We start from the raw sequence: 67,471 nt of genomic DNA on the forward strand, positions 1-67,471 counted from the left end.
TGAGGGCGTGGGCGGACGGCCACGGCGGCAGGGGCCTCAGCACGCGCCACGCTGGACCAGCCTGAACATAGAATTCGTTTGAACGTGGCCGTTGCCCGCGTTCTCGAGTTCGTGTCCGTTATTTTCCGAGGAAGCGCACCTGGATGTAGCTGAGGTATCTTTGGACGGACTTCCTTGTACTTGTGTCAAAATTGGCCGCTTTTTATGCAACTATTTGTTATAGGTTTTGGTACCAAAAAACAGTATGCCTAGTGCCGTATGTGGCAGTGTCTGTAAAAAGGTGATGGCTTGGCTGGGACTGGTGGTTGGTCCGTGTTTGTTGATTTAGGTATTATGTGTCATGCGTATTGCCATCACAAATTTTCAGCCTTGTTTATGCGTCACATAGTGTTTATTTTTTGGACAATATAACGTTGGCAATTTCTGTTGTGTTCGTGAACGGTGTCTATTCGAGTCACACGGGAGTTAAAAACATGTCCTGTCGAGGTTTGGAGACGAGTTCGTCGACGTTGAAAGAAACATTCTGTACTCTTGGGCCAATGTTCAAGTTTCGTGGGCTACCTCCACGGCCGTACTTTGCTAGCCGCCTGGACCCAGCGCGCTCGTCCGATGGAACAGGCACGGGACTGCTTCGTTGCCGAAACCCACACAAGGCGTGCGCCGAAGTTATTGATAATTATTAAATAATTACGCAATATTACAAGCCGTCACATCGCTCTTGGGTGCGCGGATGTAACAAATGCTGAACACGTTTCATCAACGAGCGCCAACGACTGGCAGTCTGGTGTTTGTGTGTTCCGGCCCACGCCATGCTACCTGCCAGCTGCCGACACAGCGCTGCGGGGCCCGAGCATAACAGAGCAGGCCGGCGCCGCGTAACCGGCCACGTATGGGAGTGAAAAGGTGGGCAGTTATATGGTCGGTGCTTCCGTTTCAGGGAAACGCCGGATTTGAGAGATGGAACAGTGTATGGAGCACCACCAATAAACCTTCGCGGAATGCCTAAAAGGCTTTTTAACAGGAATTTCCTGTCTGAGCAATGCAAAGCATTTGGCGGTGTTATGTCTGCTGGTTGAATGAGACGCACTAGGCGTCACTTCATGCTTGCCTTTAATTCAGACGCCCTTAGCCGCGCAGTCCAGCGCCTGCCACGTTCTCAAGCACGTAACGAGCCGCGCCTAACGCCTCCTCTCGTACATGTTCTGCATCGTTCGGTCAACAGCCAGCAGGAGCATGGCTCGAAGTAGGTACGGCACTGGAGGTGACCCTCTGATAGGACCACGTGTCTCGGACAGTACCAAGGGCTCAGGTTTGAAACAAGCAGGCCCCCAAAACATTCAAGGCGGCTTTGAAGCAAGCGGGAGACCCTCAGCGATCTTCACGTTTTCTAAGTGATAAGGCTGCTGCCGAGCCCAGGAGCCTGACCTACCAGGACTGTGGCAGGCGAGGCTGTCAGAGGGCCCCAAAGCGGTTCGCACATTTGGAATGGACAGGGGTGATGTAGGGATGGCTATGGGCCAACAGGTGATTATTAATGGGACGTGATTTTGTCAGGGTAAGCAACGAAGTAAACCATATACCCGAGTCTGCTTGGCCGCATTGTGCGTGTTCGCACACGGGTTTATTTTTTAAAAAATGTGCGTAGAGTTTACCCAGCCACGTATAATGCCAAAATCGTATAGCGTGGCATAATAAAAGGCTACGAAAATGCTGTGGCGTCAGGTTTCCGCCCTTTCAGCAATCCCGCCTCCGAAGATCGCCATTCGTCACCCAGGCGTCTCCGGTGACCAGTATAAAAAACAAGTCTCGCACACAGCATCTAATACAGCATCATCATCGTAACGCATTATTCAATTCAAATATGCAAATTTGCATGGCAACCGTGACGCAAAGTGTATGCACTTTTACTAATCGGACGTGAAAGTGTCGGGGTACGGCCTCCGAGCGATCTGAGGTAAAAAGCACTACCATCAATAACTCCGTCAAGAATGTATCACTGCGCTTATTGACGACGGCTGCCAAAGTCAACAGGGTTTCAAACATATGCATTTTAACACCTCGACATCGATATGTCACTGTCTGCTTCCAGCCCCCGCGCGCTCAAGGTTCAATTACGTGGTAGCGCACAGCTCCTTCAACAATTTATTAGTTCCAAATTTTAAAGCGGCTATGTGGTCACCGTGATGTCAGGCATACTTCCTACTGCGGTCCAGGACTAGCGTACAGTCACCGATAACTCCATCAATGATTCGTCAATTCCAAATCTAAAGATTTCCACGTCATTGCTATGACGTCAGAAAAATTTGCTTTTAACTAGCTGTCATGCAGATATCACCGTTTAAACGCAGCTATTGCAGGTACTCAAATGTGTTCACCCAAAATTCCTTCAGTGAAGTGCATTGAATTAGAACTGGAAACAACTTCATGGCTCGCGTGACTTGAGACGCGTGCAGTTTTACAACCTTGGCCTAAAAATTCCATCGCATAATCCGCACGTAGAGGCCAAGTACGTGGTAACCAAAAACAATATTTGTAAAAAAATATGAATCTGGAAACGGCCACATAGTCGACGTGATGCCAGGAATTGGCCCTCTTAGCGGTCCCACGTGCAAGGTAGCTGTTAAGCATCCAGGTAATTAGGGGTGAAATACAGGTCACACATCACGTGCTCATGCATGATAACCGTGATACGCCTGGCCTAAACGGTCACGCGATCGTACCATAATACGTAACGTTAAACGTGTTCACGCATAGCTCTCACACTACGTACCGGCCAACAATCATGAAACCGACTGGTGATCGCTCCACAGCCTAGATGATGCGCTTTTCATAAGTTGATCTCTTGGGGTCATGCACGTAGCAAGGCCGGAATACGAGCCAATGAATTATTGTCGGAGGGAAGGTGACCGTGAATGTAATTCTCAAATACTTATGCGGTGACTTCGGTTGGTCAAGTTGTTGGAAATCCATTTATCTTAAGCTTCGGTGTCCAATTAGCAGCATTTAGATTGGAATCTATGCACTATTGACGAGATAACCCTTGCATGCATTTTTACCTCCACGTGCCTGGAGGCTAGACGATGATATCTGAATGTCAGGTTGTTGAAAAAAGCGTGTAATCGACGTCATGATGACCATGTAAGCGCCTTCAGATTTGAGATCAGTTGATTGTACTATTGAGAAAGCTATCAATAACAATTTATTCAACCCCAAAATGCATGGAGGCTATATTCCCCCCCCCCCATGGAGATCAGGCTGTTGAAAGTGTACGTGGAGGATGCCGCGACCCATGCAGCTGTGTTCCTATTTGGGATCCGTGCACTGTGGGAAGACCGCGTGACCATTCAGTCTAGGCGTATCATGGTCATCCTGAACACATGGCGTGTGACCTGTATTCGGCCCTTAACTACCTGGGTGCTGAGCGGTGACGACATTTGCATGTCAGGCTGCTAGAACGACACGTTCCTGGCATCGCGTCGCCCGTGCAGCCGTTTTCAGATTCAGAATAAAATTCTTACAAACTGCGCGTTTGGTGACCGCGTATTTGGGCTCCTTATGGTACAGAAAGCAATCATTGTGTTCTCGGCGATTGTCTGGTAAATGTAACAGCGAGACGTTGACCTCCAGCAGTAATCAATGATGGCAAAGTCATGGAGAAGCCTGACAACACATACACCAATACTCCTGCACCAATGCACAGACGAGCAGTTTTTAAATGGCCCAGGCCCGAGGCATTTAAATACTTGATAAAACTGTGACCACGTGAGATGCAGATAACACCAGCTGAGTCTGGATGAGACAGATGGGAGTGGATAGGATCGGACAGGAAACGGGCGGGACCGTACGGGACCAGATCACACCAGGAGGGACCGGATGAGAACAGACAAGATGGAACTGGATCGGGCTGAACCGGACGCGACCAGATGGGACCAGATCGGACGAGACTGGACCGGATCGGGCGGCACCACATGGGACCATCCGTGACCGCCGGTCACACATGGTCTTTAATTGCGCCCCGGGCGCAATTAAACATGGGATCTGAAGTCACCGGACGTGGTCGGGAGGGAACCGGATGGGACAGAACAAGGCCAGACGGGACCAGACCGAACCAGACCGAACCAGACGAAACCGGACGGATCCGGGCAAACAGGACGAGATCAAACCCTTTCCATTCTCCAGCTGAGTTATCGGGATGCATCATACCAGGAGGTACGGCTAAACGACGTCATAGAACAACCATTTATTGCGTTGCCAGTACTCGGCGTTTCAAGCAGTGCTTATGGTCACGAGTGGGCCATCATAAACACGTCCCAGTGCCTCGTGGACTTCCTGACGACGACTCGTGGACTCTTTTATTGCTGTTGACGTTTTACCCTTTGGCTTTTTTCTGATGCGAGTTGTATCGCTGGCGACTTTTTCCGTTCAGCTTTTTCCATTAGACTTTTTCAACCGAATTTTTGTCCGGACACCAAACGGTGATATTGAAGGACCAAGTTCGGGAAGGACCAGAGTCACCAAACGGTGATATTGAAGGACCAAGTTCGGGAGCGCGTGCACTTGACTTTGCGGTGCTCGTGTAACCGTTCCAGGTTGGAATCGATCCATGAATAAAGGAAGAATTATTGTGCATTTGGATCTTGCGTGCCTATACGATGACTGGTGAATTTCATAGGTCAGGACGTTACAGCGCATTATCTATCATCACGTCGACCACGTAGCCGTTTTTTTTAAGGAGAATCGGGGCGTTATTGGCCCAGTGAAGGCATTGGCCCCCAAAAAGGCATGGGTTAACCACACGATAACCAATAATAAGTCGCCTCGGTGACGTCAAGTGTCTGCTGCTCTGACAACCGACCTGCAAACATCATCGTTCGGGCTCCAGACATGTGAGGATGAAGTGTACGCTCAGTTAGAATGCCCTGAATAATACACCGATTACAAAGTAAAAAAAAAAACGTAACATGATCACCGTGACATCAAGTGTATGCAGTTTTAGCGCCATTTGATGTCCAAAACTAATTGTTTTGCTGATCAAATCCTAAGCAATCAGGATTTTGAATCAGCTCATTCATTGGCCAAGTTAACATGACCGCGACTTTTATCTTCGAAAGACCCGAATGATAATGACTTTTTATGACAGATTGTTAAGTGCTTGCATCTAATGTCACCGTGGCCACGTAGTCGTTTTAAGATTCAACAGCTGCAGTTTAACCCCTTGGATGGTCTTATACTGATTTGACCATAATGAATGAGCGCGCGGCCTCGTAGGTGTAATCCCCACACAAGTGTGCCGATCGACAGCTTTTAAATGACCTGGTGCTCGCCACACAGCATACATACTACAGTTCTCATATCTCGATCTCCATATGCCACGTGCGAATGTAAGAGGTCGTTAGAGGTCCAGGACAAATGCTAATAGTCCATTTAATGGCCTTGTTCAAATACGTGTATCATCTGCTCAACTAATGCGACAGTGTCTTTGATCATAATGTTTAGATGCTTGGTGGCAATACTGTGCCTCTTGCCGGCTAAATTTGGTAAAATGCGCACATTTGATGTCGCGGTGACTCCTTGCGGTTTTCAGTTGAAGATGCAACTGATTGACTGGGTACTTGATCTGTGCCCCGGTTTGTAATCCCTAAAATGTCTGCAGGCTAAGCAGTGACGGCCGGGTTCAGGCTGCTAAGCGTGCACATCGCAATCGTCGCCCGCACCTTCATGCGCGCTTATAACGCGTTCATGACGCCTTTGTGCCTTTTTAAGCGCCTTTATGGTGACCATAAAGGCGTGTCCAGATTTCGAATCGGTGTGCTGTGCACGAGTTGTGAGTGACCGCGCATGTAACCCCGTGAATGCCTGTGAAGTCTGTATGGATTGAGGTCAAATTGTTAGATGTGTAGATGTCAACATCTTCACGTTACGCCAACCATATCGTAGTTCTCAGATCAGCAATTAATGCATCATTGAAGGAGATACAGTGACTGCGTATCTTGGTCCCTGAATGCCTGCAGGCTTCGTGTTGACATTTGGAGGTCAAGTCGTTGAAGCGGTGCACCTGGCGTCACGGCCAACACGTAACCGTTTTTACAGCTTAAATTGATGCGTTATTGACGGTGTTGTGCGTGATCATGCGTTGCTTCATCGAAACATAAATCTGGATATGAATACAGATGGGACAATTATCCGGACTGTTGTTTACATCAGTGAGCTATTGTCCACGTCACGTTTTCGGCGGGCTACTTTTCCGAACATCGCCGGGTGGTGGTCAGTCCCGATAAAAGCATGACGAATTTCGGAGCATAGGCGTACTTATGTATGGCCGTACGTACTACGTGCTTGCATCACAGCTTCGAAAGCACCGGCGGAATCCCTCGAGCGCCAGGTTCTTTGAGATGGTCCTCGGTTAGTCTACATCGCAAGACTGTAGGTTCGAAGCTCAGAGCCTCCAGATGCTATCGAGGTTGTCATACACACACGGTTAAACACCAAACAACTTATGGCGCTATGTGGGCCGACCTGAGAGTGGCTGGAGCTGTACCTGGTCAGGCATTTACATTAACAATAACACCATTATCGGGGACTGCAGTTTGAATACTTCAGGCACTGCAGCCATAAGAGAACCGTCCCCACCCCGTCTTCTGACTGCGTCTGTTTTGCTGCGTATTTTTGCACTTACGCCTGGTTTCAAACATCTTCGCAGGAAGAATATGACAATCATCATAGCTCACATTTTGACTGACGTGGACTTGGCAAGAGCGCGATGCAGGGGCGGCTCTAGCCTGGAGTTGTTCTTTTTTTTGGGGGGGGGGGGCAACTGTTCGTCGCCAGCTGGCTGGTGTGGGATTCGTGGTCCAGTGCATGGTGCCTCTCGCGAGTACCTAGTAGGGACACCATTCAAAACCGAAAAAAGCACCGAAATGCTTTCGAATCTTAAACAGAAGCTAAAACAAAACAGTTTAAAACGGACGGTATGTAGACGAAACTTTTATGAAGTTCTGGGAATGTTTTTTGGGGGCCAAAACATCCTCTTAGAGGTTTTGGGGGCATAGCCCCGTGCCCCCCCCCCCCCAGGATCCGCCCATGGTGCGATGGCAGATATCCAGACATATGTTGGCAACGACGCTGGCTCTATGGCTTGCTTTTCCCGCCAGCATGTTGTTCCTGTCAGCAAAGCGTTAAGGCTCTCCACTCCCAGCAGCGGCCCAACCATGAGATGTCTTACGGTAGTGGAGTCCAAAATCGGACTCTCCTTGTAAAAGGCTGTTTATTCGCCCACGAAACACTACAACCAAGCAGCCCGAACCATTAACACGCTCGTAAACCGCCCAACCACCTCCACCCGAGCTACGAGGCCACGTTATCCACGTTATCCACGTTCTCCAACCACGTTAGCGTGAGCCGGAATGGGTCCAGCGAAAACCAAGTAAACATCTCTTTTGTTCACGGGTGCGCTCTACATCTGGCATCTAGCTTCTGACAAACCTCACGATCCTCACATCCAACAGGTAGGTACGCCCTCCATAATGCCCCTCCCTGTGGAGCACGCGCCATACAGGTGTCGCGGCGCGCCTAGGTCCGCTCGTCTGCCCCGCGAGTCAGCTGACGGGCCGGTGTTTGCGCCCAGAGCTGCCCCCGCGCGGCCGGCCGGCCGCCGCGGCGCTGCCGGCGCCCGGCGCGGTATTTGCCCCCAGGCGTCGCACCGCAGCGCCGCCCGGCCGGCCGCGCCGTACCCAGTCGCTCGAGTGCAGCGCTAGTGGAGGGTGAGGGCGCGCGTGTGGATACCGGCAGCGCGCACCACTGACGGGCCAGGACATAGGTAGGTCTCGGTGGGAAGGGCGATGCGGCGGCGCGCTTTGTGACGGTGTGCTGTCGGTTAAGGCGTGTATAATTGTTGCGAAGTCTAATGTGCATCACAGGTTGTATGCACCTGGTTGTCCGCACCGACCTCATTCGTGATGACTAGATGTGACGACGCGGTAATGATGGTCCAGAAGTCCACTCTGCTGCGTTCTTAGTGCAGTAGCCACCTGGGAAAAGACCGCAGAGATGTAAAACGATTTGTTGTTTTGCCTGACCCCATGGGCCCGATTTTCCTGAACGCCTACTTCCCTCCTCGGCCACACCTTGCTCTGAGCCTTTCTTTTAAAAAGGCAGCGATGTGAGATTGTGAAACGTTTTATGCTTATAAGATATTGTAAACGACACAAATTCTTTGGGGGGAGTTCGAAGCCTCAGACATCCTTTCTTGTTGTGGACTTTCGCCGTCCCAGGAGCCGAAGAAACCTTCAGGGTGTTTAGTCCGCTGATGCAGATGACTGCTTCGAGGCGCATCAAATGGTGTGCCGGAGTCCCGGGACCCCTTCCACGTCATTTTTTTTTTACTCTGGGTCGAAGTATAATTCGTCAGCACTTTTCCAGCCCTCTTCGCAAAAATCCTTGTTGCGCACTGCCCGCATGTGTTTTCTTGAACATGTTGGGCGTCTAGAGCCAAAGCGAAGGCTGTAACAGTTGCCTTCATGCTCAAATTAGAACCCTTCAGTCAGTCAAAAATTTGCAGATGGCACTCGTTTCCGCCATCTTTCTGCAGCCAGCAGCCCACATTCATGCCACGGTGCTGCCCCAACGACCTCCGCAAAGGTCACGTGACACCCTTAGTGGAGCACCGCTGGCCAGTTTATCAAAAGTCGAAAGTGACTGAGGACTGAACGGTTTTATTGCGGAGAAGAGAAAGGAATGAGAAGGCGGGTCGACAAAGCTCCGCCGCTGGCGGTTGCAGTCGGTAACGAGTTCCGCCGCTGGCGGTTGCAGTCGATACTGAGCTCCGCCGCTGGTGGTTACAGTCGGTACTGAGCTCCGCCGCTGGTGGTTACAGTCGGTACTGAGCTCCGCCGCTGGTGGTTACAGTCGGTACTGAGCTCCGCCGCTGGTGGTTACAGTCGATACTGAGCTCCACCGCTGGTGGTTACAGTCGGTACCGAGTTCCGCCGCTGGTGGTCGCAGTCGGTACTGAGCTCCGCCGCTGTCTGTCGCAGTCGGTACTGAGTTCCACCGCTGGCGGTCGCAATCGACTGACTCGGCGATCGCGAAAAGCTGAGTCCGCACCAACCACGAAAGTGCGTGCCTCTGAGCTATACACCACGGCGGCTGCTGCCGGTCCTGCAGCGCCGCTGGGGCCGTGAGTCAGGGACCCGACCCCGGCGGTGACCGGCCCCGCTGGATTGGCCGGCTCCGTGTCCGGGCCGCGCGGCCAGGCGTTGCGAGGAACCCCGATCGTGATGGGGGCGGTAGGCCGGCGGTCAGGCGGCCACCTGCAGACAATGGGCCTCGTTCGTGACGCCGCGCCGGGTAAGGCCCAGGGCGTGGCGACGCTGTCCACGCAGCGCCGCCCGGCTGCCCACCTCTCCGGAAGTGGCCGCCCTCTGTGGTCCGTGACATCAGCGGGATATCCAGCGACAGGTACGATGAAGGACGCTGAGAAGGGGCTCGCTTGCCGACGCTGCCGACCGGGACGGTGTCGGACTGACAAGTACCGGTTGCGATTTTATCTCTGTAGGGTAGTTTTGTCATTTTATGTTTGTTTTATTTCTGTGCGTTTTGTTGTATAGATGGATATTTTGTTACACACCCGGAGACGGAGCTTACAACCACTTGTAAAATCCGAGTGTCGCATACAAACCACACCGGCCCGACGTCAGAAACAAATATTTCGCGCGTTTTACATTATTCCTTGACCTGGGTAGTATGGCTATGCATTTTATGACGTTTTACTACCCTGGATTTGTGTCATTTAAAAACTCATGCAAACAGTAGAAAAGCATTCATGGCAACCGGGTGTTAAGTTCAAGTTTCTGAATATGGAAGGGATTAACGCACCGCACCGACCGAAATCGGTCGCATCAAAACCGCTCGTCGGACGTCAGGCCCATTTCTGACATGGAAGATAAGGAATACACACTGCTGTGGGCGAATAGGAAATTCATGCTGTTTTCACCTGGGATAAGAGCTTTCCATCTTATTGACCACCCTAAGCAGTAGTCGGGTTCATTGACTATCACACGCAGTAGTCGGGTTACCATGAAATACCCTTCGGAGTGGTCGGACTGTTAATGTTTTATGCCGGCAGTGAAATGATGAAAGGAAATTGTACTGAGCCTTTACGGGACACGTTAGACAACTCCGCGTTTTCACCCGCAACTGCCATGTGGATTAACGTGGGAGGGCGGCATGGCTTTGGGCCTTGTGTCGCTGCCAGCCCGACACTAAGCCGCCCGTCCTCGTGACGCCCGCCGTGACACAAAGCTCGCCTGCGTGTGCCGTTTTCCGAGGTCGGCTGCCTCGGCGCCGGCGGTCAGTTCGGGGGTCCGGCTGTCACGTGCGCACAAGGTCGGCCGTGTCGACCGAGCGGTCAGCGGCGGGCGGGGCCTGTGGCGCGCCCCGGTCAGGGTCGCGCCCCGCGCACGAGCGAGCGGCCGTCACGGCTGCCGTCACGGCTGCCGTCACGCCGGTCGCGGGAGTCGCTGGCGGTGGCCGCCGCCCGGCCTTGGCGACAGCTCCGCTGGGGCTGGCGCAGGAGTCAGTCCGCACTCCGCGACGGCGCCGCGCACTGTCCGCGACCCCCGACAGTGACCGGGCGGGCAGGTCCCAGCCCTGGTCATCCCTGCCTGAGACCTGCGATGTCGGTTCAGCACGTGTATGGTGAACGTTCGTCAGAGATGTATCCCATCGATGTCACTGAAAAAGGGCTCGATCTACATTATTTCAACGACCGACAGCGTTTGGATGTTGTCTTATTTGATCACGGAGGGCCGCGTGAGCCTCGAGATAACGTCGAGGGCAACAGTGCCCTTCATCTGGTCGTCTGGCGACCAAACCGCTGCGGACATGCACAAGGGATTATTGTGCAACAATGATTTCAACAGAACAAAAGCAGTAATGATTTCGGTGTATCGGCAATAAGTGAGCAATCCTCTGATATCAGCCTAATCCTGTGATATCAGCTGATGTGTCAAGGTGAGTGCAAGTTACCTTTTCAGTGGGCTCACCGCAACAGTTCCCTTCATTGTTACTGCGCGAGGATGCGGCGTTTTGCAGGGAACAAGCGATGTAGCGGACGTGAACCGCAAGCATTTGTCCTTGAGCCATGTAAGTTATCGTTTCCTTTGGATTCGTTGCAGTAGTTTCCTTTTTCGCAATGGTGGGAAGAAGCGACGTTTTGCGGCGAGCGAACGATGCAGCATGTTCTGGCGAGAACTGAAGCTTGCGGGAACAAGGTGCAGGGAAAGGGACATAACTTCTGTTTGTTGCGACCCTGTGCAGTGTCGCATAACGGCCAGGTCGGCTGCAGCTGTTGTTCCCTCGCCATGCTTGGATGAGTTACAAAACACCGTTGCCAAAGTGAGCTTTGCATATCTGTCCTGCAGCCGTGCGACCTTCGGGCTCGGACGACCGCTTCCTTCTCTGGCCTGGCTGCGGTGCGGAAGCAGAGCCCGTGCTGGTATTCTCGCTGGAGGTTATATGGCGCCTCCAGGTCAGCTCCGATCCAGCGCTCTTCCTGTTCTGGGAGGGTGCCTCCAGCTCTGTTTTTGTGCGGGGTCACCTCTGCTGGCTGAGCTGCACCTAGGCCGGCCGCCCGCGTCTGGCGTTTCCCTGGGGGGCGCGGTGCGTTCACATGGTTGGATGGGGGGGGGGGGGGTATGCACCCCTATCACGGCACAGCCCGCATGATCGCAGCTCGGGGCCGCTGGGCTGCGACCCGACCTCCACGAGATGTTTGCCGCGACCCCCTGTTCTGTATTTCACAACGGCAGAGCACAGCCGCGGCTGGTGTTATTTTCCCTGTTCGGTGCCATGCGCTGCGGTCTCCAGCAGCCTCCCGGCGCCTAGCGGTAACCCCACCGCTCCTGCATACGTAATGACGCATCTGCGACGAATGCACGCGGCGCAGCGCTTCGGAGAGGCGCCGCGTCCACCACGCTCCCGGCTTTGGAGGTCGACCTCCGCTCCAAGATGGCCGACGCTGGATTCCGGAGAGCCGGCAACTGCAGGCGTGTGACTCAGACGGGGGCCGGCACATCGCCGGCTGCGAGGTGTGGACTCGTCACGTGACGGCCATGCACCGGCCGTGGACTGATCACGTGACGAGGATGTGGCCGTCTGTGGGCTGGTGCCACAGCAGTGACGTTCAGGAGTTGGACTGGTGGCCGGTGCACAGACCTTACCGGCTACGGATGCGGCGCGCTGCAGTGACGTCACCGACTGCGGACTTCACGGGTGACTGCGACGCCTCACATCTGCGAGCTGTGCGCACGCACGGCGCCAGCTGACGGAGAGTGACGCGCAACAGCGACGGTCTGAATACGGAGCCAGTCTGCAGAGGAAGGCTGAGAGGCAGGCCTAGCTGTGGCGTCACTGCCTGCGTGGTGTGGAGGGACACGTGATTTGACACGACCACCTGCAGAACCGTCACGTGACAGCGGATTTACTGTCGCTCGGCGGACCCTGATTGGCGGTCCGTGGAGTTGCGGCGACTTGCCCGATTATGTCCTGGGGGTGTTGGCTGCTGAGATTTGGGCATGCCGTGAATCAAAGGGAGGCAGGCTGCGTTGGCCATTTTGCCTGCGTTAGGCTGGTCATTAGGATTCTGGAAACCATATTTATGTTGCCATTATGGCCCGATCCCTAGTGATAGTCCCTGGTCTCTAAACGCTGTAGTTTATAAAACGTAACCCCAAGTGACCCAAGTGACATTTCCAATGGCTTGCTTTCGTGCTAATACCGATAGTCACGAGGCCAAACGACCTGAAGCTAATTACTTCGGAACACACTGGTTTTTAGGTTACTTGCCCGTACTTTCGTCGCACAAAAAATGTTCTCGCACCCAGGCTTGTTCTAGGATCCGGTGGTGGACTGGAGCCGCCTTTCAGATAAGGCGCAGTGTCCGTCACTGGTCTCGTAGCCTTTGTCAAACGGCCATGTCAGCAGCCAGCTTGAAAAGGCTCCTGTGATGAAGGCCTGCCCGACCAGAGTAGGCGCTTAGGATCCGGGACCATTTTAGGGCTCCCAGGTTATGCCCGCTACAGTTTGGCCTTTTTAGTCGTTCCTGAGTTGATAGTTTTTGCGGTCGTTCATACGTAACGACTAGGAAAGACCACACAAAAAGAGAAACCAGTCTGCTGGGCAGGCCGGCCAGCGCTCTGGACCCGGTGAGATAACCGAGCGCTCTGCACAGAGGAGGCCCATTCTCTGAGATCACGCGCGGGAACAACTCAGTCTGCTGGGCAGACCGGCCAGCGCCCTGGACCCGGTGAGATCACGGAGAGCTCTGCACAGGGAAGGCTCATTCCATGAGATCACACGGCGGAACAAATCCGGGGTCAGCGACCCGAGCCATGACTTTGGGACAGCGGACAGTCAGCTGCTGTTCGCCACCAGCAGGTCGTGGCTGGTAGTGAAAGTCCTGTCAAGAGCCAGAGCCGGGGTCAGAGTCCAGTCAGAGCGAGAGTCAGTCCCAGCCAAGCTCGGAGGTCCAGAGGCTGGAGTCAACCGAAGAGAAACAGATAGAGCCAAACTCTGAGCTAGAGCTCGAGCTCGCGCTCGAGCTACAACTTGAGCCAAAACCGGACCCGGAGCCGGAGCAGGAAGCAAAGCTAGTGGCAGGTCCCAGCCACATATAACGTTGAGATAAAAGGATAGAGCCAACCAGAGCTCGAACCTGGAGTCTCGAACTCGGATCCCGGGCCTCATCGGGCGACCTCGTGACCTCTTGGGTCATCGGCTGTCGCTGCGTCACTGGGAAGGTCAGCGACCACCACCCAAACGACGCTCACCCGCAATGCGGCAGCAGCCCCCAAGCCGCGCGCGAGCTGCCATTGGTTCGCGCTTGTCCTCTCCCGCAGAAGCGCGGCGGGTGACCGGTGACGTCACAGGTTTGGCTGAGGTCGGTCCCGGGATGCAGGAATGCGATTAGGCCTATCGACGTGGCGATATTTTGGCGTACGTGTCTAGCGTCGGGCCTCAGGCGCAGGATAAATGTGGCACTGTGTGGATTCAGTACGCAAAGGAGCGAGATTGATTCAAACGTGCTCCGGTGCGGTGAGGGCGGGGACGCCCAGCGAGTGGATTAGGTCAAGGTCATGACCAACAAGCAGCATGTCAGGTTTGATGGGAGTCCTCCGTGCCAATAGTATGCTGGTTGAAGTGTGGCTCCATTATTTTCTTATATGGAGTATCAAATGGCTTGGGAAATTTTCTGTCTATTTGTCGAGCTGCTGTCTAATTTGTCACGTTTCGTCACGTACCATGAATATGTACTCAGCCCGTCTGGCAGTGCGGTAAACCGACGACCATGCTCGACGCTGGGTCTGGAAGCATCAGTGAATGGAAGCAGTGGATCAGTGAGTGGCCAGAATAAAGTTGTTTGCATTTTTATCCAGCCTTGTGGAGCCTATGCTCATCACTGCTGGGCTAGCATGACTGAATATGTTGTTGCTTGTCGCCTTGTTGTGCAAGCCCATGGCTACATGCAGATATTTCCTGACACGTTGTAGCACGGCTCCCGCTGCTTGGTAGCCGAAGGACACGTCCATCGTCATGACCGTATGTGAGAAGTTGGGGTCATAAAAGTGCCCTTAGCCGTCATAGTTATTTACTCCCGTCCTCAGGACATTATAGGAGGGAAAGGGCGGTTGCTGACCACGCATTCTCGCGTCAGTTTAAGGCCACTGGCCGTCATAATCGGCTATAAAACACACATTTAGTGGACTATGATAGTTATGCTAATAGTCAAAGGTCAGATAATATTTGATTATGGCAGTTCAGCCCTAGCCTGTCGTTAAGGGCCATTCCGTTTTGGATATGGGTTCTCGAGCACTTAATGACGAAAATTGCAGACGTTATGTACATGTAACAGTACAGTCAACAATGGATTTTTATCTGCTGACAAGGCCCTCATTCTGATATTCTTTTACCAGCATTTTGACGTTCTCCTTTTGACGACTTCTTGTACCAAACACAATATTGGTCAAGGCTTGATGAGCTCATTTTACATTTCATGCAACGCGATGTCCAATAATTAGTATTCACCATGTAGTTAAAACTGCGATATTCCTGATGCCGCCGCCATGCTCACCTCTCAGCTGCCTTACACCGTTTAAGCCCAGACTGGATCGGTTCGAGAATGCTGAACCCAGCTAAGCATATCCGAACCGGTGCCTCTGACACGGGAGGGCATGCATATGGGACATCTGGCATGGGAGGGGCATGCATACCTCGTCATACGTGCTGCTATTCATATTTATGCACGCCATACTGTCGGCCCCGGCCCGGACGAGGGTCCGGTTCGGGGAGCCGGACGCCTTGAACACGTGTGATCCTGAGCCTCGGTGCTGTGAGTCATAACTTCTTGAAGGCCTCAACGCGTCGACGGAAAGATCGACCGGCTACTTTCGTTTTCCTTCCGAGCTGGGGAGGACGGGTTCTAGCGCTGCCGCCAGTGAGCAGTGATGCATGTGACAAAAACTCCCCTGACCGGTTCCGCAGATACCAGTCAAACTCAAATGCCCCAGAAAATGAAGCAAAGCAACTACGGTGCCCGCTGTTGCTTGCCACCATATGTGTACTGGCGCCCAAAATGGTAATAGCATGGAACGATGCAAATATTGGGCGGCAAGCCTTCGAATAATCACAACTAGAGCTTTTAGCATAAGCACGTATGCTCCTCTACTGTGTTTTGAAAAATAGTTTTCCCCTCTCCCCTAGTATCTTCACTATGGCACATCCGCTGCCACGGACGACAAGCGAAACATATAACAAAAGCCACACATAAGCCTCTGGACAGCCATTGTCAGTCGTCCACATGGATCTGAAGGCGGCGGCCCAGTGTTTGGCGGCCGCGGTCGCGGGGGCCCCGACACCGATCCGCGAGAGGCGCCCCCCCTGCGCCGCCCACCTTGGCCATGAACAGACGGAGGAGCTGCATGGCTGATGAGGTGCTGCGCGTGTGCCCATGTAGAGCGGCCGACGCGGAACGATCGCCAGGCGCCGGCGCCGGCCGCCGGCGCATTCCGCCCGGTGAAAGCGGCCCGGCCCGGCCCGTCTCGTCTCGCGGGCTCGGGTGGACGCCGGCCGGGGGCTCATCTCACCGGGAGCGCGCGGCGCGCCGCCGGGACGACCTCTGGCCACTCAGCGGCTTCAGTGGCTGCTGTCCATCGCGGGGACACGCCGCCGCGCTATGTGTCGTCACTGCGGGGCGCGTCACTGCGCCCTGTACCGGCGTTGTCGGCATTCCTTACCGGGCCGCATGCGGCCCATTTTCGGGGGGCGTCTGGCTGCGCCTGTCCATTGTGGGAAGATGTCACCGGGTCCCCCGCCATGCCTTTACTGTAAGGCCGGCTCCCAGTCTTCGCGCTGTCCGCTGTCGGAGCTGGTCACCAGAACTGCCATGCTCCCAGAACTCCCTCTTCGAGACGCGCCTCCATGTGGCTGCTGTCCATGGTCGAGAGTGAGGGGGGGGGGGGGGGGTCTACCGACTGCGGGAGCCGGGGCAGCCACCCCGATGTCGAAGGCCATTGTTGTTTGCGCCGGCGTGAGGGCGCGTCTCCGCCTAATAGGTCCCTCGCAGCCCACGGGCCGCCCCCGCCCGACCCGACTCGACGCGGCTCGGCTCGTTCCGATGATGCGCCGGTAATTGGTTGGCCGGCCTTGAGGGGTGAGCCGACTTGAACGGCGCTGGGAGCCGATGGGCGCCGCTGGCGGCCGTCGACAGGGAAGCGGCTGACGAGCCAATGACCGGCCGGTCAGCCGTGTCCGTCCTTCCCACGGCCCGGCGGCGTCCTGCCGCGCCGCGCCTCACCGCGCCGAGCCGAGCCGAGCCGAGCCGAGCCGAGCCGAGCCGAGCCGAGCCGAGCCGAGCCGAGCCGAGCCGAGCCGAGCCGAGCCGAGCCGGGCCGAGCCGGGCCGAGCCGAGCCGAGCCGAGCCGAGCCGAGCCGAGCCGAGCCGAGCCGAGCCGAGCCGAGCCGAGCCTCACCGCGCCGCGCCTCACCGCGCCGCGCCTCACCGCGCCGAGCCGAGCCGAGCCGAGCCGAGCCGAGCCGAGCCGCGGCCGGCGATCTCGGCCGACGGGCTGGTGCAAAGAGGCCGTACAGGACTGCAGGACCAGTCCCCGTGCGGCGCGTGAACTCGCGGGATGGAGTGGGGCTTGACAGCGCCGTCGCTCCGGTGACAGAGCTATGTGTTTAGCTGACGGAGACATACCTCAAGTCATAGTTTCCCTTTTGTAACTGCCTGAAGTCGCCGGCCGCTGTAATCACATGTTTTGGATTACAAGTTATGGGTGGTTTTCTTTTTTATTAAATCATTACGAATCAGCTCATGCGCGAGTCTGAAGTCACTAGCCCAGGTAAGCGACTAGGGGCGCTTAGCAAGACTGACACATGTGGTTCTTCAGGCCTCATAGATCCCGCCGCGCCTAGGAGCGCTCCTGCGTGGTCTGAGGGTTATGCTTCCCGCAGCTCCAGGCTCGAGTATCGGCTTATCGGCGTGCCGCTGGAACGGCGTCCGTGCGATAGATCCACTGTCTGGGCATGACAGTTTTGTCCCCCATTCGGTCATCGTCGCTCAGTCGATATAATCGCCGCAGGCAGTGAATTATTGAGACGGTCATGCCGCGCACGCGCACGTGATGCTGGTGTTTGCGTCTGAAATTGGAGCGCTAGTGCTGGTATTGACGGCGCAATTGTTTTGTTCCCTTCGCAAGGGCTCAAACATTGAAGGATTGAGGGGAGAGGCTGTAGGAGGATCTGACGTCTGATCTGCAGGACATGTAGTCCGTGCCCGATTTAGACCGGCTGCGACGGGCGCAGCGAAAGTTTCGCAAGTACCGGTCAAACAGGAGCCTTTCGCAAGCGTCTGTCGTCGAATGTCCATTTCCCGGGCTCAAGTGACTATCTTCAGCCCTGAAAATGCTATTGTCGACGGAGCGTGGCGCGGCCAGCCCCTGTCCTCTCCCGGCATCGCGTGCGCTGGAAGCTCAGTCATCAGTCGTAAATGGCGTGCGTGCCCCAAGCCTCGTAGACGTATCGACAATCCATTACCGCCGGCGGGACATCTAGAGGAGGGGAGAGGGAGAGTGGCACACTGTTCGACGCTTAGCAAACGAATTTGTGCGATGTGGCCATTCGGCATGTCCATGTGTTTTTCAATCGTTTTTCACCCTGATTTTGTTTTGCTGGGTACGCCTCTGACCACTGACATCGCCTTTTATCGATTGACCTGGATCCGCAATTTAAAAGCCATTCGCTGTGAAGGTATGGCAGGCTTTGTGCTTGTGATGAATAGAACCACAGGTAAGTGCGCCGTCACACACAATCTGTCGTGGAGTGCTTCCGCTAAGTAGCTTACGAGTGCTGGGAACGTCGCAAATGAACGAACACTGTCCGTGTGGCGGATAAGAATTCCCTCCGCACCATCGTCAGCGCGGCAGCCTGACACGGCATCATCCTCTTTGAACAGCTTAACCGAGCTCGATTTTCACGGCGCTGCTCCTCGCGTCGCCACGCTGCTGCCAGTCCGGATTATCCGCGCTGCAGGTCACACCACGACGGCTCGGCCCGGCCTGGTGACGGTTGCCGCGTCCGAGCCGGATTTTGTCCCGCGACTTTTATCGGACCGCGATGGCTGTCGCTGCTGTTTGCGTTCTGTCCGATCACCGGAGCTGATCCAATCTGGCGCGGCATGGCACTTGAGTTTACGCTGGGGTGGGTCGCGCTACGGAGGAAATTGCGCGCGTATTCCGTTCCCGCTGACCTGGCCCGACCTGACCTGACCTGACCCGTGTTTCAGCTGGTGGCGGCGCCATGGAGGGCTGGCTGTGCGCCCTGACCCTGCTCTCGCTGACCTGGCACGCGGCCGGTCACGTGGCGCTCACGTTCCCGCCAGCGCGCAAGTTTGACCTGGACTTCCTCGATACGTTTCGCACGAAGCCGCCATGCGGCATGCCCAAAGGTGAGTGGGCGGCAGAGCCGCGCCGCGGACCAACGGAAAACCAACTGAAAATGAGAAGGCTGACCGCGCTGGATCTGGTGAAGCCTGGTCACTAGGAGAGGGGAGTCGGGTTTGTCACAGCACTTTGTAATGGAAACACGTCCAAGATGATTGCAGTGCAAGTTCATAAAGGCGAGTCGTCGTCGCAGTAATGGTTCACTTTAACTGCCTACGCGCGTGGTACTTTAAGAGGCAATCATGGTGCACCCTTGGTACCGTGAGCCAGGGGGCCGACCGGCCGGCCTCCATAACGGCCCGCGTGACGAGGAGGGCGCACGTGCTGAGGCCGGTCTCTGTGATGCTGGGGCGGTGGGTATGACTCGGTCCGTTTAACGGTATGATAATCGGCTTCTGCTGGCTTACGATTGGTTCTGGCCCCGGGGAAACGTCCCATGCACGCGTCACAAGGCGCTTCTCGATGAAGTCTCGCTGTCACGAACTCCAGGGCGAAAACGCGCGCTGGCTGGCTGCACTTGTCATCGTCACCGGGGTCAGCCCCCGGCACGTGTCTGCGATGCCTGGGCCATCCCCCGGCACGTGTCTGTGATGCCTGGGTGAACCTCCGGCACGTGTCAGCAATGCCTGGGTCAGCCCTCCCCGGCGCCGGGTTCAGCCCCCGCACGTGTTCGGGTTGTCCAGATCGATTCCTCCCCCGCATGGATCTGGTCCACCCCCTTTTCAGCACATGTCAGTGGCTCCGCCCCTTTCCGGACGTGGCGGGGGCTTTCACCCCTCCCCGCACGTGGCAGCGGCTCCGCCCCCTCCCCGCACGTGGCAGCACGCCGCCTCTGCACGTGGCCCCCATACCTGGGTCACTCCCCCCCGCACGGCGCGGCGTCACGCTCCCATGCGGGCCCGGGGCCGGGCCGCGGGGGGGGGGGGGGGCACCTGACGTCGATCAGCGCCCCCGGCCGTGCCGCGCTTGGCGGCGCCAAGGCCGGTGCTGCTGCGGCCGCCCGCCTCCGCCGCCGTGCTTACGACACGCCCGGTAAAAGCGACCCGCCCGGTTTGGAGCGCGTCGCCGGCCGCCGGCGCCGCGGCGCCGTTCCGGCGGCGCGGGCCGCGCTGGTGACGTCTCACTGGGCGAGGCGAGCGGTGAAAACGGCGCGGAAACACCACGTGCCCTGGAAATGGTTTCCAGCTCGGAACGTGTCCAGGTTTCACCGGATTAGGAGCCCCCTCCGGTTTGAACAAACGATGTCCGAGGCATTCTTCACATTTGGCACATTCGCATAACACAAAAACAAAATAGCGCGACACCAGCGTGTGAATGAACTCTCGGCATTCATTCTAATGGTATCACTGGCCACATTGGAACGCTATCATCCACCGGATAGCCGATCCATTCATGGGAGCTGATGGCCGGCTCGGAGAATGACGCTATCTACGCCAAACATGGCCTGCGGTGAGGCGGCGGAGGCTGCGCTGGAATTGTTCCGGACGTTCCGGTCGACCGGCCGTGGCTGGCCGGCCTTCAGGTGGCTTGAGCGTCGCCGGGTCCGGGGCAGCTGCGGACCGGGCCGGTCCCGCCCTCGCCGCCAGTCAGCCACCCTGCCCCTGTCGGCGGGTCTGTGGCGCGGCGCCGCCTGACGACGGCCGGCGCTGCACCCCGGCGAAAGCGGCGCGGCGCTCCCCCGCCCCGTCTCAGCTGCCCCGGCCAGCCGGCGCGCCACGACTGCCCCCTTCCGGTGCTGGGGCGGCGCGCGCGGCGCTGGGACGCGGCCGGACCGGACCCAACTCTCGCGCTGCCGTCGCCGCGCCGCCGGTCTTTGTAAGGATGGCACTCGGAAGTCACGCGATCAGGTCTCACGGCCCGCCACGAGACTGGAGCCTGGTGCGCCGCCGGCCAGGCTGCAGTCTGGGGGAGGCGTTTCGGACGGGAGCGCGGTGCGCCGACGTTCGGCGGCGAGCCCGGTGGGCTGGGGCGGCGGCCGTCCGCGATCTGGGTCAGTGGGTGGCCACTGGACGCGTGGGACCATTGATCGCGTGCGAACGGTGGCCGCCTGCCTGCCGTGCCGACGTCGTACAGTCTTACACTGTCTGGCTTCTGCGATTGTCTGCGTGTCAGGGGCTCGTGATCTGGTTGCGTGAGCACCAGATCGCGGTGTAATTTAATGAATTCGGTCTGCAAAAAAGGCGGCTGACATCATTATCTGCATCAATGCTGTTGATGTTTATCATCAATGCAGACCGTATTCTGCCTAACCTCACTTTAATTTGAAATCATCTTCGAACATGTGCTGCAGGGAGTTTTCTAACAGCTCTGAATTATGAGCCAGGCTGAGCTGATTTGTCTTAACCCGGTCTTACTGGCCGCTTATCTTTTCTAAACGCAGAGTAAATCTGTCGCAGCCAGTTGGCGCTGCGGGGTCTTCTGACATTCCAGGAAAACAATGCTACAGCCGCTAATTGCAAAGACAGCTCTGAAAAACGGACGCTCTTGGGGACCCAAGTAGCTGCTGGACATGGCTACACGACTTGTCCAGCATGGCCGTGGCGCGCGTGAGGAAAAGATTTAAACACCGTATCACACGCCCTGAAAACCTGCGGCGTTTGCGGCCCGACGGAGCGCAGTGCGCAGCAGCCGGTGCTGCGAGCGACCACCTACGCGGTGCCGGCCGTGCCTGGCGCGGGCCCGCGCGGAGCTGTGCGCTGCGCCAGCGCAGCCGCCGCGCAGCTAGAACCCGGGTGTTTGCGACCGCTCTGGTCCGCTCCGGTCCGTTCCGGTTTGGTCCGGTCCGCTCCGGTTTGGTCGGTCCGCTCCGGCCCGCTCTGGCCCGCCTCCTGCCGACGAAGCTGCCAAGCCCGCAAAGTCGGCCGACTTCGGCGGTGCCGCGGCCGCCGCAGGTGGAGCGGGAGGCACCTGGCGGCCAGCCCGGCGCACGCGACTGGATGAGCCCCGGCGGCACGCGCAGTTGGACATGCACGGGGGGATCCGGGACGGCATGTGGCAGGCAGGCGCCAGGAGACCGCGACGCCTGCCAAGCCCTTCGAAGAGAGCTCATGCCGGCACATGTTCAGCGGTGTGCGACGCTGCACCGATCGGTCCCACCCCGGTGGAGGGACGCAGCTGGCGGCGTGTGGCGGCGGTCTCCGGGCCAGGCCGGGCGGCCGGCTGTGATGGAGACGTGGGCCAAAGACGCCGCCGCTCGTCACTGACAGCTGGCGTGAGAGCGGAGCGGCGCCGGCCCAGCGCCGCGGGAAACTGTGGCGGGAAGCGGTGGCGGGAACCGCTGGCGGGAAGCCGCGCCAGGAAGCTCGGGCCAGCCGTGGCTCCGGGAGCTGTGCGGTGCCGCCCCGCAGCGTATCGAGGTTCTGGTCCGCTTCCTGCTGCCGGACGGAGCTCTGCTGGCTCGGGGCGTCCCTGGTGATGTCAGAGCCGACCCTCGGACGGGTCAGGCGGCGAGGCCTGCACCTGGCAGGCCTCGCCAACAACAGCTGCTGTTGCGGGGTCGTCGTGCTGGTTTGCAAAACATTGTGCTCTGCTGGACCGTTTTCGACGAACTAGAAATTATTGCACAGTCGTCTAAACATGAACTTCGTTCTCACGGCATCTCGCTGTCTGAAGCCCACAAGAGCATGCAACTTACAGCATCCTGGAATGCAGGAGCAAGACAGAGCAGTCGCTCGAACACGGTGGTCTGCCAGTGGCGAGGCCCCTGGCCGTCGCAGCCCCGCCGGGCGCGGCCGCGGCCTGCAGCCGTCCTGTGCATGCTGAGGCGGGCGGCTGCACCCTCATCACCGGCTCGGCAGCGGCGCGTGACGGTGGGCCTGCCCCGACGCCTGCTCGAGCCGCGGAGAGCACGGCCAGCTCACGCCGCTCGCGCTCCTCCGCTGCAGCGGCGCTGCATGTCGAGTGGTGGTCGCGCTCAGCCGCCGTGGGTTCTTGACAACGGGAAAGAGATCAGCAGGTGGCGGCATGCAGCGGCTGGAGCGGACGGCGGCCGCGGGCGGTCGAGCCACCCACTGCTGTTTGGCTTGCCCGGCGCCTGTAAGGGTGCTGTGACGTCACTGAGACTGACAAGCGGTTAGGGCGACGGCTCTAGACGGGCCGGAATCTTTCTACCATCGAGGAGCATTACGCCGGCGCTGACTGGATGTCAGACGCCACTGGATCTGCGCCAAGGCCGGCCGAGTTTCCTCATTTCCTCCCTGGCACACGCTGTGTGCAGGACCAGGGTAGGGAAGGTCGTCATATCCGCCGCGCAATCTGCCCGGCTGCAGACTTTAAACGAAATCGATTAGTCATCAGCTGGGGGGTTTCCGGGCCTGAGTCAGACCCGTGGCGACGGTCGAAGACAAAGCGTATGCGGCACGTGCGGACATTGCACCCAAGAGGTTTTCACCCACCAGCGACGGATGCGGATGCGTACGCGTCGCGTCGTGGGTGCTCCCTCATGTGGATAGACATTTCTTGAAACGGAGCTTGCATCCGACCGTGCAGAAATAAAAGTTTCGGCTGTGCGTGAATGATAGCTACCTAATGTACTGCACACAAGGCTGCGGGGTGATTTCCGTCACGCTGGAGGCCTCAAATGGGCGGATGCGGTCCTCAACAAGCAAATGAGCTTCTCCCATGGCAGGCAAGATGACGCCCGAAATGGGTGAGTTGGCCCAATGACTGTCGAGGCGAAGCCCGCAAGATGTGAGCCAATACGTAATGTAAGCGAGCCGACACTCACGACAGACGAATCGATGCACACAACAGGCAAGCCGACACTCACGACAGGCGAGTCGACAACCATGACAGGCAAGTCGACATCCACGACAGGCAAGTCGGCATCCACGACAGGCAAGTCGACACCCATGACAGGCGAGTCGACACTCATGACGGACGAGTCGACACCCTCGAGTCGACACGCACAACAGGCGAGTCGACACCCACGACAGGCGAGCAAACGCCCATGCAGACCAGCTGCCATGGTGGGCGGCGGGTAACGAGCGGCGCGCGGCGCAGCCTTGAGCGCGCGCGGCCGGCCCGGCCCGTGCCGCGAGCGGCCGGCGGTGGGAGAGACTGGCAGCCCAGCGGAGCGTGCCGCCGCCGCCGCCGCCGCCTGGGAACGCCTCGCCACGGCCGCTGTCGTGACGGGGACGGGCTCCCGACGCCAGGCTCAAAGCAGCGCCGCCCACTGTTTGTCGGCAAACGCCTTGCATTGTCTGCCGGCCTGTTCCGGGCCGCCCCGGCCCTGAGAGCAAGGCGCCTCTCGGCGTCCGTATGGCTCGTGGGGCTCGGCCGGCACCGCTTAACATACACGCACACGCGTCCGGTCCGGTGCGAACGGGGCGAGGACGAGCGAGGTGCGCTGCGCCGCTAAACGTACACGCACACGCGTCCGGTCCGGTGCTGACGGGACGAAGACGAGCGAGATGCGCTGCGCCGCTAAACATACACGCACACGCGTCCGGTCCGGTGCCAACGGGGCGAGGACGAGCGAGATGCGCTGCGCCGCTAAACATACACGTACACGCGTCTGGTCCGGTTCTGACGGGGCGACGACGAGCGAGGTGCGCTGCGCCGCCAGTGACGCTAAGGTCGCCAATTACGCGTGACGCTCGTCCTCCTGCAGGCGCCAAAAGTTTGCCCAGACCTTAACCCGACCGTTTCGACCAGGCCTTGCATCTTTGACCTGGACGTTCGGCCAGGTTTTGCAAGCACCTCGATGCATGGATTGGACGCAGCTCCTCGCTTTGTGGTCACGAGTCACGAAGTTGGTAGCTGGGGTACCCTGGTCATCAGCATAGGAGCATAGGTCCCACGGCCATTTGTTCCCATGATGAGAAAATGGCTTCGCCTAATCGTTCTGAAAGTTGAGGCATCACTGCAAGGTGAATTTCCAGAGTGCAAGCATTTCGTCACATCACGAGTCTCAGACGAACACCAGGCATGTCATATCCGTACGAAGGCTTTGTTCACAAAACCGCCGTGTGATAGCTGCCCTTACTTCTCTGTGTGATACCTTATTTAGTGATCCGCTATATAGCACCTGCCCTTACTTCGTACCGTGGCTTATTCGCCCGGCAGCTGTCAACCAAAATGGAAGAAAGGCTCTACAGGCAGTTTACAGGCTTCTCACAGGTGTGTATTGTGGTGAAGGAGGACAGACCTTGAAAGTGTGCCAATACATCATCCATGTCTTTTGAAATGACGTCAGTTACGCCAGTTCTGTAGGCGCCGTTTATGCCAAGTCACGGCGCTCCCACCCTTGACACGGTCTGCTACCTGTCCGATTCCGTGACACGGCCTGCTACCTGTCCGATTCCGTGATAAATCTGAGAACGGCAGACGGAAGCCGGCGTGTCTGGGGGCACCCGGATCATAAATAATGACATCGCTCTGTTTAAAGCGTGGCTTGTCTGTAAAACTCGGCGTTGGAGCCATGGACACGCCAGGTTACCTGTTCATTGCTGGAAATGTGCACTGAAAGATATAAAAGGGATTGGGCACCGTTCCAATGCAGGAATTTTCCTGTTGCCGCGTTATTTGGCTGACGATCTAGCCTTGTCTTCATGACTGCAGATTGGCGTTGCCATGTTTGCGGTAAATGATCAAAGGGAGATACAAAAGAACGAACGCCAAATTTCAACCAAGACAACCATGGTGCCTTGAACGGGAATAATTTCGAAAATGTAATACAAGCATGTCGTGGAACACACATCCATACATGGCACAGCATGTGCATGCAACGCTTTGCTCGCCCGCGACTTTCGAGTGAAGCTATGAGTGGACACTAACAATGGTGGCGATGGGTTCGTTTTTACCTTGACGGCTTCATACACGCATAGTGAAACATCACGCTGGCGGATTGGAATGCGTTTTACGACACTGCCAGTTGAATTTAAAAGCGACGTTGCATTGCAGGCATTGTTAATTTTTCACCTGATCTCTGGAAGGCTGATCGGGACACTTATCTGCCATGTCATTGTACATATCGCAAACTTCTCTGTCCCTCTGCCGAAGGAAAGCGTTTCTGGTAGAATGCGCAGGGTTATAATTATGTGCTGTTTTCTGCCACCGCACATCGCCAAAAAAGACCATGGATTTCACACTGGGCTGGACGGCAACCATGACGTCAGCCCACTGGTTGAAAAGCCACAAAGAAACTGTTGAGGCGCCTGGTCATTACACCCACCCCTCGCTGTGGAGCACGCGGCCACCCCTCGCTGTGGAGCACGCGGCCGCTCCTCGCTGTGGAGCACGCAGCAGCCCCTCGCTGTGGAACACGTAGCCACCCCTCGCTGTGGAGCTCACAGCTAGTGTTGAGCCTGGAACTTCGATTGCAATCGCGAGACAGGGATCGAACCAAATCAATGGCACGGGCCGGGTGGTCACGTAGTAACGACCATCACGCTCCGATTAGTTATCGGCAAAACGATCGTGCCCAATTTTATCCCGGCCATCAAGCATACACCATTGTGCAACGAAGCCTTTGTACACGACACAAAGGAGCTCTCTTCAGTGACAATAGAAGTTGTGTTCTCATTGTATGGTGCAGTCGGGGTGGCTTCTGCGTGTGCTGGCTGTTGAGGAAATCGCAACCAGCGAGTCCGCGATTTGTATCATTCATGCAGCCCAAGCTTTTGCCAGTGGGAGACATCTTTTTGACACTCTGGTCGCACAATTGCTATTGTTTCTCTTTCACAATTTGGTGGAGCTTTAGCTTTAAAGCGAGCTTTAGAGCTTAGAGCTTTAGAGCTTTAAAAACAGCTTCGGGATCTTGAAGGATTGATTATTTGGATCATTCACTGTCACCTTCGCCACAATTGCCGATGCAACTTATCAGAGCAGAAAAGGCTCGTCGCCGTTGCGACCTCAGCGTGACAAGCTTATTTAGCGTGGATGCAATCGTGCGCCAAACGCTGCCATGCCAAGAGCAGGGGGTGACGCCTCAGTTCGGTGCATCGCCGACCCTGGGCAGGCGAGCGCGCGGCGGCGCCGGACCCGGACCCGGACCCGGGCCCGGGCCGTCTTCCGCGGCTGTCGGGCTTTCACGTGCAGCCAGCTGCCGGCGGCGTGCGCCGGTCCAGCACGCGTCAGGCACGAACGGCGCAGCGCCGGCCGGTCCGCCGGCCGCTCGGCACGGCCGGCTCTGCAGGCCCGCCGCAGAGATGGGGCGTGACGACATGAGGGCGGCTCGCACCGGAATCGGCGGCCGGGACGGGCGCGGGCCGCGGCCCGGCCGTGACTGGCATCGACGGGCGTGGGAGGGCGTGCAACATCCGGCTGACCTGAGCTGGCGGGAGCGCGATGACCCGCGATTGCCTGCTCGGGGCGTTCCCACGCTGGCCGAATGTTACGCCCTATTTCGAGGCGGGACGATTGACGCCGGCGCTTGTTCTCCGCTGTTCACGCCGTTGCCCGTCTCGTGTCGGTACCGAGCGGAGTCAGGGTCAGCCTCAGAAGTGCCTCGGTTGATAGCCGCCGAGCCCCTGGTCCTGGGCTCCAGTGTGAAATCCAACGCCAAGCAATGCCTTCTAACCTGAGGCGTCTCCAGCGTGAAAGGCTGCGACTCGAGTAATTGCAGGTCTCGCCTGAAAAGGGTTATATGACTATTGCCCGTGGGATAGCTATTCCAAGACCTTCGACGTCACCATATCGTCATAGGTGACACAACCATTGAATGCATTCAACCAAGACAATTCTCGTAGTTCTCGTGCCGGTCGAAGTTTTGACGACCCACAAAAAGAGCACGTAAGACTGGGTCCCCAAGCGACGCGCTGCCGCGACGTGCACCATCCTCGCTCGATGCCCTGTGAGAGGGCGAGGAGAGTCGTCCTCACTCGCGTCCCGCCGGGGAGGGGCTCTGCGCGATGACGCGGGTTTTGCTCAGCGTCGACCTCAGCCGGGCGGCCGAGGCGAGCCGGCTCTGCCGGCCGCCGCCGCCGCCGCCGCCGCCGGGCTGGGGCGTCCCAGTTTCACCGCCGAGTCAGTGGAGTGGACCACCGGATCGGACCGGCGCGCGGCGCCGGTGCCAGCGGGGCCGAACCAACCACGTGAGCCGGCCGGGCCGGACCGAGACCGGGCGTGTCGGGCGAAATGGACTGGCCCGTATGCCGGGTTAACTCACCTGACCCTGTCCGACGGGTGAAAAGTGGCAGCTGCTTGTGGCGATGCGGTCTTGTCATCCAACACGTTGTCATCCATCTAAACATGTCAACTACGACAACCTTCCCAAAACGCATGCGCCCACGGGAGCGTGTGTGGCCGGAAAACGGCCCTCTGCGACCGGTTTCAGCCGTCAAATGCGTATCCATAAAAGTCTTGACACGCTACTTGCGGAGTGGCGGGACACGATGTCAGCGGTGCCGTGACCGGAGCGGCGGGACACGATGTCAGTGGTGCCGTGACCGGAGCGGCGGGACACGATGTCAGTGGTGCCGTGACCGGAGCGGCGGGACACGGTGTCAGTGGTACCGTAACCAGGGATCGGGACACAGTGTCAGTGATGCCGTGACCGGAGCGCGGGACACGATGTCAGTGGTACCGTGACCGGGGATCGGGACGCGGTGTCAGTGGTGCCGTGACCGGAGCTTCAGGGCCGTGGAGCTCTAATGCGCTTGGACGGCGCGGACGGCCATCAGCTCATCATGACCGACCTGGACACGCGCGTCCATGCCTGCTGGCCGTCACTTTACACGTCATTCACGCCGACCAAGGCTCCAAATGCGTGGCTTCTGACCTATCACGTCGCCCTCACGCACGCCCGCTACATCGCTCCAGCCGGCCCTTGGGCGTCCCGCCCCGTTCTGTACGTGCCCAGGCGGTGTTTGGACACGCCGGCCGTTACGCTCCGGGCGGCTGGAGGCCCCGCCCGCTCCAGCGCCCCAGGCGGTCCCAGATACGCCCACCCCCGAGCCCCGGGCGGTTTCTGCGCTTGCCCAGCTACCATTTATCACTAACACCATTTGCCACCGGCGCCATTGTTCGGCGAGTGTACCGTGTAAGGCGTCATTGAGGCGGCGCCCGGGGTGCCAGATGCGCGTCCGCAGCGCGACGGCGGCGGCGGTGCGAGCCGGTGGGAGCCGGGGCTGGGTGTGGCTCCCAGGAGCCGCCGCAAGGCTCGCTCCGCGGCCGGCGCCGCCGCTTTCGGCACAATACGCTCATTATGCACGGCCGGGGCGGCGGCGGCGGCGGCGCGCGCGCCACGCGACCCAGCCCTTCCCAGACGCGCCCGCGCACCGCGCCGCCTTACTCAACCGTTTAATCAGCCATTGTGGCCGATTGGGCAACGCCGTGTATGCATTGTCCCACGCCGACTGATGAGCGAATGGTGGCAAGCCTTGCATGGGCTGCGCGCGGCGGCCGTACCCCAATGCTAATTCGGTCAGCGAGTTCACCAAAAACAGGCCCTCGTGGCGCAGCGTCTGCTTGTCATATGCCGACGCGTTGGTGGGCCAGTGACCTGGGCTGCACATGGTGTGAGAACTTCTCCCGGGTCACGGTCAAGCACGATCTCGGCTCACGCCTCGTCGAAAAGCGCCGCGTTACCAGCGTCGCCCGTCGGTACAGCGGTCGCCGTCGGTACCGGCGGGCTGGGCTGTGCTATGGCGCCCGGCGGTGCGCTCGTGCAGCGCCACTGGCCGCCGCCGCCGCCTCCCGAACTGGTGACGCTCGGCCGAGCGAGCAGCGGCCGGCGAGACGGTGCGACGGACCGCGGCCCGGCGCCGCCGGAGCCGGCCGCGCGCCGCCGCTGTGGCTCGGCCAGACTCGCCGGCCATGAACGCCAGATGTCCTGAACACGCGATGTCGCCCATCGTGCTGCCTCTGTGCCCCTCTGCGCTTGTCTCCCACTCTCCAGCGTGGCGGTGAATGCTCCTGAAGATTGTTTGACTTCAGCGCCGTCACGGGGCTAACCGTGGCCGGCGTGCTCCTGCAGTCCCTGCTCTATGTGCTCCGCGTGCGTCTGTCGTGTTCCATGTGCCCGCGCCGTTCCGTGTGCCTGGCGTGCTCCGTGCGCCGCGTGCTCGGCGTGGCCGACACGCTCGCTGCCGCCCCGCTATACGGACTCGGGCTGATAGCCGGCCGACAGTTCCGCACCGGCAGCGGCGGCTCCCGCTTCGGCCGCGACCACCCTCTGATCACGGGCGCCTGGCCGAGTCGGTCCGACGGCGCCCGGCAGAGGGAGCGACCGACGCGGCCAGGTGTGCTGCTGGCCAGGCCCCGTGCAGTCGGGTCGGGTGCAGTGGGGGCGGAAACAGAATGGGTAGAACAGCACGGCCTGTTGCAACGCGGTGGAAGGCGCTGGTGTGGCGTACAGTGTCGTCTCGTCCAGTCTGATTCGATCGGGTTGGGTCTGGCGCCGCCGCGTTTGGTGCGCTTGGATCCGCCTTGTCCTGGCTTGGTGATGTCTGGTACCGGCATGACGCGCCGGATTTGCTGTGGTCTATTGGTATACAGTCTGGTCTGGTGAGGCCAGACCTGAGGCAGTTAGGGAGGCGGTGCGTGCCGCGAGACAGCGCCACCCGGCGACGCGACCGGTGGCGTGCTTTCTCATTAGCCTATCAAGCGGCGCCTTCGTGTGCTGAAAATACCGACACGCCGGAGATGCAGATGAGAAAAAGCGGACCGCTGCCCTGTCGTGCAGATGTTGCAGAACATCTAGACGCTGCTCCACGGTTGCCATGGACCACCTGGCTCTGAAATAGCAGTCGGGGCGAGATTTATTGAACCACTGACACGGTGCCCGCCAGGTGGCAGAAAAGGCTGCTCTCTTGTTCAGCATCGACGTCTCGCCGGCGCGCCCCGAGGCCGGCTGATGGCGTCGTGTTAGCCGGTGGGCCTGACGAGCCGATCTCATGGCCCCGGGCTCAGGCTGACGAAGGCTTTTTCCTTTCAGGAGAGATCAAGACCTCGGTCCGAGCCGGCTCCTCGTTCAACGTATCCTGGCATCTGGGGTACCCCCACCAGGTGAGACCAGCGCCAGTTGCGGCGACTCACCGCTGCCGCCGATCAGCGGCCCACGATTGGCAGTTGTGTGTGAAAGCTGGCTTGGGTGCTGTTTTGTGTGGGTGTCACCCTGGTAAACGCCGATCTGACCTTCAGTCAATGATAAACGTTCTGAAATCATTTGGAGGTCACCGACCTTTCACCTGTGACATTGTTCAACGTCGCGGGTCCGGCACAGTTTTGTCACCGTCAGCGAACTTGATGCCGAGAAATGCACCAACGCGCAGTTGATGCATTTCTCGAGGTCTTCGAATATCAGCAGTTGAGCTCCGTTGCGATGATACTCCGTACGAAATCCCCTCGATTTCTCGGAAAACCTGGCTGGACAACGCTCCGCTGTCCTCCTCCGGCTGGCTGGCGCGATATAATCTCGCCAACCAATGATCAGATCGTCAATGGCGTCCTGATGAGCAGTGGCAGAACGGAAGGCCCCTGCTCGGCCACGGTCCCGATTTCGTCTATTACTTCATTCCCGTCTGTTCCTCGGTTTCAATTTGTTGCCCTGTTTCCGTGCCCACATCTCGCACCATCTGGAGGACCGCGTGGCCTCCTGTGGACCCCGAGAGAAATTTCGGCCCTCTGGAGAGATTTCCGTCCTCGGAGAAATCTCACAGAGAAATCTCCCGTCGTGATCGGCTCACTGCCCGGCGACCATACAACACTGGGCTCAGTTTCACCACCATTAGTGCTACTCATCTCGACGGCGACCGGTCATTGTGTCATCTGGCGTCCCCTTCATCCTCCTCATCAGCCTTTATTCGGCCTCAGCCCCCGTCCCAACGTCGCCACCACTCTTGATCCCAGCGGCCGTCTGTTCCCGCTGCTGGACCTGCGTCAGTCCCAGTTCTCCGCTCAGTGCGGCTACCGGCCTGCTCCCGCTGTCGGACCTGCGTCAGTCCCAGTTCTCCGATCAGTGTGGCTGCTGGCCTGTTTCCGGTCGGTGCACCAGCCGCAGCCGACTCCGGCCGCGCCGGCCGCCGGCAGCAGGCGGCGGCCGGCGCGGCTTCGCGCTCTGATTGTGTGCGGTGTGGCGCGCCCGCCAGCCGCCCGGCCGCTGGCACAGCTGCGCCGCCGGCGGCCGACGCGGCTCGCCGCCGCGCGCCGCAGACCGCGGCTCCCGCCTCACCGCCTGGGTCAGGTGTGCCGGCGCCGGGGCGTTGTCTGGACGGGAGCGGCCCTCAAATGGGACAGAGATGTGCGTGTGAGGAACGCCGTTTGTGTGAATTTTGTGAACGAGAAATCCTGCGCCCTGATTGCGTCAGGATTGTTAGAATGGGGGACAGGAAGGTTCAATCTGCATGGTTTTGTTGCCAACTGGGATCGAATTGTGAGCGTGACTGGTTTGGTTCTCGGAGTACATGCAAATTGCATATTGTTGCATGCATCCTGAACACAACATCCCACGGCCCACGTAATGGGTTTCCGGTGAGATCAACAGATTGCGTTCGATACCGGTTGAGCTCAGCTATTCTGGCGCTGGGCACCTGAACTGAATGCCGCCAGGCTGTAAGCCCCACATATGTATCCTTTGGCAGTGGAGGCTGTGGCGGCTGCCGCATTACATGAGACCACTCGTTGACATCTATCCAAGCCCAAGGCATCACTTATCACGTCCGCCTCCGAAGGGGCTGCTAACGGCGCGCTAACGGCGCTGTGTTCGCGCCGTGTTAGAACGCCACGCCAGCCATCACGTGTCTGTCGTTCTCAGGGCGGCTACAAGCTGGAGCTGCTCGACGCCAACGAGAAGGTCAAGATGACGCTCACCACCGACGCCGACGAGAAGGGCTACAACGCCCTGGACACCACGTGAGTGCTGCGAGCTGGACCGGGTGCAGTCGAGTGCCGAGCCGCCATCCTTCTGTCTCGAACTATGCCTGGGTGTAGTCTCACTTCGTTCCGCTGTTCGTGTTTGTCTCGGGTCATGTATGGGTGTTGTCGCGTGCCGTCCCATGGCCTGTGCCTCTCTCAAGACATGTATGGGTGCAGTCGCATGTTTCCGACGGACTCGGCGAAGAGCAGGGCGGGGACAGGCCAGGTGCAGTTGCGTGATGCGGTGCTGACCGTGGTCCGTGCCATGGTCCGTGCGCCGGTGCAGTTGCGTGCTATGCAGACCCGACCCTCCTCCGCGGGGTGTGGGCCCCAGAGAGGACCGGCACCGGCCGCGCTCGTGCGTGACACGGCAGGCGGCTCGGCCGCCCGCGGCCCCGCCTGCGCGCTGCACGAGAGGGGCCCCGCTCCCGGCGAGGCGCCGGCTGGCACGGACGGTGACGTCACGGGCGCGGGGTACAGGGAGACAGGTCCCGCCGAGCCCGGTGTCAGACGGCACACTGTGTGTCTTCCCGATACACGGCGCGCTGGGGTGCGGGCTTCCCACGTCATTGACAGCACCTGCCGGCGCGTCCTGGACGGAAGCTCTTCTGCCCACTGAGCGAGGGGCAGGGCCGGGGCCGTTCTCACCGCAGGCACTCTTCAAGCGTGTGCGGATCCTCCTGCATCTGCACGTCACGCTGCCTCAGACATTCCTCTGTTGGCTAGTCATCCATGACCGCACAGCAAAAACCGGCCGATCGCCCGCCACTCGGCGCCACCCAGCGGCGGCGCTGAGCAGCGGAGTCAGCGCGCCTTCCTCGTCTTACCCGCGGCGCGTCGTGCCTCGCCGGCGCCTGACTTTGACCTTATCGCCGCACCCTTGGACCAGATCCATTGAGCGGCTGCTGGCAGGCGGGGCGGGGCGTGGCGCGGCGTGGCGGGGAGGGGCGGGGGATGGGCTGAGGGTGGCGCCCTGCCGTGGCCGGTCTCTGCTCCACCCACGGCCGGCGAGACTTACGGCCGGCGCGTCTGCCGGCGCTGCTGACGCAACAGCGTGGGGCCCGCGGCCCGTGACCCGACCGTCGACCCCGACCTCTGCGTGGCCGGACGCGGCGGGGGCACGGCCTGTGCCGCTGAGCACGCCGGCACCAGATGCGGGGCTCGCCGTCTTATGGCGATGGATGCGACTGTATGTGACTGTCACGTTCGTGCCCAGCTTTGTGTCGGTCCCAGGTTTTCGATCTAACTTGTACCCGACTCAGTGTAAATGTATGGATTTAATCGTTTATCTGCACGCCCCCCCCCCCCCCCCGCTGACTGTTCGAAAAACGAAAAACTATTTTGATAGTAAATTCCAGACCTGTCAAGAAGGGAAACTGGGAAATTCCCCGAATTTCATCATTGATTCGCAAGTTTCTTTAGGTTCACTATGAATAAATCAGGTTATTTCGTTTCTTGAATTCCTCAATGGACGCAGAGATAATGTTATATTTACGATGTTTACGGCAAGCTTCTCCACCAGCCCGTCCCTCATTGACATCGTCGTCCTCTCGAGGGTCATAGACGGAGCACGACTAACACCGATATCAAGTCTCTTGTAATGCCATGGACCTTCACATTCACAGCAACCCGCATCTCGACTTGATATTCTGATTGTAGACAGCACGTGCTCTTGCAAGACATCAAGCTATCAGCAGCCCAGAATGGTCATGGGCTGCCCTGGAATATTGCTATGAATGTGTTATGAGACTTATCACGATGCGCTCCGAGACTCGTGACAGGGCACCCTGAGACTAGTCACAATGCCCCTGGGACACGCCACAATGTACCCTGGACTCGTCACTTTGTACCCTGGGACTCCTGGGACTCGTCACGGTACGTCCCGAGGCTCATCACAATGCATCCCGGGACACGTCACGATGTACTCTGGGACTCGCCACCATGCTTCCCGGGACTCGTTACAATGTACCCTGGAGCTCGTCATAATGCGCCCTGAGACCCGCCGCAATGTGTCCTGAGATTCGTCACAATGTGTCCTGAGATTCGTCATAATGCGTCCTGAGACTCGTCTCAGCGTGTGGTGGAACTCTTGGCAGTGTTCTGTGAGATTCTCCGTCGTATGCTGGGATGGCCTTCGGTGCCCCGTCTGCCGGGGGGCCGCCTGCCGTGGGCCGGCTTTTGACCTGGTCGCCCCGCTCGCCGGCAGCGCCCAGACCCAGAGGGTGACCATGCCGGAGGGGGTTGAGTGCCTCGACTGCTCCATCCGCCTGATGCGCCAGGCCAGGGAGTTCGGCGACAAGTACCAGTTCTGGAGCTGCGCCGACGTCGACATCATTGGTGAGCGAGCCAACGCCGGTGGGCACTCTCTTTGAGTGGCGGCCACCCAGGCAGGCCAGCGAGTGTTTGCAGCGCCAATTGTGAGCAGAGGAGAGTCTTGAGAGGAGTACACACATGGCGCAGTGGGGAGGTCGGGAAGGGCGCATGCGGATCGTGCGGAGCGTTGGGAGACCGCGCAGGTGGGTCAGGGCCGTGCACTGAACGAATATGTGACGTCACGGTCGGCGCTAGAATACACGGGAGCATGGTCGCCTGCCGTGCTGCTCACTGATCTGTGAATGTCGTAACGTCGCGTGTGGTGTCTTGGTCTCGGGCTGAATGTCGCGAGTTAGCGGCTCGTTTCGGGCTTGCCGCGGGTTTTTGGTGGATCGTGCGTCGGTCGTGGGGAATTTGTAACCTCAGTCGTCTGTGACCTCAATGGTCTGTGGCCCCAGCGGTCTGCGGCGCCTCAGTGGTGCTCACCACACGCTGTTTGTAAGACCATTATGTAATCAGCAAGACGCGCCCCGTGTGGTTGGTGGCGAACGCGGCGTTTTTGTGCAGATCAGCTGCGCTCCCATGCGCGGTGATCGCGAATCGTGTACACATTCTGTTTTGTTGCGCCATGCATGTGGTGAGCGAGGGTCTCTATTGGACCTTTCGTGTTTTTATCTTGCTCCACATTCCAATGTAAACCTTCGCTTTTTTAGGCCCACGTGCCTGTTGCTATAGGTATGCAACAGGTACGCATTGTGCCGAACTGCGATAAATTCCTTGATTTGTAAAACCTTGCGGGCAGGCTAGATAATTTCGGACTCCACATAAACTCATTTTAGTCAAATACCGTCTCTTTGCGGCAAGTTGTGTTGTATAATTTAGGTATTTAATGTGCGTATTTATTAGGCGTATTTAGATACACATTTTACGAACTGTAGCATGCATAATTTATCATCAAATCCAACATGCTGTGTTGCAGAAAAATTCTCGTCATGAATTATGCATGCAAACCCTTTGCAAATTGAACCACGCAACGCTTTTAAGATGCTGTCATCATCTGCTGTGACATGCACTAGGCTGTAATTAGCGGTTGCAGGGATGGCGCTGTGCCTGGCACAGGGTGTTATTATGGTAGTGTGATCCTCTCAGCCCTGGTTTTTCCGATAGCCGAAGCTAAAACTCACTTGGCCTGAGGACTAGCCTAAAAGAAGTATGCATGACTGATGCATGCAATTTTTGAGAGTAAAAGCAGGTTGCCGCAGATTGCATGCGTATTATTTGACCGCAGAAATTTTCCACCCGCTTTGAGCATTTAGTGATCTGAACACCGAAGGTAGAGCTGCGCATGACATTTACGTCTACGTCTGCAACAACAGAGTGCTTGTGCTGAAGAACAGAAAGATGACGAATCATTGGTTATACTTTCGAGTCGTACACTAACACTGAACAAGCTGCACTTGGTTTCGTTGGCTCCAATCTCGTATCAGTCTCCGAAATTTTTGTTAGGTGCTCTAGAGTGTGCACCTTGTGTCCTTGCGGGATGAGAAGATCTCATGGGAACAATTTCTTCGGCTAGCTCAATTGGCTCTGGCCGCGACGCTGCGCGGAGTCCATTGGAGGCATTTGGAGATCTATGGGGACAGTTTTTCGGTGAGCTCTGTTCGTTCTTAGGCTTGTTGCGGTATTTCGCACTGGTCAACCTTGAAACATTGCAAGTGATTAATTACTCAATGCACGCACATTGTTTTATCGATTTCGGTCATTGCTTTGCAATGCGTATGGAGTTCGCATCTGGCTTGAGAAGTTTACAGATGTTTGATAACTTGTTTCTGTGTGACTGTCTCTGGAGCAACGGGGGAACATTCAGCTGGCACATTTGATTGCGTGAATCTTCGGCGGGAATTTTCAAGGACAAGAATGGTGCTGTCATCCAACCGGCTTTGAGAAGCGGGACGACTCCCGTGTGGGCGCTGGCGGGACGCAGCTGAATGGCCGACATTCCACGGCGCTCCACGCCGTCATGCGTTGCTTCGGCCGCAAAATCTCAGCTATGGCGCGCGCTCTACACTCCCTCGTCGACGAAACGTCGCCAGATCCTCCCGCGGAGCCCGCTGCGGCCACGTGCCCGTGATGTCAGGGGGACGTGCCGCGACGGCGACGGCTGCGACGCCGACGGACCGCCGACCGCGGCGGCTCCGGCTGCTGCCGGCCGGAAGAAAGTGGCCGGCCGACAGAGCGAAGGCCGCGCCGGCCGGCCCCCGGCACGGCCTGCTGGAGACGCCTCGGCCCGACCGCCGAGATGACGAAGATCTGGGGAGCGGGCGCCCGCAGGGAGGCGGCTCTCGGCTTGTCTGTGGCATCACACATACCTCAGGAAGACGGGAGGATATTTGTTTGAGTTGAGCACAGGTGTTTGAGCCGGAGAGCGCGCTTGGCTCAGACAGTTGCCCAGTTAGGCCAGATCCTCGCCTTTTGTGGACCAAAGGTATGCCGAGCGCATCAGCACGCTACGAATTGCCCCAGAAATCCCCTTATTTGGAACGGTGTTGAACACTGGTAATCAGTTTCACCGGCTGTCTCTGCTGATGTGACTGACGGACGTTGATCATTGGTGACGTTCCTGGCAGGTGCTCATGTAACTGACTAGTGCTGATGTGATTGCCTAACTACTGTTGATTTGGCTGATGGGTGTTTTATGTGACAGAGGGTGCTGACTTGTCTGACGGGTGCTAATGTGACTGGCGGCTACTGATATGACTGGCGGGTGCGACGTGACTGGCGGGTGCGATATCACTGGAGGGTGCTGATGTGACTGGCGGGTGCTGATGTGACTGGCGGGCGATGATGGACCGACCGGCGCTTATGTGACTGACGGGTGCTGATGTGACTGGCGGGTGCTGATGTGACTGGCGGGTGCTGATGTGACCGACCGGCGCTTATGTGACTGACGGGTGCTGATGTGACTGGCGGGCGCTGAATGACCGACCGGCGCTTATGTGACTGGCGGGTGCTGATTTGACTGGCGGGTGCGATGTGACTGGAGAGCACTGGTATGACTGGCGGGGTACTGATATGACTGGCGGGTGCTGATGTGACTGGAGAGTGCTGATGTGACTGACAGGTGCTGATATGACTGGCGGGTACTGATATGACTGGCGGGTACTGATATGACTGGAGGGTGCTGATGTGACTGGCGGGGTGCTGATGTGACTGGCGGGCGATGATGTGACCGACCGGCACTTATGTGACTGGCGGATGCTGATTTGACTGGCGGGTGCTGATTGACTGGCGGGTGCTGGTGTGACTGGCGGCCGATGATGTGACCCACCGGAGCTTATGTGACTGGCGGGTGCTGATTTGACTGACGGGTGCTGATGCGACAACTAGCTCTGATGTGACTGACCGGCGCTGGTTCGTCGCAGGGAACGACTATCGGGAGGACTGCAACGGCCATGGGCGCGCCTCGTTCGGCCGGTGCCGCTGCGACCGCCGCTCCTATGGCGAACGCTGCCAATTCTCGGTGAGCCCCTCTCCCGCCCGGCTTAGCGGGCAGACCTCGGAATCCTCCCACACGGTTGCCACAACAATGCACCGTTACGTGCAGCGTGCACGGTGTTCACGGTGCAGGTGATGCTCTCGCCCTCGTGTGCAACCTCCGGAATCGTGCAATTTCTCTGGGAGCGCGGCGCGCGAGGTCGTAATGTTTGTTTGCGCCTCGGACGCCTATGGGCCACGCGCCGACTCGTTCGGTGCGGGTTAATGGGCAGCGGTTTCGCCTTGAGGCGTGCGACTTTTGAGGGCGCTCTTCGCCATTGTTCGCCGCCGCGCGAGCTGCTCTGCTGGATTCACTCTCCCCGGATCTCAACCGTGTTTTGACGACCGCGCGCGCGCGCGGAACGCGCTGCCGACGTTTGTTTTAATGTGTCTACTTTTACTAGAAGCGTTTCTCCGACCTGTGCTGGCCGTAGCTTTTAGGTTGCGGCAGAAACTTGCTGCACTTTGTGTGCAGGCTCACATTATAACATGTTAAGGATTTTAGGTCATGTGCAATTTAGTTTTTGCATGAGCCTAGTACGTAGACTATGATTAACTCTCCTGGTTCATGTTTGGTTGAATCCTCCGCTGGCAGCAGTGCATCCATATAGTATATCTCATTAGCTGGTATGCTGGTATAACGCGCTTGATATGACTAGGATGCCGATCTGATATGTATGGTACACATCTTACGGTCCGATATACGTCTGCATCTGCGTCTGACATATCTATCGACTATGCACCTACTGCTTCTCAAATATGTATGTTATGTCTGCTTCAGAATGAATGTGAGCAAGACTCACATTGCGGGACGTACGGCAAATGCATAGACCCTCGCTGCTACCACCTACCCGAAGAAGCAGTGCTTCTGCAGGCTGGGCTTCTTTGGAAAGGATTGCGCTCAGAGGAACCGTAAGACAATGCTTATTGACATCAGCTGATGTCCTCCGTTGGCCAGTTGCTCTCTGCGCAGCGTCTTTTGTTTGGATTATGCGATTGACCGCGCTTCTTTCGTTTTTGTTTTCTTTTGTTTTGCTTTTTTATGTTTTGGTATGGCCATGGCCCTCCGTCCCTAAATATTTCTCTTCATTTCAATCGTTCATCGTAAATCTATGCATTTTATTTTTGGTTCCTGGGCTCCATGTTCCAGCTGCTTTGGCCTAGACATATTGTGGTACCAGTCGGTCTGTTCGAGCTGAGAGCGTGGATGAGAACAGCCCTGCCAGTGACCTGGGTGGGCGCACGGTCCGGCCCTGCCAGTGACCTGGAGTGGGCGCACGGTCCGGACTGCTAATGACCCGGGTGACTGCACGGTCCGGCCCTGCCAGTGATCTGGGTGGGGGCGCACGGTCCGGACTGCTAGTGACCCGGTGAGTGCACAGTCCGGCCCTGCCAGTAATCTGGGGTGGGTACACGATCCGGACTGTTTTTGGCTGGTCTTTCCGCTAACGCCGACCTGTACCGTTGACGTCAGTCGGTGCCCCCTCCCCCCCTCCGCCTCCCCCGTCACGAACCGTTCTCAACTCACTGCCGGCTTGTTTCCTCCAGCGGCGGGCATGCGCAAGAAGATCACCAACTTCGGCCTGTACCAGAAGCCGGGAGATGTCGCCCGAGTACAACGTGTGTACTGGCGCGTGCTGCCCGAAGTCTCAGAGATCGAGATGGTGATGCAGGTGCGCGGCGTCAGCTACGCCGCCGTCGGCTGGCGGCCCGGCAGCCTGGACGCCTCGTGCAAGCGGTTCCCGGCCATCGAGGAGACGGGGACGGCGTCGGCGCGCAACAGCGGCTCCTACGGGCAGTCCGCGGCTGAGCCCAGCAGCGAGCCCGAGCCCAGCAGTGAGCCCGAGCCCGAACCTGAGCCCGGCAGCGAGCCTGAGCCCGAGCCGAGCGGCGAGCCCGAGCCCAGCAGCGAACCTGAGCCCGAGCCGAGCAGCGAGCCCGAGCCGAGCAGCGAGCCCGAGCCGAGTAGCGAGCCCGAGCCGAGCAGTGAGCCCGAGCCGAGCAGCGAACCCGAGCCCAGCAGCGAACCCGAGCCCAGCAGCGAACCCGAGCCCAGCAGTGAGCCCGAGCCTACGGGCGAGCACGACCACCACACTGGGCCGGAGTCCAAGAGCAAACCGGAGCCCGCGAGTGAGCCCACGGCCGAACCCGAGCCTCAGGCCGAAGACGTGAAGCAGGAGGCGTCGTCAGGTAATTCACGGATGGATAAGTTCAGGTCCGGTGGGTTCCGGAGCCAGCGCAAGGCGTGGAGGACGCGCGGCACGCCGCCGGCCGCCCGCGCCGCCGCCGATCAGCTGCGACTGCGCACCGACGGTAAGTGACCGGCCCCTGTCGGAGCATGCGTCGACCGACGATTGCCTGCGGCCACTCACCCGACTATGGAAGGCTGCGGTAGCACCACAGACCCGGAGGAGGCGTCGGCCGGTGCCCGGCGTCGGCGACGGCCGGGAGGACACGGCTCGCTGTCCTCCCTGCGGCTGCTCTCAGACCCTCTCCAGCTGGACCGGTTCTCGTAGCCTAACCCAGAGGCCCCTCTCACTGCACGTCCGCGCTCTGTAGTCGGCGACAGGTATGTGCAGGGGTTTTGTACATACGGCTTGCCCTCTGACGTCTGTGGCTGGTCACGGCCGAGCGTGGTGACAGCGTGCCCGGCCGGGAGCCGGCCGACTCCTGGCGCCGGTAGACGCTGCCACCAGCGGCCCGGCCAGATCCCACTGACGCCGGGTCGGCACCTCCGCCTGCAGGAGAGACTGCTGACGCGGCGACAGAACAGTTAACTGGCCAAATTCACAACGACATTAAAAGCATGAGGCGCGAAATTATAGTTGCCGGTGGCAGTGAATGAAGCCTCGACCATCTGTGCAATGCTCAGTTAGATTCATAACTAGCTGCGATCTCTCGCATCCATTAGTTACGCGTTCATCATCTGAAGTCAGCTGCCAGCAAAAGCCCGTTACTGCAAATTCTCGTTGGGCTGGCTTTGATGAAGCACACTTTGTAAAAGTACGTAATCCAGCCTGAATCTACCTAAGCACCCTTTTGACATCCCGACAAGCATGACTCACCAAAATAACACAAAGTTCTCGCATATTTAAACTAGTCTATGGTAAGGTAGTTGGTTTTGGGCTGAGTGCGTTTTTGTTACGATTATTTACATTCCATTGAAATCTGTATTGCTGCGAGCATGGCTGTGTGTTTAAAACTTGTCTTAATGAGCGTGTAGCTTTTAACTCACCTGGTTCATTTGATCACGGCACATCGCTTGTGTTTGACTAATTCCTGGGAGAAGTAACATAAGCCACGCACTTTCAGGGCAATCAGAGGTGATTACTCGACAGAAGCGTCAGACCCATGGTGAACCAAACCCGACGAGCGAGCCCGAGCCCAGCAGCGAACCTGAGCCCAGCAGCGAGCCAGAGCCCAACAGCGAGCCTGAGCCCAGCAGCGAGCCCGAGCCCAGCAGCGAGCCTGAGCCCAGCAGCGAACCAGAGCCCAACAGCGAGCCTGAGCCCAGCAGCGAACCCGAGCCAAGCAGTGAACCCGAGCCAAGCAGTGAACCCGAGCCAAATAGCGAGCCCGAGCCAAACAGCGAGCCTGAACCCAAGAGTGAACCCGAACCGTCCAAATCAGACAGAAAACGTAAGCACATTGACAGTTAAACGTGAAGTGATTCCAAGTAACTCACACTGTAATCGTTTCGTATTGTTTCATTACACCCGTTTCTGAGCATTGCATTAATCTTCCCGGACGTACCCCGGCGATATTTCCTGTTCCAAAAGTGTACATGCAGTAGGATGGCAATTCCTCTGTGCAAATTGATGGAATATACTTAACCCTTTAAGTCGACCACGTCCACAGTTTTTATAACTGCCTTGTATTTGGCTAAGTAATAACCTGAACAAAGATCGACCATGGTCGCGGCGAGTTTGTGTTTTTTTTTTTCGTTCCGCTTCGTTTTCGAGATCTGATCATGCAACTGGAGGTCTAAAGACAGTCCTGCCCCTTTCGGAAGCCCCTTCAACGCCCGAAACTGTGGAGCTGTATGCTACCTGGCCGCCGCTCCCGAGGACGCTGACATCCCCGCTCTCCGCTCCAGCCAAGCAGGTCAACCTCCCTCGCGTGGGCTATTACCCAGGCGGTGACTTCCACGCCATGGACTGCACGGACATCGTGCTGGGGCGCGCGCGGGGCAACTTTGGCCGCGTCGACGACTACTACACGCGCGACCGCTCCACGCCGCGGCGCGACGAGTTCTGGGGCGGCAGCGGCAGCCTCACCGGCAGCATGGCCTACGAGGAGGACGGCATCACCACCGTCGCGTTCCGCCGCAAGCTGGACGGTAAGGGCGGGCGCCGGATCGGCTGGAGCGCGATCGCCGCGTCCCGGTAGCCTTGGCTGGCGGAGGTAGCGCGCTTTACCTGAGTGTGGCCTGTCATTTGTTTGCCGAGACATAAGGGTCGTTCGGACAGGTTCGACAAGCTGAGTTCTGGCAGGCTCGCTCGCTCTCGCTCTGTCCAGACTCCTTGGGACACAGTCTGCTAAAGCACCTCGACAGTGAATGGGCATGGCATCTTGCGGCTTTCTGCGTGATGTGCCGTGCGTCATGGTGCCGACTTTGCACCGTCATCGACCGGCCCGAGCGCGCAAATACTGGTCCTGTGGGCGTGTGACTCGCCCGTTTCACACCGGCCAGCCGAACGCCTTCTGACCAGCACCGCCCCCTCGCCACAGCGTCCGAGCCGACCGACCACGCCATCGAGAAGGACCTGATGCACGTCATCTGGGCTCGCGGCCAGCAGTCGGGCGACTACATGCACCGGCCCAAGTCGGGCCTGGAGGCGGGCAGCTCGTCCGTGCCCAACTTCTACCGGCCGGACGAGGTCAAGTACCACGGCAGCGGGCAGCAGCGCGGCGTGGCGTCCATCGACTTCCTGGAGGGCGGCAGCACGCAGGAACTGTCGCCGCGTGCCTACGATTTCTGCGGCGCCGAGTGGCGCTGGCCGCCGAGCTGCAGCATGGACACGGCCGACTGCGAGTACGCCGTGCGCTGGGAGCTGCTGGAGGCGAGCGACGAGGTGCGCTTCACCGTGCAGAGCGACTCACGAGCACTGGACGGGGGTCGGCTTCTCGCGCACGCCCAACATGCCGTCCAGCGACGTGGTGCTGGGCTTCGTGGCCGGCTCCGGCCGGCCGATCGTGCTCGACGGTTGGCTCTCGGGCCACCTGCCGCCCATCACCGACTCGCGCCAGGACATCTTCAACAAGACGGGCTCGCTGCGCGACGGACGCCAGGAGTTCTCGTTCATCCGGCCGCGCCGGACCACCGACGCCAAGGTGAGCGGCCGCTCGGCGTGATGCGAGGGCGTGGGACGCGACACGCAAGGTGTGCCGGGGAGGCGGCGCGGGAAAATCGTCAGCGTTGTTCGATAATCGCTCTCTCTCTGATGAGTGGATGGCGAGCCACGCTCAGCCAGTGCTCTCAGGCCGGTTTGGGTGTGCTGTCTGAAAGCGCCCTTCTTTGTGTTTCTTCTTAGACAAAAAAAAAACAGGTGGGACCGATCTCCAGCTGAGCATCCATGGGGCACCACGTGACCCCACTCTGTCTCATGCCCCGTCCCTCTCCAGGACGTGTCCTTCACGGACGACCAGTGCCTCTACATGCTCTTCCCGATCAAGGGCGGCAACTTCTTGCGCTCTTCGAAGCGATTCGCGAAACACAAGCAGACGCCGATCGTTTCCTCCGAGAAGATCTGCATCAAGTCGTGTGGTGAGTACCATTGCGGAGGCCCGACAGGCCGTCTTCGACATTTGTCTGTCAGTTGCACTGTTCCCATTGTTTCTATCTCTCTGTCGTCCATCTCTCTCCTGCGGCCGGCGCCGTCCACGACCAACGTGACGTGACCTTAGTTCATGGAGGTCATGCCCTCTTCATGACCTAGCCGCACGATCCATCACCTGGCGGCTTTCTCGTGGGAAAAGGTGACGTCACAGGCGAAGAGGAGCCGAGCGGCGTCTGCGCTGCAATTAATGCATCGTTACGTGGAACAGGGATCTTACTGTTGCCTAGTGATCTACCCGGGAGCATAAAAACGCCCGGAAAATTATTTTGTGGAATGGATGCTTCCAGTTACCGAGGCACTGTTTTCGTCTATGCAACAAATCTTCTGTGGCATTTTTATTGGAAGCCCAAAGCTGACGCTTAGTGCTTGGCACGTTCGATAGAATCAAATATATTCGTACATGCCTTTTTCGAGCAATATTACACAGCATACACGCAGATGTGTACATATTTCGTCACGCATATCTATGATGATACATAAGATATGATTGTACATACGTAAATGGAAAAGTTAATGCAGAAATCAATATTTTCCAGAAATCGTGGCGGTAGGGCTTTTTCGTCGAACGTTTTGCACGAACGTATCACATGTTCGCAACATAAACCAACACACTGAAACTGCGCCGAACATTGTGACCTATTGACATTTTAATGATGTTCTGTACGTATGACAATGAGAGTCAAATGCAAAGGCCCTTAACTTTATAGGCGTTGGAATTGTGGCTGGTGGGGGAGCAGTGGGTCCCATGGCACCCCCAGTTTCCGGAAATACCGAACATTTACTCGGCAGGGCTCGGTATTAAAACATGACCAACACATGCCGACGCATTAAAGTGTTCCCAAAATTGGTCTTGGCATCCCCTTGTTGAGGCGTTCCTTCGCCTGTGCATAAATTTTTCATGCCTTAGGGGGCACAGGCTATTCTTTCCCATGTAGCCAGCGGGAGCACAGCGGAGATGGTCTTATGTGACGCGTTTGCGCAACACTAAGCCCTTCGTCATGTCCGGTGTGTGAGGATGGCCTAGAGCCTGCCCGGCGTGTGCTGGAGGGCGGCCAGAAGCCTGTTTGTCGTACCCGGACGGCAGGTGACCTTTGGAAGCATACGCAAGGTGGCGAGGCTGGCAGCTGGGATAACAATGGGCGGTGATGGTGATTCGACTTTGGCTGGCCGACCCAGCCGGCACTTCTCTTGACCTCAGTCTGACCTTTGACCGGTGGAGGACGGCCGCCGGCCGCAGGGGGAGAGCATGACCCCCTGACCCTCCTCACGCCGCGGCGTCTGGTGACTCTCTTCGCGTGTTTCTGTCGTAGCGAGCTGGACTTGGGGCGCCTGGCCGGGTCGGGTTGGCCCTCACCTGTCCGGCGCCTGCGCGCCTGCGCAGCACGCGGCGCCGGCTCTGTCGGGGGCTGGGCACGTGGCGGCGCTGTCCCTCCCGCGCCGGCGGCGGCAGGCGGCGCGCCCGCGGTGACGGCCTCTGCTCTGTGTGTCGTTGCAGTCGGGCCGCAGCTGGGCAGACATCAGGGCGACAGTGGCGCCACGCCGCGGCCGGCCGCCGCAGCCGCCAGCGCCCTCTGTGCGGCCGCCCTCCTCCTTCTCGCGTTCGCGCACTAGGCCCTACGAGGCGGGCCCTTCGGGTGGGGTGGGCCGTCCTCATCGCGTCGGGTTCTGTCGGTCATCCACCCTGGGGACGGCCGGCTGTAACGGTTTCGCACAAAAGTTTGTCACAGTCAGCAGCTTAGCAGATTATTATACCGATATAGGGCACAACGGCAGCAGGAATAGAGACCTCAGTAATTCACACCAGAATCATAATGCCACGTAGCAACGCGCCCATGCCTGCATAATCGCGGAAAGGAAAGCCGTCGGAGGGTGGGGAGTTTACAATGACCTAGCCGGCCACAACAGCTAGGCGTACCTTCGGGCGATTGTAGTTCCCGTGGTCAGGTGCGGTTCCTGCTACCGGCCTCGTGACACGGGTAGGTGCCAGAACGGGGTGATGTGTCGAAATAATTGCGTCCAAAAGCTGTGAGCTTCCCACTACGTGTGTTTATTGTTCGTGCCGTGCACCACTTAGGTAATGTTAGCAGTTTTAGTAGCTTGCCATATGTCGCTGTGTTATTCTCGGCGGTCGTCCGCACCTGATGCCCTTAAGGTCGTGCTGCAGCGTTTTCCCAGCCACGCTGGACTAGGAGCTGCGCCTGGCATTTACCAGCACGTCCGGCGGTGTTCAGTTTCAGCACTGTGCGTGGTGGGAGATCGGGGTGGTGGAGCATGGAGCTGGTTTTCGCCCACTTGTGTACTAGCAGCGTTCTTTTGCATGCCACATCTGTCGAACCGCGATCCCAGGTCCCGGGAGGCGGGAGCGGGAGCGGGAGCGGGGGCAGATACCTAAACCTCATTTTGTCGAGCTCAGGCTAGAGGACAAACGCAACAGCTTTGCGCATTTTATTTACAAACTGTCACGCGAGCGACTCCCATTGGGCGGCGCTATCCGGGTCTTTTGTCGCTTTATGTGTTGTCTACGTGACCACTTATCTCTGCTGGTGTAGGTACAAGATACGACCACCGCTGTGTCATTGGGCGGGAGTCAGATCTAACTTGTGTAACGGAGAGAGCCTGCAGATTAGTTACAGTAGTAAGGCGCTCTGCGAACAAATATTTGTCTGTGTCGTAGGAATCACGTATTGTGTAATAATCAAAGTCCAGTGTCATGTATCATGCTTAATGGAGCGAAAGTTTCCATGGTAATAAAGATTTGATTGAGAGTATCTAAATTATGTGCTGATTTGTTCGATGTACGGCATCTAAGGATGGCTTCTTCATAATCCAAGGTTAGTACCAACCAGTTTTTCTATCCAATGCTTCCTGTATACTTTTCAACCAAGCACTGCATCATATTTTTAATGTCGCAGAAATCGCATTGCTCCTGACCGCACGCTGCGCACCAAAAGCTCCCATGGATAAAAGATTCACCGAAGTGTTCCGAATCTCTGAAATGATTGGGAACGTTCGTAATAACGGCTCTAATAATATTCTGCATTTTGGTGAGACCTCTCGGACGATGTATTTACTGAACTTTTCTTCATCTTCCCAGAAGGTTCGGTATTATTGGGTGCATGTAGTACATGATACCATGGTGGCTGTGTTGACGTCACTGCTCATCGTTGAGTTCGTCTCCGTATATCGTTCAGTTTAATTGGTGCGTCTGAGGTAGTCCCTCACGATTTACGCATGCCGAGGGCCCGGCCAGTTCCGTGGAGGAAAGGCTTAATATAAATTTGCACGTTGCCCTTTGTTTACACTAAATGCCATACTGTCAGAAACTTGATCTGACATTTCGATCCACTCTGGGAATATTTAACACAAAGTGGAACACATGAACTCACTACGTGACGACTAGCAAGTGTGCGTCAGTTTTTTTTTTGCTCTATTTCCGTTACGTGACGTACAGTTTGAGCGTTAACACTGCCTGAGCACAAATTATGCACTGATGTCTGAGTGTGGTCTGTCGGTATTTGTGTTGGTACTCGACACTTGCGTCGATACTTGCGTCGGGACTTGCGTCGGTACTCGACACTTGGGTCGGTACTTGCTTCGGTACTCGACACTGGCGTCGGCACCAGGAGAGCGACTGGTCGCTGGTCCGGTGGCGCCGTCTGCCGCTCCTGACCGCCGGACGCTGACCCGCCGTCGCCCCCTCAGCCAGCCTCGAGCCGCTGCTGGACAAGGACGGCAAGCCACTGCCGCCGCCGCCGCCGCCCAACGTTGAGTACGACGTGGAGCTGAAGCTGCGCGGCCTCGGCGACACGTACATGCTGCCGACGCCCGAGTCCGAGGAGTTCGAGGTGCTGAGCGAGCGGATCCGGCGTGACGTCATGTCCCTGCTGGAGACGGTGCCCGGCCTGAAGAGAATCCGCGTCACGCAGTTCCAGGAGTGAGTGGTCTTCGGCGGGGTCGCCCGGCTGGGGGAGTCAATGGGCTGATCAGTGGGCCGGGGTCGGGGTTCGGGTTCGAGGAGTGAGTGGGGATGTGGGCGGGCTCGCCCGGGTCGAGGAGCGAGGCGCGTGGACAGGCGCTCCCAGGTCCTGCGGTTACTCGGGCAGTGACGCGTGCCCGACGCTGCTGGGGTGTTACGAGCTCTGTGACAGTGCCCCCTGCCCGTCTATAATGCGAAGCGTGCAGTTCCTAGCTCTACTCCACGTCTGTCATGGTTGTAATGCATACGAGTCCCGTATATTTAAGTTTAAAAGTGTTTTGACGTCTAAGAGCAGCTTCTTTGAGGCGCCAAATCACAGGACGAAAGTACCTTGTTGCCGGTTATTGTAAACGCATTTCCAACTCACCAATACGTAGATGTGCCTCCGTAGTGGTGCCCCACCCTCAATCCACACACACAGGCCGACCTTTTGAAATACGCCTGCGCCCCGTGTGACCGGCCGTCGCCAGCGGCGCTGTGTCCTCATGCCCTGTTGCAGTGCCGTGTCGTGTGCCTTGTCCTCATGTCCTGTTGCAGTGCCGCATCGTATGCCGTGCCTACCGCCCCGCTGTAACTCCCCCCCCCCCTCGCTCACTAGCGATTCCGGGAACGTGGTGGCACACATGAGCGTCCAGGTGGACCGTAAGCGGATGGCTAAGGAGCTGAAGCGCGTGGAGGGCGGCGAGGAGAAGCCGCGAACCGTGGAGACCGTGCTCACCGAGTCGGTGCCCACCGGCATGGTGGGCAACCTGCAGGTCAACCCACAGTACCTGGTGGTGCAACCCAGGAAAGGTGAGCAGACGCGCCTCTGGCCTGGTGCGGGCATGCCTCCCACGTACATCCGTGATGCAAGTAGTGTTATTGAGCTTATGGCAAGTAGCGTTTTATGTTGGTTTCTTTGTACTTAAACGGTAACAAGGGTTCGGGTTTGGTTTCTTTTGTAAAACCAAACTTAGATAATACGCGTTAAGATTATATTTTTGAATGAAGGTTTGCGTCGTAATAATTAGACATACACCATGTCTTTGGATACTGCATGAGTCAGGAAGCTGTGGATGGCACAAACCCAAATGGGAGATAGGTGGCAAGGGCGTGACCGCTGTGTGCAGTCGGTTAACGCACGGCCAATGTCCAACATCTGCAGTAACATCTGTCTGCAGCCGGCCCAGGCGAGCTCCGTGCCGACTATGCCGCCTGTGTGCACTGCGTGTGCCGAGCCTGACGCCGCCCGAGACCCGCTGTGACCGCTGGCTCCGACGGTAGCCTGTTGCGGCCCTCTGTGGTCGGTCCTGGCGCCGGGTCAGGCGGATACCCCGCCCCCGGCAACCTGACATGCCACCGTGCTCCGGCGCCGCGCCGGTCACGGAGCACGGGATCGCACGTTGACGCCGCCCGCGCCGCCGCTCTTCGCAGAGGCGCGCAGCCTGGAGGCCAACGGCCCGATCCCGCAGGAGCAGTGGGACAGCGAGCTGATCAAGATCTACATCATCCTGGCGGCCGTGGCGGCGCTCATCCTGCTGGCCATCGTGCAGGCGGCCTGCACGCTGGCCAGGAACCGGCGCGCCTCGCCGCCACAGGCCAAGCCGCACGGCAAGGTCAGCAGTCAACCGGCCGGGCCCGCAGCAGCGCTCCGTCCAGCGCGGCGTCTGCTCTCAGCGCGACGTTCTGCTGCGGCAACGCGCCACTCAGAAGCGCCTCTGTTCGCCGCGGCGCCGCTCAGAGCTGCGCCTTTGCTCGGCACGGCACCGCTCAGAGCTGCGCCTCCGATCCGCGCAGCGTCGCTCAGAGCTGTGCCTCCGTTCGACTCAGCGCTCTCTGGCTGTGATGCCGGTCTTGTTTGCTGGCCGACGGGCAATGCTCACCGCCTTCCGCTCCTGTCTTGAATTGAAGCCGCCTTGAAACACATGTGTTGGCCACCTGGGTGAAGACAGCAAAGCTACCATTCCACGCACTTCTCATTTGCCACTCACTGCGCATGCTTTATGGACGGGGGAGGGGCAGTGAAGCGCTCAATTTCAAATTAATTTCCAGATCGAGACCGTGTTTGTTTCGAATCTAGCCCTCTTCGTGGTGTATGAAACGCGCTGGCACAAAAAAAGAACACTTCTAATGCAAATCAGCTTAAATGTGCGTGAGCTGGTAGTCGCGTCTCCACTTGGCTGCATTTGGTGACACAGCGTACTCATCACCCGAGGACGTACATTTCACCGCCGTGCATCTTGCTCTCTAGGTATCGGCTCAGTCCTACATGTTTTTCTGAATGCCCTGTGAGTAACTTCTCCCTTCAGCACATCTTCGCACTGCTTTCATGCCCGCCTGTTGGGCAGACACGCCGGGTGACGGGTAGAGTTAGTGGGCATAGATAAGCATGCAGTTAGCTGCACCAGAGGTGAGGATCGACCCAGAGGATCGTGTTATCCGTAAGAACTGAAAGCACGTCACGGCACAAGCTAGGCGACTGCACTGAGAACAGGCTTATGGAGCTTCCTCGTGCCTTCTGTCGTTCAGCTACGTATCAACGCTGTCGAAGGCTGGAATTCTGTTTGTTTCCAGTCCGTTTTTGGGAGTGTGTACGCCGCCTTGATGGCGATATCCTCACCGAACCCGCCCCTGTGGCATTTTTGCCTGCGTGAGTTCTGCCAGATGATACGAGTGACACCTTCGTGATTCCGCCACCGGCTTGCTCGTGTACGTGGGTCCAGATCCGCTACCAGGGGTGCCCTTTTTGACTTCTGCCGGCTGCTGCTCATCTAGTGAGCTTGCCAGATATGCAGCAGCCGACAGCCAGATGGTATCCTCTGTAGCCCGTCTTGTGTATCGGTGTCCGTCGGCGGTGTCCTCTCCAGCTCGTCTTGTGTATCGGTGACCGTCTGTGCACCTCTCTGATGCCTCTCGTGCCGCTCTTCTCTACCTGTCGAGTCCAGGCAACGGTAGCGCCCTCTCTAACCCGCCCGCTGCGCCGCAGGACCGCCTGATCACCAGCTCGGCCTGGCGCGACATGGCCGCGCACAACAACTACGGCTACGAGAGCTTCGAGCCGGACACGGCGACGACTGGCCGGCCGAGCAAGAGCCGCGGCCCGCCGCCGGGCCAGCCGGCGCCGCCGCCGCCGCCGCCGCAGATGGTCGAGACGCGCTCGCTGCAGCGGCCGCGCTCGGGCCCGGCCGGCGGCGCGCCGCGCTCCAGCTACAGCCTGCCGCGGCCGGCCAGCCAGTTCTCGGCGGCCAGCTACCAGCCGGGCGGCGAGCGGCGCGCGCCCGGCGCCGCCGCGCCCGACTTCTACTTCATGCCCAGCCAGCGCAAGTACTCGGGCGAGGGCGGTGGTGCGAGTCTACGTGGACTATAGCAAGCAGCAGTGAGCCGGCCCGGCCCGAGCCGGGTCGCTGACGCGTTAGCTAGGGGGTGGGGAGGGGAGGGGAGGTTCGGCGCGTCGGAAGCTGCGGTCTACAGAGCGGCGTTGGCCGGACCGGCGAGCGTCCGCCGCACCGCGGGCGGTCCGCGGACCACGCCTCGGCAGGCGACCGCCGCTCGCTCTCCCGGCGCGGGGTTTGGCGGAAGGGACGGCGCCGGCGTGAGCGCGAGGCACGGCTCTGCGCGTGACGGCCCTGTCCTCCTCCGGGGCTTTCGTCACGGTCCAGTGCGCTCGGCTATTGTGGCGTGACTAATTGAGAGCGAGTATTAGAGGACGGCGGCGGCTCACTCGCCGCGGGGACCGTCGGGACGGTGAGCTAGGCACTCTTGCGGCGGGCTACCGCGCGAGTCGCCCGGACCGTGCCGGGGGCCGTCCGCTCCCCCGGAGTTGCTCAATGGGTCGGCTTCCCTGCCCCGTCGGGGGCCGTCCGCCAGGCTTCAGCACGCGACGAACGGCGACGTCTTCGCGGTGCGAGCTGACGACGCGATCAAACGCAGACACGCTGCGCCTAAATACGGAATTGTTGCGTGCTCACGACACGAACTTGAGACTTGTCCGACGTGGGTTCGATGCGTGTCCAGATGTCAGCCTGGATTGTGTCCCGATGCTAACTTGGACACCCGGGGGCCGGCCTCCTTCCTCCGGCTGACATATCGAGAATGAGGAGGTGTTGACGCCGGGGGCGTGAACATTTTACGTCTTTTTAGTTTGTAATTGATTATGACCTTTGACCAGTAAATGAACTCGACTTTGAATTTGCGCCAGACGGTGAATATCGTACTTCCTTTTGTGCTCTGGCCGTTGTGAATAGCCTACAATGCATCGAACGAGCACATCATCACGCCCGCGTCGTGTTGTGATTATGTAAAACACGGTCTCCCATGTGAATATCATGTAACAAAAATGCGTCATGAACATAAGCTTTCGGTACTGTGAGCGTGTGAATGGGTGCCTGCCGCATGATTGACAAAAATAAATCAATGACGTAAGAGAGCACCGCGCTGCGTGCAGACAACACAGGACGATTCTCATCCTTGGAGCAGGCCATCGCGGTGAAGCCGAGGTAAATTACCGGTGCGGGCTTACAAATCACAACAGATATGTGCAAAGGAAGACGACTGAGTGCACGTGGTGTCAACAGCCGCCCGGTATGACTTGAGTGCTAGGCAAAGTATTCGCTCACGTTGTGGCCTTTGTGTTTTTCGTACCAACTATTTGAGCTGTTTTCAAACACAATCACTCTCCGGGCGCTATGTGCTCATAAAACGCACTTAACGAGTGATGTAATGAACTATCAATAACATGCCTGATACGAAACTCCTCAATTAGATACGAATGCTACGAACGTACGTCGGTTGCAAAAATAACTAGAATTTTGACCAGATTCCGCTGGTATCACATCCTGCTAGCGATTTCACCTGGCGGCTCATGTGCTCTGACCGCCTGGGGGGGGGGGGGTCAGAGCACATGAGAGAGTGGGAGGGGGGGGGGGGGTTACAGTTCCGGACACATCCCGCGGGAGTGGTCGTCTGTGTGGTATTCACTGCACAATGTCGACATTAGCGTGGCACCAGCGGACCATCACGACTGCCAATCAGTGATGCACGCATGAGGCGCAGCACGCCACGTTAGTGCTGCTCTGCTGGGGCCGAAAAACATGCCTGATGCCTACGGATCCTGGAAGGTAGGACTCAAGGATGAGGAATTTTACCATCTCCAGGCGGTAAAAGCTCCGGGCGTCAAAGACGTCAAATGCTACCTAGTGTTGTGAAAACGGCGCAGTGAAACCAAAAGCCGCAATGCGTAAAGAGTCAAATGTCCCACCGTCTCAGCACGGCCAAAGGCTTTCCGGCAAAATTGGATATTCAAATCCAACAGCAAAGGTCCGAAACGGCAAGTTGATTCAAAAAACTGCTAAAACGATAGACAGACACCAGCGCCCGAGGTACACTCACCCGGTACACGAGGTAGCACTCCGCTGAGCCAGTGGTCCCTGGCCTGGGCCATGAACAATGCTCTGGTGCCCATCGAAGGTCCGTCGTCTTGTACCATTGCCCAGAGCTAGGGAGACCCAGCTGTGCCTGAATCAGGCATTGCCGAAGTCGGCACGAGAATCATGAGATTTCTAAATTTGGAATGGTATGCACACACCACGCCGCTCAACGAGCGCACGTCCCTCCATATTTGAGAACCTCTCGCGGCCAACGCCAAAATGTACGCAGCACCTCACCCTCGGTGCACTAGGACGCCCCAGTCAACAGTTGAGAAACCATAATGAGCAAAGCTGGCGCCTTTGCAAGCAGGGAGCTTGGGGCCCCTCCATCTCAACACGGGTCTCGCTTCGTGTCGTCATCACGGATTAAGCGGGCCCCCGAAAAAAAAACAGGCAGACACAGTGTCAGGCTGTCCCGAGGTCCCAACGATGCCAAAACAACACAATTGACACCACACGTGTTTTATAACGGTATATTTAGTCACACATGTTAACACGACCCTTCAGTGGGTACTGGGTACACATGCAAGCACCAACGGGACATGCGCCCGGCCAGGCACGAACGCCATCGCGCTGTAATTCACGTCACACCACCGCGTCTGGCCGGGGAGGGTTCCACCAAGCCTTACCGGGTCAGAGGGCGGCAAATCGATCACAAACGCACCTAGTTTACAGTGCTTCCCCATAACTATTAATCACGATCAGTCATCATGCTCGGCTCAGCCGCAGGCGTCAGCATTTGCGCGTGACGATACAAAACAGAATCCTCTCACCGACAAAAAAATCACCGACAAATAATGACGCTAACTCATCAACTCAACACAGCCCGCGCGCGTAAGCCAGTACGCGCGGCGAGTCGAGACCACAGCGACATCGAACACAAAACTCCACAGGCGGAAAGAAAGACCGTGGGCGAACGCAGCGTAGCGGCGAGCGCGGCGCCTTTCACTGCACGCGGGGTCAGCCGCCGCTGACCATGTGGCGGCCCCCGCTCGCGGAGGCGCCGCCGGCCAAGGCCCCCGCTCGCAGAGGCGCCGCCGACCAAGGCTTTAGCTCGCGGAGGCGCCGCCGGCCAAGGCCCAGCTCACAGAGACGCCACCGGCCAAGGCCCCAGCTCGCAGAGGCGCCGCTGACCGCGGCCCCAGCTCGCAGAGGCACCGCTGACCAAGGCCCCAGCTCGCAGAGGCGCCGCCGACCGCGGCCCCTGCTCGCAGAGGCGCTGCCGACCGCGGCCCGGCCGTCGGCGCCGGGTCCCGTTTTGACCGGTCGGCAGCAGCGGTAACCGACCGGCGACTGCCGCCCATGGCCCCCGGCGGGTATCACGTGGCGCGCTCGGACCGGCTGGAACGAGAGCAGAGCAGGCACGGTCAGACGCGGGCTGGTGCGGCGAGTCTGCGCGGCGCGGCGAGACGCGGCGCTTGTCAGACCACTGCTGGCGCACGGACGGGGAGGTGTGAACAAACAGACACAAACAAAAACACACAGGCATCAACAGAGACACAAAGACATCGACACGGATCGACAGACTGACACAAAGAGACATGCTGCACAAGGACGGACTGACATGTTGTACAAGCATCGTTTGCTAGCAAATTGTACGACGCTTCACATCCGAGGGTACCTGATATCAACGTGATGTCCCGTCTGCCCATCCTAGTTCCTCGGCGCCACCCCTCCCCATATTGAACTGTCCAGTACCACTGGGTGGGCTCAACCGTCGCTCCGGTATCTTCCCTCCCTCCCGGACTAGACCTCTCGAGATCAGTCGTCGTTTTCCCAGCCTCTCGGAGCCAGCCTTCGTCTGCCTCCAGCTCCCTCCAGAGTCAGCCGTTATCTCCCCCCCTCCCGGACCAGACCTCCCGGGCCCAGCCACCGTGTTCCCAGCCTTCCGGACCCAGCCTTTGTCTGTCTCGAGCTCCCTCCGAAGCCAGGCGCCGTCTCCCCTCCCTCACGGAGGCAGCCGCCGCGGCTGCCGGTGTCGGCGCGCGCTCGGCTGCCCCGCTCACGGGCCGCTGCCGTCCGTACCGCGCCGCCGGCCCCGCCGCACCGCATCGTCGCGCGCCCGTCACCCCTGTCGGCCCCGGCGCCGACTCGGTGCTAGTCTGCAACTGAGCGCGGTCGCTGCAGTCTCCGCCGTCCGAGCCGCGCTATGCGCCGGTGGTGGTGTGCGCCTGTTGAGTAGCTGCAGTCTCCGCAGGTCGCGGCGGGCTTGGCCGCAGCGAACGGGCGGGACGAACGGGAAATGGATGTCGTTATGAGGTGGTCCCGGGCAGTCATATATCGATGTCAGATGAAATGAGATATAGACGGCTTATCACCATCAGACGGAAAGAGTAATTGGCCCAATGAATAAGTTTCAAGTAAGCGACTTTTTGTGTGTGTTGGCCACATGAGACTGGACCGTTGGTAAAAACGAGCATTTGATTCGAACATTCGCTTAAGTCTATCTCACAAAAAGTTCCTAATCTACCGGAAGCAATAACACTCGGCGGTGTCCATGTCCAGGACGCGATGCACACAATAAGGTAACAAAATCGGTTTCCGTGAGCACACAAATTGCGTACCAAGCAACACCAGGCCCAAGTTCAGAGGTTTCTGTTTGGAAGAGAAAGATTCAGCGAATCATTACTGTTAATGAATAATCCGGAACCCATCAGCTCATCGGAAACCTTCCCCACCTGCAGGGATGCAGTGGGTATTACACAGCACGCGCTTCATCCCCGTTATTGATAAGTTAGATATTCGCCCATTGCTCATGGCGTGTGGACGGTGCATCTGAACATTGGAAAGGCCAGGCCAAACACTAATGTTGCATGCTTTGGTTTTCCTAACGGTCCTTTCGCAAGTTCCTCGTAAGCGAAACGTTTGTAAATATGAATATTTTCGACAACAGACATCCGGTATGTTATCCGGTTTCCCCATGTACGGAAGGCTGGTTACTGTTAGGTTTGACGCAGCATTGTAACATTGATTGCACTCAGCAACGGCCAAAGGCAAGGGCCAAACGGCCAAACCTTGTATTCACATCGGGCCGATTTCTTTCCGTCAGACGTTACGCAAGTCGGCGTACCCTGGCAGCAGCCATACGGAGCGACAGCGTAGAAGACCGCACTGCATTTGCCATCTAGCCCACTTGCAAACATACCATGATAATACAAATATCGAACAAATCGATTGGTCTAACTGCGATAAAAGTAGCAATTATCACAGGCTAAGTCTCCAGAGTTGGTCTTGCATGCTCTAAAACACCTACTGATCTTAAAAAGGTGAAAAAGAAGGTTAAATATCTCCAATACACGTGCCTTCTGCAGAGCTGGAGATCCTTCCAGAGCTCGGGATTCAAAGCTTTCTAGTTCTCAAAAACAACAAAGTCATGCTGAATTTTCGGATCAAGGGAAGCGTCCAGATTGGCAGCCAACCGAGTTATCCAGCTTCTGCGCCAATCCTGCAAGCTCTCAGAGAGCAACGGTCGTGTTTTCGTCCTGCGACTGTGCGTGGCGTGCTCATCGCACGCTCGCCCTGACCACGCTCGGCATTGGACGGGATAAGTGGACTGCGTTGCCTCATGGCCAAATTTGATCGCGAAAGCCAGGCCAGCGAGCGACGGTGGCTGCAGTCGACAGCGCGTGCTCGCGATGGTGAAAGGCCAGGTGACAGCGCGGGCGGCAATTTTACAGCAGTGCTCTTATTACATGGGTTTGTGGTCCGACACAGTACGCAGCCATGACCTAATGTGTTGCAACTAGCTAGTATCACCCCATGGTGGGGCTTGGCGGAAACAGCTCAGTCCTCTGAAGTGAAGGCCGAGTTCCTAGAAGGAAAGCTAGATGTAGAACAGTGACACCATGGGCGAAGTCGGCAATGCATGTGTTAGCATTGATCGTCACCCTCACAGAAAATGGAAGGCATGACCATTTCCCCACTTCACACGTGCTTTCAGCGCATGCGTAGCTCAGCCGTGGCTTCCACAGCTGGCCGTGTGGCCACCTGCGGTCTGAATCAGGCAGCACGATCCATTCACGCGCGGCTGCGCCGCGGTTCAAGTGGATCGGCCTCGGTCGTCTGCCAGTGATTGAGGTCTGTCTCGCCGTCTGATCCACTCGGAAGCCATTTATGCCAAAGAGAGGAACTACTGTAGGAATAGTGCGACCACAGCAAATCCGCATTGACCCAGGCCTCCAGGGTACCCTTGCGCCGTATGCGAGCGGTGTGCAGGCGAGACTGCACACCGTGACCTGCGCCGGACCCCGTCCGATTCGCGGAACACCTCCGAGATTACTCCACAAGGAAAGCGGCGGCGGAGTAACTGTGCGACCGCGGGCCGGCCCCTCGCTGCACAGCGTTGCAATCAGGCCGTAATTGGCTGCCAGCGATGGCCGGGCGGCCGTGCCGCGCGGACACACAGGTCATGGTCATGCTATGTGGGTGCTCGGGTCATCTGGCACGGATGCAGCGAGGATGCATGAATTCCAACCATGAGGATGGATGGATGCACGAAGCGATAATACAATACGGTGAGATTATAGTCTGACCATGGGGATGCGCTGGGATATGACATGTGGAGGCGGGCACCGACACTGCCGCATAACTTGAGGATAAGTTGGGAACGTGCGGACATTTTCACATGCTTTCTATCTCCAGGTATGCTGATGTGGCAGGCAGTTTGTTTATTGCCCACGCTGTAAACCACAAATTACCCACAAAAACGTGCCACGTCAAATCGTTTAGTCCATCTGCTCATTGCAGCAGGATATCGGGGGCCCATCTGCAATAAATCGGCTTTGTCCGAAACTGCTGGGGAAGACGAGCCATCAATTGCTATCTCTTCTTCGGGCAAGCTGCGCCTAAGTATCATTTCCTGTGTCTCCCTCGCTGCTTATCCCACGCCGCATCATTATGACACCGAAACATTGAAATAAACGTGCTTTTAGCAAAGTAGCGTCCCAATAGCCTTCAGTGATAATTACTCCTTAATGCCTAATTAAACTAGGAGTATATATGTCTGGTGATAGCAGGACAGACACTGCACTTTCGCTTTTACATCAAACCTCCATCACAACGCAGTCTCACGGTCGTCGAGTGTCGTGATGACCGAAAAACCGCATGGGCTGGCAAAAATCACATGGATGACTGCATGGCTTGCCTGCACTTTGCACAATAGCCCAATTATAGAAACGAACTAATAAAACATTGAAAAATTAAGCAACTGGCTGAAACATATCACTCCCTGCACTGCGTCTTAAGCATAGCCATGACGCAAGCCCCTGAGATACCCTTCATGATGATGCCGTAAACGCAGCATCTTTTACCCGGGGAAAACCCTACCCTTTTCGGTGGAATTTCCGCAACTGTCAGCGGACAACCAGTTCATCAAATTTTTTCTATTTTTTGATGGACATAATTTCATAGCAGCCCCAACTCGGGAATCCCAATTTCTACTGGCGGTAATGCCGTGAGCTACACACACTGATCACGCCCTATAAATGCACCGATTAGACAGCATGGATGAGGGCATAATCACGTTGCAAGATCGCTTAAATTACGCCGTGCGGCAGCACCAGCACGCTGCTCAGATGCACCGAAATGGCCTAACGGCTGTGGTGAGCAAACCTGCCAAGGTGCCAACGGCTCCGTTACACGCCGCGCGGCCATAGGCGGAGCAACACGTGGCCAGGGGCCCCAGCCGTGCCAACCACTTTCCCAGCTTTGGTGCTAGCGGCCGAAGCTGCATTGACTCTCGACGGAGAGAGAAAACGCCTCCCCCAGCCTCCCCGCCTCGTCCCTGCATTAGGAGCAGCCGCGATATCACGCCCGGCAGACCGCTCCGATCGCAGAGATAGCCAGGGACTGACCTCCACACCGGCGGGCCACGGGCGGCCGGGGAGCGGCCTCACATCGGCCGGACGCCGCCAGCGCCGCCACCAGCGCCGGCACGAGCGCCGCCCGGCCGGCACGCGCCGGCGGCGCCCCGGGGTCGGCGCCTGGGCTCGCCCCTGCGCTCACGCAGTGCAGCGGGCCGGCCGCCACCCCGGCGCGGCTTGACGCAATTGGGGTGAGGTCGGCTGGCGGCGGGAGAGCGGACGGCCGGGCCGTGGACGGCGTCCCGACGTGGGTGTGGCCATCGCCGGGGCGACGTGAATAGACCGCGGCATTGGCACAGGCCCCGCTGCAAGCGTTACAAGGTGATAATTGTTGGGCAATCCCTGACGCGGGCAGCAGCGGGCCAGAAGCGCGACGTGAATCAGCCCGGTTGGGGCAGTGGGGCGTGCGGTATGCACCTGAGGTTGGGGCGGTGGGGCGTGCGGTATGCACCTGAGCTGTGATCAGCCAGGATCGGACCGCAGCCGTCTGCCTCTGAGAGCCGAGCTCGGCAGCTGCATGAGGGTGGGGCAGCGTGTGGACGCCGCCCTGCCACCAGATCATGCTATACGGCTCGCGGTCGGCGCGTGGTCTACTCGACGCCTGTCCGTGAGGCACGACTCTGGGCCGCTGACTCGGACCGGACCCGCGGCCCGCTCCAGGGTTCGGTCCAGGACTCTGAGAGAGTCAGACCTCGGGTGAATCAGGACCAGACTCGGCGCCAGACGTGGCAGGATCGGCCGGGATGCTGCAGCTCGCGAGCGGCTGGGGTCGTGACATGGAGGGTGACGGGTCCGGCGGCGTCCGGCGTGGGGCGTCACACGCTGCCCGCAGCCGGAACCCGAGGTTTGGGGCGGCGCCACTCGCCCCGAGCGTCGCGCGAGACCACGCCCAAGGGGGCTGGGCAGGTGGCCAGACCCCCACGTCATACACACACAATCACACACAGACACACACACACACACGCACACACACACACACAAACACCACACACACACACACACACACACAAACACACACATGCATACACACACACACACACACACGCACACACACACACACACACACACACACACACCACACACACACCACACACACACACACACACACACACACCACACACACACACACACACACACACACACACCACACACACATGCACACACCAGCGGAGCAGCCGGACGGCCCACGGGAGACGTGACGGCGGGGGCTGATATGCGATCAACTTGCAAAGCGAGCCAAATATAGCGCGACGTGGTATGAGCATGTCATGAGCAAAACAGAATGCAAAACACTTTGGTTACATAACCTGGGGAAAGTTGTGGCTTTTGCGGCGCAGTGTTCTTACAAGACACCATGGGGATACTTCCCGGGAGTTTTTTGTTCGTGTACACATCCTTCATGATGTGTGGAGGCGTGCCAGCATGGCATACCCTCTGCTGGATGTACCTAAAGGCGCCTCATCATGTGCGCTCACTCCCTGCTTCGTTGCGCGCCGCGGCCGCCTCTGCCAGTTCGTGCCGTGCGGCCGGGTGTCTCGGGCAGCGCGCGTGACCAGCGGTCGTCCCTCGGGCCGCCCTGACATGGCCGGGCTGCGCGCCGCTCCATCCTCCGGCCCGGAGAAAGCTGCACCAGATGTGGCGGCGTGCTCGTGACCCACGCAGAGGCCGCGTCGGCCCCGCTCGCCGGACCCCGCCCGTGACTGTGGCCGGGGTGAGTCCCTGGGACACACACCGGCCGTCGGACCCGGCCGGGGTGTCTGAGTCCCTGGGTCTGGGTGTCCCTGGGACACACACCGGCCGTCGGACCCGGCCGGGGTGTCTGAGTCCCTGAGTCCGAGAGTCCCTGGGACACACACCGGCTGCCGGGCCGGGCCAGAGTCCCTGAGCCCCTGAATCCGGGAGTTCCTGGGACACACACGGCCACCGGACCGGACTAGCGTCTCTGAGTCCCAGAGTCCGGGAGTCCCTGGGACACACACCGGCCGCCGGACCGGACTAGCGTCTCTGAGTCCCAGAGTCCGGGAGACCCTGGAACACACACCGGCCGCCCGGACCGGACCGGAGTTTTGAGCCCCTGAGTTCAGGAGTCCCTGGGACACACACCAGCCGTCAGACCGAGCCGCCGCGGCCGTCGGTCACGCCTCACCGCAGACAGTGCGCTAACGAGGCGCGCACGTGACTCACCGGCGCCACGGTGAGGCTGGGGGCGTTAGTGCGGAAGATCGGAGGCGGAGGTCACGTGATGCCCGTCCCGGCTGATTAACGGTATTGCCAAGGGACTGCAAGTCATCCAGGGAAGCCCATCAAAGAGGTGGGGGATGCTATCGGAGAAAGGGGCGATCGCCGGCTTCCCAGAACAACAGTAACTTTTGCAAGGTTGTCGAAGCGTCAGAGGGTACCATGCACCCGTGTGAGCTAATGCTTCCTACGGTCGTGACAACGCCAGCCGAGGCCACAGATTACATGAGTCAGGACACATTTACTGCAGCCGTTTCCCAAGCTGTGCTCGATGACCCCGGCGTCTAAGAGCGCGGGCAGTTGAGACTGTTTCCGAAACGATCCCACAACATGGCCTGAGTTCGTGTGACACTGGGCCAACCTTGGCGGGCACGGCTGTTCGGAAAGGCGGCCATTGAGTGGGGTTCGCCGTGTTGGTTGTGCACACAAACTCATCCGCCATTTTGTCCTGTTTCTCGCTTTATCATGCGTCCCCGCTACGCCGCTTGTTCGGGACAGCTTCATGTGCCAGCCATGAGAAGGCCGAAGTGCCCCCTGGCGGGAACCTCCGTTCGAGCGCCGGGCACATGCTCCGCAGAGGGCAAAGCCTCGGTGGGTTGGTCTCCACGTGCGTGTAGACTTGGCTCGCCGTTATCCATTCTCCTTTATCACATAGCCCTGAAATGGTCACGGCTGGCCGAAAGGGCTTTCATCCAAACAACCAAACCAAGCACACGAACGCCCCGGATCTGTGGGAGAGCGGGAAGTCATGGAACGCTTGGCGGGTGGAAGCTTTTTGAATCGCCTGTTAGCCCAATTCGTACGATACAATGCCACGAGTCCAGTACTTTTTCTCCGGAGTTTGCGGGAGAAACGCCAGATTGATCGAAGTCGGGGAGGGGCGCTACCCCTGTCCTCACGACCCTATGATTTGTGTCGCGGCTCATTCCCGGGGGCATTGTGTGACATTGTGCTGAAATGTACCGGCGTCGAGCCGTCAACTCGGCGTATCAGCCGAGGACAGGTGGAAGGGAAAACCGCCGAGACAGTAACAGCATTCTCTGATAAATACCTACACTCTCCCACCCCAACCGGACGCGTCGACTGTAACTGAACTTTGCTGCACCCTATGTACTGACCGCAGATGCATGAATCAGGCGTGCACTATGCGTGCTTCGCCTCGCTTGGTGTCACGCAGGCTTCGGGCATGGTCCTATTTCCCCGCAGCTGTGTCTCCCGCCAGCAAGGGGCGGAGCGCAGTGAAGCCATGTGTGGTGCGGCGGCCCTGTCTGACCGAGCGGCAAGGGCACCTCTGGCCGGCAGGTCCGGCTCGGTACCGGCTGCCGGGAGCGCCGTCCGGCCTCGGACGGTGCCCTCGCGTGGCTCCCACCGGTCGGTTGGTTAAGGTCAGGGTGCATGACTGCCGGGACGGCATAGAGTGGCGGACGCGGTCGGCTCTAAACAGTGAGCTCAAAGCTGTGCAGAAACAAGCAGACTTTTGACAGCATGCATTCTGGACAATGGACGCTGGGCGGGACAAGGCCTGGACGCACGTATGGAAATGTGGGACGTGGACACTACACAACGCAGCATCGATCATTGTGCATCGTACTAGACACTAACTTATTTATTAGTGCATTGCATGGCTGGCAATATAGCATTGCATGGCTGGCAATGTAGTATTGCGTGGCTGGCAATATAGATGAGTGCAAGCACTGGACAATACTGGACTATCCGTGGGTGGTGTTGGTACCAACCGGTACTGGTACCTCAGAGGTTGCGGCACAGGAATTCCTCATCGAACAATATCGACGGAGGAGAGCGCGAACACTAAACAGTAGAGACCGGAGAAAGCTATACACTTCAACGAGCCCAGCCCAAAGCCCGAGCCCGACCCGAGCCCAGATCTGGATAACGTCGCCGCGGATGGCAGGCGCAGGAGAATGGACGGATCCGCCGGCCGATTTCCCTCACCAGCGTGGGAAGCCAGATGTTTGTGGCAACCCGCTATCAGTAATGAAACCTTCACGTTGCGGAATAGAACAAATGTGAGTCACCGATTTCGATCTTGACCACGAAGCGCCGCTGGTTCTTTTCCACGCGTCGGAAACTTCGGTGTTGCAATGTTACCTTCCTTAGAGGCAGTGACAGTTTGGACATCATAATGCAGTGGACGTTCTATTGCCGCAAATGCTTCTCAGAGATTTTGTGATACGGTGATATTCGGTGGCCAGGGCCTTTCGCCAGAAGTTTCGCAACAAAGAAAAACTGCTTTATTACCTCATTGTGTGCACAGTCGGTGGTGTGAAAAGATCATATCGATTTTGCCTTTGCTTACCAGACCCCGTGTGGTGTTCATTTCTACAACCAACGTTAGCGAAAACGACAAATCCTGGTTCTTTTAAACATGTCTTAGATTCGAGATTTGTGCAGGACAGGGACAGCCCCGCAATATGCCACCGACGAGCCCAGCCCGCCAGTGATGCGACACCTCAGCCCCACCAATCGCGCAGCAGCAGCAACGACGTACCTTCACAAGTAGAGCGTGCCGATCTTCTTCAGGTTGTTGTACTTGTTGTTGAGCAGGATGTTGTGGCTGCGGTGCGTGTAGACGCCCGGCTCGAGCCGCAGCTTCCGCTCGTGGTCGGCGATGATGCTCGGCTTGGCGAACATGTCCGGCGCCGGCTGGTGCAGGTCCCACACCAGGCTGGTCAGCGAGCGCGGCCGCGTCAGCTTGTTCGGCTTCGTCTCCAGCAGCCGGCTGCGGACGGCGGCCGAGCGCGCCGAGTCGCCCGAGCCCTTGTCGCCCGACGTGCTCGAGTCGAGCGTGTCGAACGCCGCCACCAGGCTGATGAGCGACTTGTAGCGCATGTCGAACAGTGGCGGCGCGGCGGAACGGACCGCGTCCGGCAGCGGGCCGTGGACGCTGCCGCCCTTCGGCGCGCCCGCCTTGTGTGCCGCGAACCGCTGGTTGGCGCGCGCGTTGCAGTTCTTGGTGAAGAGCTTGCCGGCCGGGCGGGTCTCCTCCGCCGGCGCCGGCCTCTGCGCGTGCTTAGCCGGGTCGGGTCGGCTTCTCGGCTGGCCGGGTGTCGGGCACCGGCGCCGCGGCCACCGCCGGCTTCGCCTTACCGGCCGTGAAGACTCCCGGGTGCAGGTTGAAGGGCCGCACGGCCGCCAGCGAGAGTCTCCGTGACGGGATCGTCTCGATGGGCGGCGGCACCGGCGGCTGGTCGGCTCGCGCCGTCGCCACCGCCGCCGCCGCTCCCGGCGCCGCCGCCGTAGCCGCCTTCGGCAGCGGCGCCAGGCCGCGCACGTAGTCGTAGATCTGGTCGATCTCATCGTACTCGTCGACTGTCTGGCCACTGTGACGGCGCGTCACGCGCGACATGGGCGCCGCCAGCGCGCGGCGCAGCCCGAGCGGCCGCACCGCCGCCTTCTTGCCGTCGAGGCGCGGGTCACGTGGCAGCGCCACGTCGAACGGCTGGATGCGGTCGGCTGAGTGCAGCCAGACCTGCGCGGCGCGGTCGCACAGACGGCCGAACTCGGCCGTGCGCGCCAGCTGCTGGCCGTTGACGGCCGCCTGCAGCCGCAGCGGCGCCGTCGGCGGCATGGCCACCACCACGCTGTCCTTGTGCAGCGGCAGGCCGAGCACCAGCTCCTGCTCGAAGGTGGTGTGCAGCCGCAGCTCGGGCACCGCCAGCCGAGAGCCATCGGCCGGCCTACCGCTCACCAGCCGAACGTTAAGCGGCAGCCGCTTGTTGAGCAGGTTGGCGACACTGTGCACGCCGCTGATGATGCTCTCCTTGGCGACGGCGCTGAAGCGCGCCTTCAGCTCGTGCGGCAGGTAGACGTTCTCGCCGCTGCTGTCGAAGCAGCGCAGGAAGCGGGCCGGCCCACGGCCGCGCGGCCGCACCACCTCGCCCACCAGCACGAGCGTCTCACCGCTCTGCAGCGTGCGCGTGCGCTCCGTGATCGTGTCCACGCTGTCCGACTTGGAGACGAAAGCCTTGCAGCTGCAGCGCACGATGCACGAGTCGGGGAAGAGACGCGCCAGCTCGGCCACGCCCTCGATGGCGCGCACCGAGCGGCCCTCCTCGCTCAGGATCTCGAACAGGCCGTCAAAGGTGTCCGGGATGAGCAGCTTCTGACCGACCGGCACCATGCGCCTGCTGTCCTTGAATTTGACGGCCTGGGCAAGCAGCCGGCGCCGGCGGCCGCCGGAGGTCAGCAGCAGTGTGCTGTGCACGCCGAGGCTGGAGAGGCCGCCCGGGCCCAGGCTCAGGTACTGGCCCTTCTGCACCTTCACCAGCAGCGGCAGCTCGTGGCGCTGCAGCAGTTCGGCCAGCGACGCCGCCTCGTCCGACCACGTGACCTGGCCAGCAGCAACGACGACGCGTCCGGGGTCATGGCGATGTCACGCCGCCGCGCGCTGGCTGACGGACGTCACTGGGATGGCGCCAGCTGGAAACGCAGCAAAGACGGCGTTAATGGTGCTGCCCTGACGTCCGTATGGCGTTTGAGGTGGTTGGGAACAGAGCAATGTTTGTTCCACTCTTAAGAAGTCGCACAATTCCTCAATGTGAGGACGCAATTTTGGCATGATTGGGATATTTGTTTGGAAGATTTACACCAACCGTGATGTTCGCAATCGCAATTTCGGATTGTCACAATCGTTTTAGAGATCCCTATGCAAAATAAAGGAGATATCACCAACATTGTGACAAGCGGGAAAGTGTGCGCCGCAGGTATGCTTGCTGTTGCGACACCAATTGCGATGACTGAGTCTAGTTAGAATCATAGCAACGTCCAGTTACTTTGGGCTTAGGTTCCAATGTAACAGGGTGTGGTCTAAATCCGAATTTAAGTTCGAACTCATGGCATACGGCTTATCACACTTATACCCGGTAAATGGCATGCCAGAATCCATCCAGACAACATACAAATTTATGTTTTATCATACCCACGGAATATCAACACTAATGCGTCTCAGATCCAACGAGTACTGTGCATTTTAAATGGTTCGAACCGCAAAAATGTACACGAGCACACGTAACGTTAGATTATCTCCGTCGTCTCATAGCTAATGGCATCCAATGGACGGGGATCTAATCTGATTTTAACTTACACGAAGAGTTGCAAGAATCAGTTAAATATAACCCTCCTAAGGTTTAATTGATGTCAAGGATGAACCGGATTTCACTCGGAATCAAGCACAAACTAAAGAGGTGCATCTCTGCCAAAACCCAGCCAACGACACCGCCCAACCCCAAATACCGCGAAGGACCACGGCTGTTGTCGACGGACTCGGGCGAGTTTTGCCACCTGTGGATGAGGCTGACTCTCTCCCTGCAAACAGCGCCGCTTTCCCACGTAACAAGCGGCCGGATCGGCGGCGGCGCGGCGGCGCCTGCTCTCATTGGCCTCCATCGGGGGGGGGGGGGGGCGCTCACGGCCGGCCAGACATCTGGGTTACCAGTAAACGGAAGGACGACGGTGGTCAGGCCTCCGCCGGCGCGGCGGAACGAAGCGCTCG

General features: G+C 58.4%; 1 protein-coding gene and 1 pseudogene across 1 annotated transcript; one reads left to right on the forward strand and one right to left on the reverse strand.

The window, feature by feature from the left end:
- The first annotated feature begins 7,742 nt into the window (after positions 1 to 7,742).
- On the forward strand, positions 7,743 to 51,814 carry LOC119089929 (uncharacterized; annotated as a pseudogene).
- A 3,286-nt stretch (positions 51,815 to 55,100) lies between these two features.
- On the reverse strand, positions 55,101 to 64,845 carry LOC119114777 (uncharacterized). The gene is made up of 2 exons (XM_037238811.1): positions 64,469 to 64,845; positions 55,101 to 55,201 (listed from the first exon to the last, which is right to left on the reverse strand). The coding sequence occupies exon 1, from the start codon at positions 64,807 to 64,809 to the stop codon at positions 64,471 to 64,473; it is 339 nt and encodes a 112-aa protein (XP_037094706.1). The 5' UTR covers positions 64,810 to 64,845; the 3' UTR covers positions 55,101 to 55,201; positions 64,469 to 64,470.
- Between the last annotated feature and the right edge of the window lie 2,626 nt (positions 64,846 to 67,471).

Source organism: Pollicipes pollicipes, unplaced genomic scaffold (genome assembly GCF_011947565.3).
Source record: "Pollicipes pollicipes isolate AB1234 unplaced genomic scaffold, Ppol_2.1 Scaffold_3087;HRSCAF=3621_pilon_pilon_pilon, whole genome shotgun sequence".
In the NCBI taxonomy this organism is placed as follows: Eukaryota; Metazoa; Arthropoda; class Thecostraca; order Pollicipedomorpha; family Pollicipedidae; genus Pollicipes; species Pollicipes pollicipes.

Excerpts from the sequence above, each read along its gene's own strand:
- LOC119114777 (XM_037238811.1), bottom strand. The coding sequence starts at position 64,809 with ATGCGCTACAAGTCGCTCATCAGCCTGGTGGCGGCGTTCGACACGCTC.